The following is a 72,089-nucleotide window of genomic DNA, read 5'->3' on the forward strand; positions in this document are numbered from 1 at the left end:
TCTTACACTTTTACTTTCTCTGTGTACACACATGAAGTTCTACAGAGACTTTGCACATGTTAAAGCAAATCCAGAGTTGCCCATCAAGGGCAATCTTTTACCTTTCTCCATCCTAAGTACTGGGGGGAAAAAAAAAAGACAGAAGGGAAAACTCTAACCTAACTAAATGTTTTCCATCTGAAAAAGTGATAGAAGAATCCTTCTCAAAGGAAAGTGGCCTGGAACTGTTGCAGATGCTCCCTCACGGCTTTTGTGTAAAAGAATGAGTTCAAATGATCAGCTGGAATGAAATTTTGGATCTATCAGTATAGGGAGGAGGACTGGATTGAGATGAAGTCCTGTTTAACCCAACTTAGTAAAGTTTTCTATTCAAATTGGTTCCTGTAGTAATGGTAAAGGAAAAATAAACTACATCTGATGTGTTTAACAATAACATGCATGTATCTGATGTGTTTAATCATAAGATGTATGTTAGTCCCACAAAAGGGTCAAAGAGTTTGCAGAAATTTGCAAAGCAACAGGCCCTGCATTGACAAGGAAAAAATGGGATTTCTTTCTCTTTACAAAGCAGTGTTGCTAGAATAATTCCCCTACCAGTGCTTTTGTGAGTGATGTTCTGAGAAAACTGGTCTGAACTGGCTCTCAGTCATTCACATGTCCTACTTTGAACTTCTCTGGCCATGAGATTGAGTGCATCTTTTAATTAAAGACTGGTTTTAATAATTCACTGGCAGATTTCTCAGGAACTGCTGGTACTAAGCTCCTTTCTACTGTATTACTCATACCTAGATCAGAGAAATAATTGATATCCAGCTCCACCAAGACAGGCTGTGCAGACAGGGGTGACTTGCACTTTTAGTGGTCCAGTTCTTCACACCAGGAGTGCTGGATGCTGCTTCAAGACCACAGAACAGCCACGACCCTCGGTGTCCTCTTTGTGTGGGACACTTTCACCAAAATAAAAAATATTATCTTCCAGATACCTCCTGAGATGGACTGCCCTGCTGGGAAATAGTGCAATTCAGAATGGATCTCAGCACTGGCACCCATGAGGAACCAGTGGCTCCAAGTACAGCAAAAATGCAGCTGCTGCTTCACCTCCTCCTGCAATTACTGATGTAAGGCCCTACAACACGAGGCATAACTGCTGCCTAATTCAATCTGAGTAAATCTTTAGATGCTTTTCTGCTTCCTATGTCTGAATAAGAGGAAATAAGGCTATGTAAACATCTGTTTTTCTAGGACTCTGATATCTGAGTCAATATAAAAGGAAAACATTTTGAGAAGTATCATTTTGCTGTTGTAGAAATCCTTGCCTCACCCATATCTTAAGTACAGCATGCAGTTATGATCACTGCATCCCAAAGACACCAATTAATTAACAGAAAGTAAATATAATGGAAACAAAACAGATCAGAAAGATGTGTGGCATTATTTCCCAGGTGTGCACAATTCCTAGAGCTACAGGGATCATGTACAGTATTCACAACCAGTGCCATTGTCCTCTGTTCTTTAACATAGCAGGGAGGATTGTTGGCCACCTTACTTGATAAAAGGAAAGTATTCCTACATAATTCCTTCCCTTTCTCTGTCCTATTTATGTAGTTTCCCTGGTGTAGTGTGTCTTCAAGGATGGTGCCTGACAGCCTGTGATTGATTCAAACTGGTATGGCTGCTTCATGAAAATTGGATCTTATTAGCTTAAATCAATTAAAAAGAACAGGGGGTTCTAAGGGGGTAATAATATTGGAGTAAAGGGACTTTTTCCCTGAACCAAGAGTATCCCTTTAATTTGTTTTCAAATAAATTACACTGCTTTATATGATTTACTCAGATAGAAAAAGGACAGAAAAATACAGCTGGTTGAGGGGAAAGCCACTCCCATGGAAGTTTACTGAGTGCCACTGATTTGATTTTGAACAGGCTTTTGAACAGGCTCTCACTTTCTCTAGAACATGCATTCTACATGTTTATTTGAAGAAATCTGACTCTGCTGTTTAAAGCTGAGCATAGGTAATGAAAAATTCTCCCACAGAGAAGTGGATTCTGTACAGCTAAGTGAGATCCAAGACTTTCTCAATGCCTTGTACCTGCACCACTACCATTTTCTGTCTCCGTTCCACACTGCACCCAAGTGTGTGGCTTTGCACAGAGCTGGCATGAGCCCTTCCCTGATGGATGTTCTTAACAGAAAGGAATTGTTCTGCTAAATTTACAACCTTTCTTAAAGACACTTCCATTTCACTTTTAGGAAAAAAAATACAGGAAAGTCTGAGAAGGTCTGATTACTTCTGAAGGTCACATAATTGATTTTCTTGATTTGAAGAAGGTGGCTGCAGTAAATTAAAATATCTGTAAGGTTTTAGGGTTTGTATTAAGGAAGCAGGAAAACAAAATACTGGGAAGTTACAAGTGAATCGTCCAGAGACTGCAGCCAGGACTGAATTTATAAACACTAGAGGAAATTCTGCTGTCCCTCAGGCAACAGCTCAGCTGCAGGAAGTGAAGTATGAAACCTGATTACCCTGAGCTTGCAGGGCCCATGGCATCAGTCATATACTGCTTTTAGAATGTCCATCCTCCTAACTGGATTTATTTCAGTGACTCAGTTTTTAAGCCCCCCTTCAGCAGTACCCAAATTAATATGCAGAACTGGGAATTATAGGAGTAGGCCAAATTCAGCACTGTGAACTTGGCATAGCTTCCATAGTTAGTAGAGACCTGCAACAGCTGAGAATGTGGCTCAATGACCATTCTCCATTAATTTATGTTATAAAACAGATGAGACAACCTCAGCACCTGGGAATGCTGGAAATTTGCAGTAAAAGTTAAGAAGAATCAGGTTTACACACACAGCTTGTTTGCTTCAAAGCCCAAATCTTGGTAGTTGCTTTCATTCCTACCATTTGTGCCACTGTTTTTACTCTGGAAGGAAACCTGCTGATCAGAGCAAGTGAAAAGAGAACCTGTCCTCAAATATATTTTCTGATTTCTAGCAGAACAGAGGAGGGAGCTAGAGTTTTTTTTTTAAAAATCTCTTAAAAACGTAACTGAAATAATACCAACTTCCCATACCTACATTCTATCAAGGGTTGTTTTTTTTTCTCAATCTGCTGGCCTGGCAATGCTATCACAGCAGCACACTTTTGCACCTGAAGTACCTTTGTGATATAAATAAAACCAGGTATCAGTGAAAATTAATTATACAAGAAAACAGAACTGATGTTATCAAAGCAATTTCAGAGTGCCTTGGGGATCAGTGAAGTGTGGGTCTGTTTTGGTAACACTGAGAACTAACTACACTATTACATTTCCTTGCTGTTGTGGTCAGCAAACAGCACCAGCACATGCACTGCCTGCACTCATCAGCAGCACCAACCTGCTCCTTTCTGCATTCCCCACAGGACTGAAGGGGAAAAGCACAGGCTGCTCATTTTTGAATGACCAAAATGATTCTTTTTCCTTGCCTTGCTCTTAACTCAGCCCAAGAAGTGAGCAAGTTGGGCAGATCTCAGGCTAAGCCAAGGAAGTTTTCAAAAAGCAGTTGCATCTGCCTTAGTTTGTCATCTCTGGTTAAAAACCTGCAGTAACACCATCTTATAAATGCTGGTATTGCTCTGATTGAAGGCAAACAGTTCATGCAGTATTGCTTTAGGTTTTTAGACATTTGAAGGCTTGTGCTGTAAGGCATGTTTTGAGTCAGAAGTTGGTCTCTTTTTAACTTGCTAAAAGATAAGCTTCTCTCACTCCAGCCACTGTTAAATCTATTTGATATTTGGACTCTATGTGGCATCTGATTATTCTGGTATTAAGTTTACATTGAGTCAAAATCTTCAGAAAAAGCATGGATAGCACATGAATGAAAGCTTTCTAAGCAGCCATTGTTTGATGACATCTTTGATCCAGATTTCTTTATAACTCACACAACAGGATTTATATAATTTGTTACTAACATTAGAAATTAACTGTGGGGTTGTTAAAAAAACCAACTGTTTCCACCTTTGCATAAAAAATAGTTAGACAAAGAGAGGCTGTGTATTTTTTCCAATTTCTTGTAGAGATGGCTCTGTGAGTAATGCTTATGAATCTAAAACTTCCACTTCATCTATGCTCTGCTATTAAAGCCCTGTGAAGTCAGCAGCAGCAAGCCTGTTGACTGCATAGACTCCAGGTGGATTTCAGAGAGCAGTTTTGCAGCATTTTCAAAGGGGAATTATTTTGAAGCAAAGTTGGCATATAGATGAAACTATTGTTTTTACAGCATCTAAATGTGCATTATGTATCAGTCTTAAAATATGCCAAATAACTCTGTCTTGTACACATATTTCAGTAGAAACAAGCAGCAAGCTTGTTCAGTAAAAACAAGCAGCAACTTTCCAAAGGCCACACTTGCTAGACCCTTGAGATCAGATCTGCTTAGTAGTGGTAGTAGTAGCAATGCTGTAGTAGGAGTAATTTGATTTTTTAATGCATATTTAGTAGTCAGAAGGTACTATGACAATGCTTTTGTAGCTATCTGCTCAATATGTGCCTTACACACTAATCTCAGGGGTCTTGGTGTTTCTGTTTCCCTCACCCCAGTGCTGAGGAGCCTTGCAATATAACATTTTGTGCTTTCACACTGCCTTGCCCAGCATTGCTGATAACAACACAACTGGCTGGTTTTTATTAAAGGATTTTTAAAGAATTTATACAACACATAATTGCATTACTGGTTTTAAAAAGGCTGCACTTTCCAGCTCTGCCCTGCTGGAAAGGCACCATGAAACATTAATAAAGCACATGCTTGTCTGCTTTTGGTCAAATACATCTTTGCTGCAACAAATTAGCTTTAGGCCCTTCCTACCACAGGCTGGGCCTGTTTCCAGCTGAAGCTGGGCTCAAACTGGGTTGATAAACACAGCTCAAATCTTGGCAGAGAGGAACTCAAAAGCGAGATGGAAGGCAAGTCAAACAGGTGAAGGGTGGGGAAAGTACATTAGGACTTAACATCAGCAAAAGAGAATATGTCAGTATCTTTGTGCTGTTAAGGGCTCAGGACCAACTACCATATTCAGTTCATATTGCTGTAAGTTCATTTGCTTTGATGAAAAGCTACAAGTAATTTGATAATTGCCTAGAAAACACTCTTTCCAGTACAAGTTCTGCTTTGCCTTATCATGGATTGTCAACACAACAATTCTCTTCAGAGCTGCTGCAGGTCAGACAGGGGCAGAACATAAAGGCCAAATCCAAATCCTTCTACATATCAAAAGTAGGGGAAGATTACAGTATGCCCTTAACATTACTTCTGGCCCAAACTAAGACCTCTGAATTATCATTTTGCAATTTTTTGAAAAACTGATTTTTTTCACATAATCTCTATGTGTTTTTCCTAAATAAGCTCTAAGATATATCTCCTGTTGAGAAACATTTCCATCTAACTTCAGAGTGAAATATAAGCTTTACACAAACATGGAATCTAACTCCTGAGGGAACTCACCACACCACAGGGCAATCAAATCTCAACTTTGTCCATATCAGCCTGAGAACACTTTGTCCTTCACCTCTGTGATTTTTCCAGGCAGCCCATACAACCACTCTTTCTCTCTGCTCCTCTCTCACAACAGTGATATTTTCAGCAAAGCTTTTCCCAATGCAGATGGAAGCAGTGAGCTTGATTTGCACTGCTACCAAGGATCTTCCTCTCAAGGATATCAGAAGCTGTTAGTGTTAGCAAGTCCAAAGTTCCAACAACTGTCACCATATCATTTCTCTTCTTCATAAATCTCTCTTTGATCTTGAAATCAAGTAAGTTAAACAAAACAAGGTCTCTAGCTACTTTTTTTTCTCAGTTTCCTCAGTTTTTCTCTGAGTTTTACTTGTTCTCAGGATTTTTAGCTAAAGAAAACACTTTGATATATAATCTCTCATGCTGGGCATGGTCCATAAAACAAGTTCTGTTTGTGTTAAAAATTGAAAGTCCACTCATTGCTTTCCATGAAAAAAATATTTCCTCCCCTAAAAAGCAATCAATGCAAAAGTAATTTACCAACAAGAAAAAAAAAAAAAAAACAACTTCAATGAAAGTGAAAATACTCAATGCTAGTAAAAAAAAACCAGCATCTGGAGCTTTAAGCTGTCTGATTTCCTGGCCATTCACTACTTGACTTTTTCTCTCTTCCTATTTGAGTTACAGAAGTTTTAACCAGATCCTACCCAACTTTAGCCAAGCTGGCCTCTTCACCATTGATGTTCTGGCAATCCTGTCACTTAGAAATTACTACAGTCTACAAAATTTTGGGATTCTCAGCAGAGCAAGTACTAGCAGGGAAAACTGCCTTTTAGAGAAGTGCTGCAGCACAGATGGAAATAACAAATGCACTGTGACTCAAAGCAATGAGTGTGTGGGGATAGGAGAGGGTAGCGAGGGTAAGGGGAAAATCTGCAACAAATCAATGTTTTATCAATGTCCTGCTGGAAAACCTCCCAAGCTTGGTGCTTTCTTTGTCTGAATACATGGCTGAACTTTAGGTCCAGCAGAGCAGGCAGTGACTGTTCCCATGCTGCTATGCACTCCCTTGAGGAAGGAACTGACTGGGGAGTGTGAGGACAGTCCCCAAGCACTCACCTGTCCTACACTCACTCCAGACCAAATGCTCCCCATGCACAAGAGCTGGTGAGCCACAGCATGGCCACAGTCAGCAGCCAAGGAGGAGAACAGAAGGATAGGGAGGGAAAAGGTATTAGCTCATCTGTCTTATTTTCTTGGGAGTGCAAGCTGGTTTTCTATGTTTTATAGGGTTTTAAATATTTCTTAAGAAAGCAGAAACCTGCCACTGAACCCAGGCCTTATGGGTTTTTTACTGATAAAAAATATTTTTTTCCTTTCTTCAAAGCACGTCTCAACATAACTAATGGTACAGCACTACTCCTCCTCTCTCTTGGCCTTCATACCTACAAGAGATCTACTGACAGTGTATTTATACTCAGTACTGCACTACAGCTTAGCCAAACTCAGACTTAGCTCTTTAGAACTCCTTACTCTTCAGAACCTGTGAGAATTGTAATAAGGATATTTGCTTTTATTTTGCTTAAATTTCAAAATATCAGACTGGCAGTTTTAATAATACAATTACAGATGACTAAGTCTTTGTTCTGGTAGGTTTAATATATCAGAAATTCAGGCATACTGGATGCAAATGCATGCCTGCAAAATAAAATTTATCATAACCCAGTTGCAAAGCTAGTCTTGGGTATTTTAATGAAAATTTGGAGACGTATCTTTAATGCTGGTCATTAAATCAATGTGAAGCCCTGACTGTGAGAGTGCCTATAATATGACCCATTCAAAATGCATGTTTTATAAGACTTCATGAAAAGGGCATCAAGCAGTGGAAGGAAGGGCAGAAACAGGCTGCCTTTGCTCTGAACCTTCAGGAGTAACTCACCAGGCCTTCCCCCAAAGCATCTGCACAGTTATGGCTTTGGGGTCACCAGATGTGCTTGAACCACTTCCTTAAAGCTTGCTAGTATGAATTTTCAAAAAGGAAAATGGGAAAAATATTATGCATTGAGCTGTTCTCTTCCAATATAGCCCCACATAGATGCTGCTTTTGCAACACACTTCCACTGCAGGCAATAGCTTATGTAAGTTAATACTGCAGTAAAAACATACATCCATGCAGTTAAGGAACTTCATTTACTGCAGTTTCCTCTGTGGTCTGGATTGTGGCTAGCAAAGAGTTAAAATAAGAAGCATAGACAGAGCTCCAGGCAGCAGAAAGCCAGCTTGCACTGCTGATTCATGTGGGGACTCCAAAGGAACTGTTCCATCTTCTGCTCTAATATGTTAAAAGGTGGATGTGTCAGACATAAAACATAATCTGTGCTTTTGCTGTGGGCAGTTCCACCTGCAGGGCTCTTGCAGAAATGTTGTTACAATGGGTCTGCATTTGCTCTAAACCTTGCCTACAACACTGACTAGTCACAGAAAAAAGCAGCTTTCTTGTTTTCATACTTGTCAATAAGAATGGAGAAGGGAACAAACAGGGAGAGAAGCATCAGTGCAGAGACAAGAAGGCTTTGATTGGCTCAGCACTTAGAGAAATGCAGGCTGTCCCTGCTCCTGTCAGGAGGCTGGAACAGGAGCTCCTGCCAAGCTCTGTACAACCAGTAAGTTTCCACTCTCTAGCTGCATGAGCACACATTTTTTTCTCCAGGAGGAATGTGAGATCATCATGTGAATAGGAATGGTGCAGAGTCCAAAGGGCTCCAAGCAGGACAATCACAGATATTGATGAAAACAGCGTATCTAGAGAAGTTGAAAACATCCCTGATAGGAAATGGACTTTGTTTATTAGGATAAATACAAGAAAGGGAACTGCTGTCAATTACAACAGCTCCAGTTCCAGGTCATGGAAGTACTTAGCACTGTACCACTTTTCTGAAACCAGCTGGTTTTATCTGAAAGTAAATGCCAAGAAAAGAAGATAAGCAATATGTCAGGTCAGATCCTTGTTGTCCCACTTCACCCTGAATTCTCTGTAAATTTAGAACCTCCAAAAAGTTGTCCTACTCTTTTCCTCTCTTATAACATTTAGTAACTTTACCCTTCTATATGGAAAACTGGAAGTTTTGGTTAAAATCCCTGCACCAAAACCTCGTTGTCACATTCTCTGTCTCTCTTTTCTTTATTTTTTGTTTTGTTTTGTTGGGGGGAGGGGGGTGTTTGTTTGTTTGTTGCTTCATTTGTTTTTGGTTTTGTTTGTTTGTTGTTGGGGTTTTTGTTGTTATAGGAAATTATTATGGCAGCCACCACAGTCTTTCTTAAAACATCTGTAGCTTTTTAATATCCTGCACTGTGGTTCCTGTAGAAGCAAGAAGCTTTCAGCAATACCAGAAAAGTCTTGCCCAGCAGAATTAGTCTTGTAGATGGCTCAGCTGAACTGACCTATGGCATGTAAGCATTTCACATACTTTGCCAGTTGTGTATTTCATATACAAATGCCAAATGCATTTTTGGGTGATAATTAAATCATTCCAAAGGTTACCACTCACTTCCTTCTGAAGTTCACCTTAAATATTGGATATCATCAGCACTATGATTCCAACCTGCTTGTCTGGAGCACTTCTAGTGAGAAACAGTATTTGTCTCTAGAGGCATTCCCTGATGCCCACAATGAAACACTACCAGGATAGTAAACCAGAGTAGTAAAAAGGCAATTTTGGCCCTGTTTTCTGACCACCTCTCAGTAAGAGAAGATGAGCAAACAGACAGTCTGAAGGTGATTTGAAAACCTTCAGGGCTTCTTTCAGTTCTGGGATGTGGACTTAAAATCAGAAGAGCTATCTCACGTGTGGGGTGATAGTGCACACATGGAAGCTGTGAGAAGTGAGAAGCCAGGCTCTGCAGGAGCAGCTCACACTGCTGTCATTGCTGTGCTGCTGCCACTGTCTGCACTCTCACAGAAGGACAGTGAGCTCCAAAGCAAAGAGCTAGTTTCTCCACTTAGCCCTATTAAGTTTGATCACTTAGTTCTGTCAAACAGTTCTAGAGAAGCATTCAAAGTGCTGCAGATCACTTGTGTCCAGTTCCCTCCACCTGATGCTACAGCAAGCAAGCAGGAGCCTGGCTGGTGTCTGTTCCCTGCAGAAGCTCAGCATGGTAGAAGCTCTAACCTCATCTTGTATAGTTTTTCAGTGCTGCAGCACAGGAAAGAAAAACATGGCATCTCTCTTCACACTAAGGTTTTCTGGGTGCTGTAGAGGCAAGGTGCCATTGAGGAAATGGGAAGACATTTCAAGTGGTATAACCATTTCAAGTTTGGGAAAGAGACCACAAAATACAAATCATGCAAGGTTCTTGAGTTCAGAATGGAACAATCTTCAAGTACTTCTTCACTATTTACTGCTTTATAGACCTCAATGCAATAAAACTTTTATAGTCAGAAAGCTAACACAAAAACAACCAATCCAAGTGAATTTATCTACAAATCCAGACATCTCTGTGTGAATAACCTTCAAAATCTTTCACTCAGCCTTATTCCTGACTGCAATTCTGTACACAAACTTCTCTCTTGGGTGAGGAAACATATGTGGCTCCATCCATCTCACAGCTGGCTCTGCCTTCTTGCAAAATTATTGTGCAGTATCCAGTGCAATGTAAGAAATCACCATCAACTACCAGAGTCTGTTGCCTTCTGGCTTATTTTTCTAATAAGGCTCCTGTAAATCCTCTGAACTACAGCCAGATGAACGCATCTGTTGTTGGGCAGAACACAACCCATAAAGAGGTACTTCTCTTCTCTGCAAGCCCAAGACCACCAGCTCTTGGAGTCAGAACAACCTACTTCCCAGTTCTGAGGACAAACCCCCTGCCAAAGCACTTCTCAACAGATGTTCTGATTCAGCATTTTCTTTTTCTGTCAAACAACAATCTCAGCAATGGCACCTCTGCCTGCTGCAGACATCATTGCTCGGGGCCTATGAAACATGACTGGGAGCCAAAATATCCACACAACAAAAACAGAGATAAAACCATGGTATTTATCAAGTCTTTTAGATTACAAAACAGTGAAGGAAAAGAGGATATTAATAGTAAAGGTCAATGGATAAATATTGTAGTCTCACCCACCATAGAAAAGATCATTGTTGGCAAAGACACTTAGGAAATAGCACACTTAGGTCCCACTGGAGCCTGGAAGTGACACATTGAAGTTTGTTCAGTTTTATTCAAATGGAAGTATTTCCTCCACACACATGTGCATCACAGTGAGCTTTCGAGTGTTGAAGTCATGCTAAAATAACTGAAAAAAAATTACTGGAAAATTAATGAGGCTGAAAAAAAACAAACCACTGTTTTCTCTAAAGAAGGTTTGGAAGGTGATATATTCACTCAAAATCTACACTCTCTGTTCTATGAAAGAAGTTTGAGCACTGAAGTTTTCACCAGCAATGTCTGAATTATATTGTTTATAAACACAACAAATGATTTGGCTGCTTCCTTTAAAGCTAAATTCACACTCCCATTTAAGAAAGGGAAACACTATTGCATTGGAAGAACCCTGCTGTTTATCCTGCTTTTAATTGATGTCTCCATTATCTGACCTCTCAAAAAGGCTACAAAAGCAAACACCACAGTACATGTTTGATTCACCTGCTCTCTCCCTGCCCAGGTTGATTTATTGATTGCAGTTGAAGATTAGCCAACACTGAAGTGCAGCTGATTACATTCTGTGTGAATTAGATTCCACACAGAGGAGTGGAGATGTCACACAGTTTGGGGATGCTCAGTTTTATTCCAGCTGAAATATTTCCTTCACACCCACACCCCAGTGCATCACCTCCAGTGCAGTGAGAGAAGTCACTTCATCATTAAAGCCAATTAAGGTGAGCCTCTATAGAGACTACAATGCCAAATTACAGCTAATGAATTCCTTGGAAACTGTAGTCAAAATAATGGATATATTCATCTGACCTGGTGGAACACAACCCTGTCTCATCACCAAATAATTTTGGGGGTTTTACAGACTGCTACGTAATTGCATATCATTAACATCATGGTATATGCTCCCTTCCAGCATTACACACCAGTACTGTTTAAAAATATATGAGCAACATCCAACTCCAGCTGTAATATTCTTTCTTCTAAAGCATGGACAAAAGTGAGAAAATTGTGGAGCTATATTTCTAAGCATTCTATCTATTTTTTCACAGAATTAGGCTGAGATTGAAAATAAACTTCCACAACAACCCACTGAGATATAACAAGCAAAAAATCCTCTATGTTTCTGAAATGGCACCAGCAGCTGGCAGTGCTGGCAAGTTTTTCATGCATAAAAATTCCAGGATATATTTGTCATCTGATTTTAATTACAGATCCTCCAGTTAGAAAATATCACTAATAACTACAAGCAAGAAATGTAAAAGAGAACAATTTTCCATATATCCTCACACCTTCAGTCTTTTCTATGACTAAGTGACTGAGAAAAAAAAATTGTATCTTGGACTTTGTCTAGGATGGAATTCCTAAAGGCAACCCAGAGAATTAGAAAACAAAAATCCCATCTGTTCACAGCAAATGTAATTTAAGACATTAAAAGTCTCACTTGTATCATGAGCATTTGTTCAGATCTCAGGATTCCCACCTCACCCTCCCAGTAATTTAAATGTATCACTGCAACTGTTTCAGTAATTTTCTTGCACAATATGGAAAGAGGGGTCCCTGTAAAAAGCATGGACCCTTTTTCTTGTACTGCTCACCAATGTATGTTGAAGTCCTTTTCACTCCTATATTTCAAAGGTGGTTTGAACACACTCTTAATGAGGGTTCCTTCAATAGCTTTTTTATAAAGTGTCAGCCTGATAATTGTAGGGGAGTTGAATTATAACCTAGAGGCCTTATTTCAGTGTTTTTGTAAAAAACAGGAAGGCAGTGTTCTTATTGTGATAAATCGTTGGTACTTGTCAAGACCTGTAAATAATACATTCTTAATTTAAGTTTATATTTACCAGAAGGAAGCAGCAGAGATAATACCCTTAGATCCAACTCACCATTAGGTTACTTTTCTGGAATTAATTGTTGCAGAACAGCAAGTAATTTTTCCTCCAAATGTTACAAATTCAGATTTTTAAGAAGACAACCCCAGTACTGTCATTCAGTGCTTGTTCTATTAAAAAAAAAAAAAAAAAAAAAAGACCAGAGGTTAAAGTCATTCAAAGAGATCTCTACATATTGTTAAAATAAAAACCTGTCATTTTGTTACCAACATTTATCTCAGAAGCCCTCTATCAGTATCTCTACCACCACCCCAGAGATGCAGGGTCTACATATAAACTTGACAATTCCTTGAATGAAGTTGTAATGCTTCCCTCTTCCATCCTCCCCTAGATATTAGAATTGTCCATATCCATTTCTGAGGATTATTTCAACATCCAGAATGATGACTTTCATTATTTGAGTATTCTTATTCTTAACACCAACAAATCAATAAAGGACTCTGAAGGACAGTGGGAATGAGCAGTAGGAGCTGGGCTCCTACTCCTACTTCACCTTGATTCCAGTGGGGATGTCCCTTCCTTCCTCCCTCTGCAATGACAGATGGTGGTTAGGAAAGAGAGCTTGTTTTAGAGTAACTGGTAGTATTCTTAAAAAATATTACAACACCTGCTCTAAGAGAAGACAGACATAAGCCTCAAGTTACACAGCAAAGCTCCCCTCAGACTCTACTTCATGCAAAAGTATGGTCAAATATCTCAGAATTTCAACATTGTGCTCCATTCTGGATAAAATGTAGTGACAAGCAAGGAATCAAACTTACACTAATCTGAACTCAGGACTTGTAGAAGACAGAAAACAAAGTCAGTAGTGTACTGCACAGCTAGATTTGGGAACATTGAATTCTGTCTGGAGACACTTGAAGCACATGTGTATTGCATAATCTCACACAGGCTTGGCTTTGTGAACACATGGCAAACTAAAATCAAGATAAGATTCAAATATAACTGGAAGAATAAAGAGTGTATTCTTAGCCAGAAATTCTTGTATTTTGAGAGATAGAAATTGAAAAGATCCTTTTTAAAAAGAGAGACAAAATTTCATAGTATGATTACAAATAGGGGGCATGAAATCTAGGTCACCATTGACACTGGGTTATGCAGAACTTCTATTTCATTTATGGGAATAAATATGTTTTATCATGAAAATATAATAGATTGAAATTCCTCATCACTTCATGTCATAGGAAAAAATTAAATATAGTTCTTCCCACCACAGTGACAACAACCTAACTCCAAATCCAGTCAAAATTTGAAATATTAGTTTGTCAAAGCCACCACCATCAAACCTCACTCATTACACATCACAAAAAACACTGCTCTTTCCACATGGCTGATAAGATCAATGTCATCCAAGATGTGATTTCATCAAGGCTGACATATTCAGCATGTTATGAATGAAACTACTTGAGGTTCTTTGTGTCTAAAACTCACCAAAAATGCACAGTAGATTTTGTAGAGTATTTTCAAAAAACTAGGGAAAGATAACTCATTGTGTTTGATTAGAGAACACTTTAAAAATAAGTGAGCTTGTGCTTCACAGGAGAGGAAATAACAGCACTGACAAATCAAGAGTTACCAGGGCTTTATATCTGAGATGGTGGTATATCCCCAGAAATCCAGGGGATTTCACCTGCTTGACCTGATGCCCTGTCCCAGAATCATTACTTGCTCATCATAATCCTGTTAATTTGTTTTAAAGGTCAAGTGAATCCTTATAAGGATCCTTGAAAGTAAAGCATTCCACAAAGTCTTGAATAAAAGAGAGCAACTTATAAGTGTTCCTTCTGGTTTTGTTAAACATCTTTTAAACTGGCATTGCTTACACTGTAAGCAGGTTCTTTCCATTCCTTCAAGTGCTTTTTCTAGGCAAAGGAATCAGTTCCACAGGCTGTTCAGGGGCAGAAAATCAATTACAATCTGACCCCTTTTAAAAAAAACAAACCCAAATAAACTTTGTTCCCCCACCATTTCTGGAAGTAAATGAGACTGTCAGAAGAATCTGGAACATAAGATATTTCCATAGCCTACAGGAAACACTGTAACTTCATACAATGAAAATAAAATCTGAAATAATACTTGCCCCATTAGGATAAACAACCTGTTGATAATACTCAACATTCTGCCTTTGTAGTAGCAGCTGATGTAACAGTTTTCCTTCTAGTTATGATTTCTACACTTCAGAATTGAGGCTCTAACTGAGCTTTGTGTCATATGCATAATATCCAGGAAACCAACTATACTGTGCAGCTACACACCAAAACTTCCACTGAATTATCTCTTGCAAAAAACAAACTCCTGGCAATATTTCTTTAACTGGTTCATTAGCAATAATGAGGCTTATGTCTCTAATGTACACCTAGGTCAGCAAATTCCTTGTCCAGGCTTAGACAAGCTAGAGAAGTAACATCTCCTCTAGAAGGACATTAATTATTAAACCATATTTATCAAGGGAGAGCAGCAAGGCAACTCACTCCCTAGGCAACTGCCTGAAAGCACTTCCACAGCCTCCATGCACATCTAGGTAGATGTTTGTTGGGTTTGCTCAGTTGTCCAAAGCAGGCTGCTCACATGAAACACTAAAGGCCAGCAGAGCCCAGAGAGCAATCTGTGCTGCTGTGATCCCTCTGCACTGACACCCAGCCTCTCCAGAAACACACCAGCCAGGTGCAGGCAGTAAGCACACTACTGCTAAGCTCCCTGGATTTGCCCACTCCATATTCGTAAAACCTGTGCAGTCACACATTCACCTTTTCTAAATGAGTCACACTTCCCTCTGCCTTTTGATTAAAAAATAAAAGGAAGAAGTTCGGTTTCATTTAGAAGTGAGTAAATTTCTCAAATATTTGAAGTTTTTCACATCAGGAAATTTATCTCTTGAGCTATGGGACGTTGTTTACACAGCTCTCTCAAAATAAGCTAAGGACAGAAGCCCTTGCTGTGGTGATGGGCTAAAACAGAACTGCATCTTGGATTCACACCTTTCAAAAGAGAGATGCCTTGACAAGGTAACCCACCCATCCTGCCACAATTTGAGACTCAACTGGGCATAGGGTGCATACAATACTAGAAAACTTTCATTCCACCCTCCAGATGCTGTAGAAAATTACATCACAGACTCTCACTTTTTCTTCTCTACCTCAATTTATTCATGACTCCTGGTGACTCTGCTAATGGTGACCTTTAGCTTATGTAGTATTTTACTGATTTGGTTTCTGTAGTTTATTGCTCTGACAGATTTTTTTTTTCAGCAGAAATCATGTCTTGCTTAGCCTTTATTCACCCAGTCTAAACAAAACAAATCTTTTAAGTGTTCCTTGATACGATAAGGCATCCATTTGGCAGATAATCTCAATCACTTTTCTGTACACTTGATTCTCTGAATAAATCAGCTGTAAAAACTGACAGCCTGTCATGCAAAGTGCTGACCACAGCTGTCATGAGGGCCAACTTACTCTAGTGAGTACCTGCATGTTCCTGACTGTAAAATCCATACACCACTCTCCAAGTCCTCATTTACATGGTACTGATATCCCCATCCCTTTTTTACAGATCAGCTGCTCCTCTTTTCTTCTTTCCCTACTTATTATCCTTTTTTCCTGTCCTCCTTTATTTTCTGAATATTACTTAAGGTACAGATTTTAGATAAACAGAGCAACTGAGCAATAGCCTTCCAAATATGTGTTTACAAATGTGTATTACAAAGGTTTTTATGTCCTCAAGGAACAGAGGCTGCTCCATTCTCAAGCAAAAGAAGGCCTACACAAAATTGTTTATCACACCCTCCCTTCTGGCTTTGTTGGTCAAAAGGTTATTTCTAAATCTGCCACTCATCTGTCCAGTGGTTTTGATTAAACATCTGTCTTGTCTCATTCTGCTTCCTTATTTGTGAAACGGTTAAAAATATAATAGTAAACAGATCAGTAGAAATGCATTGATAAAATCAAGGCATTTTTAAAATCTCTCAGAGTGGTCAGCTTTTTCTAGCATAGAGCAGATGTCTTGCACTTTAAACCATTGCACAAATTCACTTCTACCATTTCAAAGGGGCAGTACAAACACACTCATTTTGTTCACTTTCAGAATCAGCACACTTTATGAGCTAAAATATTCCTTGTAATATCTTGCTATGATTCCAGATTCGCAACATAAAATATGTTCAACTCATGACAACAAAAATCCCAAATTCGCCATTCATTCTGGTGGTATTTATCACAGGAGTCTGAGTCACACAAGTCAGAAGGCAAGTTATTTATAGGACAATCTTAAGATTTTGGGATTTCCATGTCTAAAATTCTTTTCCCTTCATTGAAAAGTTCTGTGAACATACTAGCAGAGAGAAAAAGAGCAGTATGTGAGGACCAAACCACCATCTCCCCTGTTTTGAACAGTTTATGGAAACAAACTAGATAAAATATCAGCAAAATTGTATTTAAAAGGGAGTGAAAACCCCAAAATCCACTCCCCCCACACAAAAAAACCTTATATAGACCTCATATAACATGTACCAAAGAAACCCATCCAGTTTCTTCCCAGAGGCTTACTCTAGATCTAAATTTAACCTTCCCACCTTCATTAGCAATAATGAAGCAGCTTGATTTCTCAGTGTCATCAATAAGCATGAGCTCAAGCCTCATTTCTAAGCCAGACATATCAGGAGATTACTGCTGGCTGTTTAACAAGCTGTACTACATCCACTTACAAATGTTAAATCAAATTGCTTTTAAAAATGCCTTCCATGGAACAGAAAATAATATGAAAAAAAGGAAGCCTCAATCTCCCACTAGTCCTTTTCCAAAGCACAGAAGTTGTAATTTAAAGTCTAATGTTAGCCTGAGTTCCTTGTGAGAGCACTTCACTGTTTTTTCCCCTCTTGGAGTAACAGCCCACTACATTTTGCTGCTGCCAAGCCCTCGGGCTTCACCTTGCTTTGTGTAACAAGGTCTCATCTGAGCTGCCCCTACCTTTACCCATTCCAGTTTTTGATGCATTCCCAACACTCCATCCCCTGGAATTTACAACCTATGATAGTTCTTCAGGCACAGACAATTTGTGTTGGTACTAATTCTGGCTCTGAGACAGAATAGACGTTAAGCCCTGGAAAACTGTGCCTTCCAGGGGGAATATTCCTTCTCCACTCCCACCCTGCTCCCTGTGCAGTGCATGATTACTCCATCTTATTCCATCAGAAAGAAACACAAGAGAATGTTACACATCCTCAGGAAAACCCACACCAAGTGCAATTACACAAAACATTACCTTGTGAAATTTAAAGAAAATATGGCATAGTCTCTGACAATTTCTCAGATTGTAAGAGTTGAGTTCCTAGAAATAAAAAAGATGCAAAGCGGAGAACATGAAGTTAGTGGTCACAGTTTTGTGAATAGTCTACATTCACTCACTCTTCTAGAAGCTCTGGAAGTATTACAAAGACTAAAGAAAATGAACATGAAGATCTTATTCATACAAGTCTTAGTACATTTTATTTTTATTTAAAGTACCATTCACAGGCTATTTTTTCCCTTGTCCAATTGATAAAGAGGGCATCATTGGTTATAATATTTTAATAAATCACTTTTCTTTAGGTTACTTCCTGAAATGGCTCTAGCTCCCTCCAATGGGCCAAAACACACTCTAAAGGGCTCTTTATGACTATTTCCTTACTGCTGGAATTACTCATTTCAATGTAACCTCAATTGTACATGACTGTACTTTATAGCAAGAACACAAATCTTACTTTGGTCAGCTCTCAGCCCCCCATGCACAACACAGTGGATATTGGAGATGTGGCAGACTTTCCTATTTTCTTTTACAATGAAAACACTCAATATGCCCCCAAGAGTCCCACAACCACAGGACACTGAACCAACACGGTATTCCACACATGAAACAAGGAATTGGGGTCCTATAAACGGGAGGAATGAAACAGGGTGTTGGAGCAGGGTGGGACGTGGATTAAAACTGTTAGCAAAACAAACTGTAAACATTTCTGGCAAACACTCAAACAGTAACAGCTCTAAAGGCACCAACATACACAGTGAAAACTTTTGGCAGACACACTGCAGGCAGTAACAGTTGTTAGCACACACACAGAAAAGAAACACTAGTTTTATACTAAATAGGCAAAACCACATACAACAATCAAACTCAAAATTCCAAGACCAAAACCAATAGGAAAAGTCATCAGAATTCATTCAGGGACTCTAACCCCTTTGTACTTCTTTCAAGGACTCCAACCCCTTTTTTGGGGGACTTTAACCCTCTGTATCTCTTTAGGGGAGTCCTGTGTCACTATAACATCATCACATATGCACCAGAACTAATTTACATTGTATGATCTCATGGTTATTAGGCAGTTCTTTTGCACTACACTTGTGTCTTTCCAGTTTGGGGTTTGTTGGGGGTCTTTGATGAAGGCTTCCAGGGTCTTCTTTGCATTCAGAATTTTTCAGCTTTGAGCATGCACAGTTACGGTGTGTCTGGTCTTAACCAGCCTAAATTCTTTATTTTGTGGCTAACTGGCTTTGCACTTGCCAATTTTTCATTAGTACTATATTTCTGTATCTCTAAAGCTATCCACCTGGCGAGTTTCATATTCTTTTTTTGTCTATTCAGTATTAAGCAACTAGTTCACCATATATGAGCCATTACATTGTATAAAGAACTATGATTCAGGTTATATAGGTATCCGGTTATACAGATATATAAAAAGTCATTATTTAGATTATATTGGTATCAGGTTATATAGACACATTAAAAAATCATTATTTACGCTATATTGATATCCTATAATTCAAGCTATATAAGCACCTTGTAACTTTATTCTAAGTTATATACGCATCACTTATCCATTAGTTTTTGAGGAAAACCAAGATGTAAGCCACTCCATGAGCCAGGATATTCCCTTCAGAAACACCCAAGGAGCAGCGTTTTGGTGCCTCTTTGGGGAGATGGGATTGCTTCAGTAGCTGAGGGGATGACCCAGAATTCGGGAATAAGAGGAAACAAAAAACTAAGGCCACCACGCACCTTACTAATGCTGCTGTTCTGGGGTGCTGAGGGCACTGGGGCTGTTTTTCATACTCTTTCCCCCACATTTTCTACACTTGCTGGTTGTCACCTTCCCAGCCCGAGCGGGTATAACAGGTTGGAAGGGAACACAGGGGGGCATCTGGTCCCACGCCCCTCTTCAGGCAGGGTCATCCCAGAGCACAGGGAACAGCGTTGTGTCCAGAGAGTTCGGGAACACCCGGGACAGTGCCCGGGACAAACGCGTCCCATGCGCGGCGCCGCCGCCTCACGGAGCTCCCCTCAGCCCCTTCGCTCGACCTTATGAGGCACCGCGGGCATGACGTCAGATGCCGCAGCCAACCGGCCTCTGTTTAATCGGGGGCGAGGAGGTTCGTTGCATATTCACGAGGCGGGCCCGGTGCCTCGCAGACGTCACGCTGTCGCAGCCAATAGGAGCCTCTGTTTGCGGATCATGCATATTCATATATGCATATTCATAGCTACGCACTTTCGGTACTGCAGCGGCCGCGGCGAGGGGCGGGCCCGGCCCGGCCCCGCTTCCCTCACGGCCCGTGTGCCTGCGGAGCCGCGCCGGCAGCGGGAGGCGGAGCCGGCCCACCCCTATTTATGCTGAGCCCTGCCAGGAGCGGCGCCGTGAGTGTGGGGCGGAAGCGCCCGGCACCTCCTTCCTCCCGCCCGGGTGCAGGCGACGAGGATGAGCCAAAGAGACACCCTGGTGCATCTCTTTGCTGGCGGGTAGGTGAAGCCCCGGGAGCTGCTCCTGCGCTTTCCCGTTCTCCTCCCTGGGCTACGGGTCTGGCCGCGCTCCTGTGTCCGCCGCCGGCTGGCCTGGGGGTGGCGGCGGCCTGGAACGGCTGCCTGGGGACATCTCGGAAAGGCTGCGGGGGCTGCCCCGCTCCTCTGTGCCCGGGGGGCCGCGGGGAGGAGAGAGCGGGCCGCGCTCTGCTTCCCGCCCCGTGCCCTGCGGCCTTTCCGGGCCGCTGCGCGCGGCCGGGCCCGGCCCCGGGTGTTGCGTTGTGTCACGGGTGGAACGCGGGCCCTCGGGGAGGCGGGGGTGGAGGCTTCCCGTTAAACCAGCCCCTCTCTCTGATCGCAGTTGCCGGGTTTGTCCCTTCTCTGGCGTTTTCTGGAGAAGCACGCAGGGCCCGCCGTGCCTGGGCTCCCTCCCCGCCGTAGGGAGCGGCTGCCGGGGCTCGCTGTCGGCCTCGCGGGCCGGCAGTGCCCGCTGGGCACGCTCTGCCCGGGGGCCGCTGCATCCATGGCGCGCCTTTTAACGCTCCGGTGTGCGCTGCGGTTCCCTGCGGGGCTGTGGCGCACGCAGCTCTCCAGCGGCAAAGGCAGAAGAAATGGGAGGGAAGAATGTACTCAGAAATAAAGATGTAGCCTTGGTTAGGTTTGAGGTAACTTTTGTATCTTCGCAGCTATTAAAGAAGCTTCAAAATCTATGTTTTTAGGATTTAAAATATATGGGCTATATTCCTGAAGCCTGTGGTCCTTCCAGGGGTAGGGTGGGAAGGGCACACAGCCTAAAAGGGAAAGCTGCGGGTCCTTGATTGTAATAGTTTGTTTGGGTAGTGAGCGTGACTGTTGAGAAGTGATAGAGGACACACCTGGCATCCCATGAGAGAGCTTGGAGCTGTGATTTCCCTTTGTGCTCCTCACGGACAAAAATGAACTTGCTGCTTCTGGACTGAGGTGTTTGAGGTGGAAAAATAGTGATTGGTTCTCAGCAAGTCTGAGTGACTTGGACACATGTCAGAACTTTTTCTGCTTCTGGCACACTTTGAAGTATTGTACACCTGATCTAGTGCCTGTGGGGGGGCTTTTTCATCCCCTTAATTTCTTGTGCCCTGTTTAAGAGGAGAGCAGTTATGCAGCAAGAGGGCAAAGATGTAGTAGTGCGTATTCTTTTCTGCAGACTTTGCATCCTTGCAAGCATTCAGAAAAGCAATAGCAGGAGATCAAGAAAAAATCAGAAGCTGCTGCAGAGGGTCCAGTAGAGGGCTACAAATATGGTGAGAGATCTGGAGCATCTGTTTTATGAGAACAGACTGGGGGAGCTGGGCCTGTTTTCTGGTTGAGTCTGAGAGGGGATCTCATTAATGCATGTGGATATCTCAAAGAGGTGCCAGACTTTTCAGTGGTGCCCAGCAACAAGATGATGAGCAAAGACTATAAACTAAAACACAGGAAGTTTCACCTCAACATGAAGAAGAACTTCTTTATATTGAGGGTGGCAGAGCACTGGCACAGGCTGCCCAGGGAGGCTGTGGGCTTTTCTTCTCTGGAGACATTCTGACCCACCTGGACATATTCCTGTGTTACCTGCTCCAGGTGACCCTACCTCAGCAGGGACATCAGACAGTATGACCTGCAGAGGTCCCTGCCAGCCCTAAGGATTCTGTGAGTGGTGCCTGATTGTAGCCCTTCAGCTTGACAGCTCTGCACAGGGGAGATTACTGAGCAGAATTGTGCATTATGTCAGAAACAGGTTTGTAAACCTGAAACTTGAGAGCAGATGAGGATTGCTCAGCTCAGTTTGCACATTCCTATTTATTGCAGAGTAGTCTGGTCCATGGGTAGTGCTGGCCAGCTGGGTCAGGGGTTGTGCTGTGAGGAAAAGGGTGAGTGTGAGCCACATGTTTCCTGTAACCTTAGTTCAGCCAAGCTAACACTGTGTATTTGGTCACATTTGGCAGTTGAAGAGTTTTTTGGGGTCATCTCATGACTTTGCAAGCATGGTGCACTGCAAATCACCTGAGTGATCTTTAGTCTTCAGTGAAACTTAGAGGAAGGAAGCTTTGTAGCTTTGTTTGCCTTTAAGTTGCACCAGAGCCTCTGTGGAAACAACATGATTATCTCTATCTGCTGGTGCCTTTTTTTTTTTTTTTTCCTCAGACGTTCAAGTTCATTCTTCAGTTCCTGCTTTCTGTAATGAAACTTTGACAGATGACATTGCTGGTTTAGTAACATAAGTGGGACTATCCTGGGATTTCTCTGTAGCTGCCTAGGCTGTAAGGGCTTTTTGTGTATCTTCTCTTTTTGTCCCACTTAGTCAAACAGCAACTGTTGTTACTATAGACATTATGTAGGTAGTAAAAACCCAGGTGCTACTTATTCAAGGATGCAGTTGAACATTCTTCATTCTTAAATTAAAAAGTGTGATTGAAATGTAGGATGTAGATGAACATTTTTAGTTCAAGTAGTAAGTTATGGCTGTGTTTTAAAAAGTAATAGGAAACCTTAATGTTTTCCTTTATAGAAAAGATTCATATGTTTTGAATGTACTGCCTTGCAACCATACAGTGAAAACTCATGTGTTAGCTACAAAAATAGTGTTCAGGTTTTCCTGATTTATTCTTAATTTCGAAAAAGCTTATGACAGTAATTGTGTATCATAGAAGCTTCCATCAGAGCAATGAACTTGTGTGAGTGTTGTTTCCTCAGCAAAAGGAGGGGTTTGGGTTAGGAGGTAGACAGCTGCTTTTCTGACTTCATGCTTGGATAGACTCAGGTTTGCTTCTTCGCTCTTGGTGCTTCTTGCAGAATTTTGGCTGTTTTCTAATTTCGTGTGTGAGGAAGTATAGGGAGGAGCTTGTTTATCTTGATTATAGAAGTGTCTCAAATTGGTCTGTAATTGTAATCATACTGTGCCTGACAGAGGTTCTTAGCAAATCCCTATGGTGGCTAAAACAGTTAAGATGTAGATGATGTATTTACCATAAGTGTTTGAATTCTCAGCAAGATCAGACTCTGCTGAAATGTATGAAGGAAAGGTAAGAGACCCTTGGGTTTTTCTGATTTCAGCAGATTGTTAATAATGTGTAGCAGGTATTGGGATGATGGGGCTTTTTTACACCCTTTCAGGAAAGAGCCCCTTGAGCCATAACTGAGTTGCCAAGCATTCAGCTCCTCTCTGCCCTAAAACACATTAGTGGCATAACCCTGGATGCATTTCAGAGCAAGTGAGGAGGTTGGTGCCTTTCTGCCCAAACTTGAGGCTGTCTTTATATTCAGATACACTTTTGTGTAAAATAAGACAGTGTTTGTTTAAAGCTTGGGGTTTGCTCCATGGGGTTACTAAGTTGCATGAAAATTGCCGTCAGTACTTGAGAAACTGTGCCACTGGTATTTTTCTCATGTTTCTTTCTCGATGCTTTGAGCTGTTTTCACTTAATACAAATTTTATTGTCAATATTGATTTACCCCATCTCTTAATAAGAGCTGCGCTGTTCATGCTGATGTTTGTTTTGGATAATGGAACCCGGTGATGCTTGATCCCCTGGTGGTGTTTTTCCTGTTTTCACTTGTAAGTTTCTATGTGGCAGCACATCGGGGGATTTTATTTTTACACTGTTCATTACACACAACAAGTTTGGTTAGTACTTGTAGTTTATGGATGTGAGTTTAACTTGCACTTTCTAAGTTTCAGCAAAGAAACATAATTGGTGAGTACAGTGATTAAGGGTTTGTGGCTGCTAGTACTCTAGTTGAACAGTAGAAAAACCCTGGAAATTCAGGATTAACAAATGCTGTTTCTGAAAGCTGTACTTGCTAAAGCCTTTCTATACTCTCTGAAGACTGATAATATAAATGTAATATCCAAAGCTGCAGCTTTGTTGATGTGAAAGTTACTCTGGTTGTAAGGCATCTGCATGAAACTGCTGATAGACTTGGGACCTGAATTTGCAGAAACTGATGAAGAGAGAAAAAGTTCTGTTCTCTTTGTAAGTGGCTTGGGTACTTTTTGTTTTTGGCATAATTTTGAGCTCAGTTTACGTGCTGTTTCATTTGACAGCCAGTGTTTGCATGGAACTTTCATTTTTGTACAGGAAAGATAAGTAGCTGGTAAAATACATGAATTAATGTAGACCCAAGATAACAGGGTCAGGGTTTATCTTTAAGTCTTTGAGGCTGTGGTTACAAACCTAATGTGAAAGGTGAATCTGAAACTAGCACTAGGCAGCCATGGCTTTTGTTTTCATAAAATACATTATTATCTCAAGGAAGTAAAAAAATGTGTACTGACAGTGTGAGTTGGAAGTCAGGCTACACTGGCATTTGGAATATCAGTCTGCTTTAGAGCATTTCTAGACAGTCCAGGGGCTGAGTTTGAGACCCTCATGCATGCTGGGGGTACTTGCAGGGCTGAAAGGTACCAGCAGGAGACAGTTAGCTGCTCTGGACAAGGGCAGTGACTCCTCAGCAGGTACCTTAACCTTGCAATAATAAAACTTTCTCGTGTAGCCACGTCTGGAAGGAGAACCTGGGATCTGAGTGCCAAACAGGTTTAGATTTTTGAAGCATGTGTGTCTTTTTTTACTTGGAGTGTCACACAAATAATGCAGATGTGTCTGAGGAAAATGGTTGTCAGAGCTGTACCTGTTGAAAGTTAGCAGAATTTAAAGCCCAGAAGTTCCAGATTTGTTTCTGTTAAACCAGTGAGATGATGGTCTTCTAAATCTCCAGCTGGGATCAAATTAAATATGTTGTGGGGTTTCTTCTGTTGTATTTTTTTTCTTTTCAGTATATGCTTTCTGGAGGAGAAATGTTCTCCATTGCCATCTTCCTAGACTCTTCTGTCCAAAAGATGTCAAGTAGACAACTGTTCTTAGTTTTATTTTTCTTTTAGATTTGCTGTGATCCTGCAGATGATAACGACATCTTGTGATGTCCATGTGTCTTGTTCCACTGAATGTGACTTCTCTTAAATTGTACAAGAAGGCTCAAGTTGAGGTTTTAATTCTCTAGCTTGACTGTATTACTAGTGGGGTTTTAGTCTTTCTTTTTTAACCTATGTATTTATTTTTGTGATTTTACTTACTGATTTCTGCTTTTCTCCCTTTCAAATTACTTGGAGCCTACAGGTGGATTCTCATACCCATTTATGATCAAGGTATTTTTGCTGAAAGTCAGCTTTGCAAGATTTTTTTTTTTATACTCACATGGTAAAGCTGAAGAAGAATTGTAGTAAACATTGATTAGAGGCAAATATCACATTTAGGATAGGTTAGATGAGCAAGTGGTCTTCTGAATAGCATTCACTGGAAATGCAGTAAGCATTCAGACATAGGAGTGTCTCAGGTCTTGCCATTCTTCACTTCCCATTTATACTGTGTCAGCAGGAGTGTGTTTGTTCACCTACTTACTCTAGCAGGTGAAATTCATCTAATCCTGGAGAAAAAGTTACACATTAGTAAATGTTCCTACAAGTCACACTTGTTGGGGCCTGGTGCATGCATGACTGGAGAAACTCAAGCCCAGAGTGGTTTTAGAGAGTAGAAATTTCTGAAGTAATTTACAAAATCCCACCTGCATTGTTGGAAAGAAGTCTCATGTTTTTTGAACTGTTAAAAAAATGTTTTTCTGAACTGTTCTAGTTCCTAATTTATGTTAAACCGCAAACTAAAAGTATTCCCCTTAATTTGAACCAGTGAGGAGGGGAGCAGGAAAGGTGGCAGCAATGTGCTGGCAATTTACAGAGCACTTGTTGTAGGGTGGACCTGGTGGCTGGCTGTTAATGACCTGCCAGGACTCGAGCACAAAAATCTAGCTGTCTCTGGTGGTATTCCCAGTCGTGTCTTAAACAAGCAAGGCTGGAAATACACTTCTTAAGTAAAATACACTGTCCTTGATGCTGTAACAAAACAGCTGCTATGCTTCTTAAAAGTTGCTTATTTGTACAGAGTGCATATTTTTAATTGTTTTTCTTCTTTGTTTACCCACAAGTTCTGTTTACTGGGAGTTTTTCATAAACAGATTTTTGTCAAGCCTTGTGGTGTTTATCTTAAAGGTCAAGTGAAATAGACAAGTCAGGGTAGTTACTGGATTCTGCCTTTGTAATTCAAACTCAGTGGATCTTGTGACCATTGAGAAAGTTCTGGTTCCTCAACATATCAAAACATTTCTTTCGCTGCTTCAGTTTCAGATGTTGTCTCTGTTATATGGAGCGTTTTGAGGGCTGGGAAAGTGATGCTTTACTTTGACAGAAGTAGAAATTGGGGATTTTGCCAAGACTCACAGAACCACACAGCACTGTGAACTTCTTCGCTTTCTTCAGCTGTAAGAAGAAATTTGAGATCTTGAAGATCAGGGACAGAGAAGAAGTTTAATTCAAACTATCAATAGTTAGTGGAAAACATTGAAAATATTTTTGGGTTCACCGAAGACATCTTAAATTGTTTAAGAAAAGCCTAACCAAAGAAACACAACAGCAAGAAACTGCCAAGGGTGCTGATTATTTGAAATTACTTGAATGGCAGAATGTGGTGCAGGAAAAAGCTCTTGAAGGGAGGCAGGTGAATCTGCTGCTTTAGGATGCACGTGAGCATGGTGCTGGCTGCTGTTGTGTCTGCTGGCTGTCACTGACCAGTGCCTGCTGCAGCCAAAACAGCAAGCACAGAGTAGCTGTGTATAGGATTCCCAGTGACCCCCGTGGCAGGGAGAAATGACGAGGAGGACTCCATCTTATCAGAAGGCTAATTAATTAATTTATTATACTATACTATTCTATAATATATTTCCTCTATATTACATTGCATCTAAACTGAATCCAGTTACCAATTCCCTTCAGGTAAGCAATCTTCCACAATGCATTCCACTTGTGAACAACACAGGAGCAGTAAATGAGATAAGAATTGTTTTTTCTTTCTCTGAGGTTCAGAGAATGTGAATCCCAGAAATTATCCTTGGGAAGTTGTGCCTTGCTTTTCTCTGTGAAGAGAAATGTGGCTACAGCTGTGTATCAGCCCCCTTCCCCAGTAATCCACTGCTGAGTGAAAGGTGTCTGCTCATCCACCCTGAATGTCTGGTAGAAGTGCTGCAGTCAGGCATTGTGATTTGGGTGTGGTGCAGGGGAGCATGCAGGGCATGAGCTGCAGGTCAGTGTTAATCTTCAACTTTAGAAAATGTTTCTAAACATGGTGTAGGGGGGGAGAGAGGGTAAGGACTCCAAACTCCAAGCCCTGTTCAAGAATGCAGGTCAAGGTTTTTTAGTCCTCGTTTCTTCCCTACTTCCATAGCATTTATCTCATTAATATAAATCATACCTTGTGCTTTCTCTTGTGATTACTGTTGCTTGAAAACAAGTTCTTGTGTAACCTGTCCAAAATAAATGCAGAAAAGTTTTCAAGAGAGTAAATTCGAGAACAGAAATGGAGGAGCTGCAGGAAAGGAAGTAAACTCTAAAGCCAACTTCCTTCATTGCCTGCACAGGCATGTTACCATGGAGTGGGGTCTGACTTGAACTGCAGGAAACAGACAGCTTTCTGTCTGTCTCAGAGCTTTAGAGCTTCAGTAGCTTCAGGACAAATTGTTTTGGGAGCTGACCAATGTGTGCTTCTCATATGCTGTTCGTGCTTTGAACCTTCACGTTACAGGCTCTTACTGTTTCCAGCCCTGGCTAAAATAAATATTAGCATGTCTACTCTCTTTCTGCAACTCTTAAAATTAAAATAAGTCTATTTGTAGCTTACTGTTTAGAAGCAAGTGAATTGCTCATTCAGAGCAGGCTGCTCTCATGTCTGTGTCAGGCTGGAACTGCATGTGTGCAGCACACACTGAAAGACTGTCTTTCATCTTCCTGTGATGACACTTTTTTCCAGACTGGCAAAGAAACTCGATATCTTACCTCAATTAAACCTTGAAAGAGAAAAGACCTCAGCCTAATGTTGGAGCTAGGGACCGGCAGGATGCCTTTAGGCTTAGCAATAGGATACCTCTAGGTCACTGTGTTTAAATGGAGTGTTAAGTGAACATCAAACTTCTACTTGGCAACTCTACTCTCAGTTCAGTTCATACAAACAGATTAGGTTTGTAGGATGCAGGGCTGTATTTTTGGTATTCTCTGTGGTAGAAGAGAGTCATCAGACTACCCTCCTATAAAAATTTATAGGATGTCTTAGCTATTAATCCTAATTTGGACTGAACTCTCCTTCTCATTTTGGAAAGCATTTTAAAATGAATTGAACAGGCTTACACCTTATTTGGAGGTGTTTGAGCTTCTTGTGTTAGAAAAAAAAATAGCTGATAACTATCTTGTCAGAATCAAGCACTTCTGGTTATGTATATGTTATTATATTTATATTTGTTGGGGAAGCAAATATGGGCCCTTGGACTTGAGTACAAATCGTATTTGTGTTAGTGGATTTCAGACTGAGCTGTAGTTAGTATTAATACTTGAACTGAGATCTAGGTTTGCTTCTTTGGGTTGGATTGTTTGTTTGTTTTTTAAAGGAGATAGGTAGTGCCCTGGCCATAGTTTTAAGAAGAGCATTTAGCAGTGTTAAGAATACTGGTCTCTGGAAAGGTTCAAGAGACTGTCTTGGAGCTCAGAATTTGTGGATTTGCTATTTTTCCCTGCAAGGCTGTAGTTGCAGAGCTAGGACTGTAGATATTAATAACCGAGTTCTGAAGAAGCCCAGGAAGGCTGTGAGCAGAGCTGGGCAGGGCAGAGTGTTCTGGCTGTGCTGTGGTTGAGCAGAAGGGCAGGAACTGCTGTCAGCACAAGTTGTGCATGGCTTGCCTTGGTTTGCTCTCAGGAGTGAGAGCAAACTGAAGGAAAGCCACCAAGTCTTCACCTGGTCAGCCACATGAGCTCTTCTGGCTTTGCAGTTTGTACTCTACAGTACTTGGTCTGCCTTGCTGAAGTGGGCAGAGCTTGGGGAGCACTTGGACAATTGCTGCTTTCATGGTACAATGACAAAATACAGTTGGGCTTTTGAAGATGTTACTAAATTGCAACACCACAGACTTGACTATGTATAAAAACCACAGTTTTTATACATAGTCCTGTGTGCATAGTGCATAAGTCTTTTCTGCCCTTAGGGATTTTTGGCACCTTTTTTGGGGTCAGGAGCATATTAAACATTAAAAAAAAGGTAAAATTTATCATAAGAAGTTAAACATTGAAGCTACTGAGCTACTTTCCAGAATTGATTTGAACAGTGTGTACTATGCACCTTCACTACGTTTTGTCTGTTTAAATTTTCACTTCAAGTTGTGGGGCTTGCAGACTGAGTTAGCAGTTTGCTTGCCTTCAAGGGTGAATAACTGTCATTGTCACAAATATTTCCACTGGTTCTTCACTTTTTGTAGTGGAACTGTGTTGACTATAATGTCAATTCTGTGAATGTATTCTATGTATCCTTCAGTTTCTTTTTCTCTTAGAAACGTGATTATCCTGTTTGTCTTTGCAGATGTGGAGGTACTGTTGGTGCAATTCTGACATGTCCACTGGAAGTTGTAAAAACACGACTGCAGTCCTCTTCTGTGACTCTCTACATCTCTGAAGTTCATCTCAACACTCTGAATGGTGCTACTGTCAACCGAGTAACCAGAGTTTCTCCTGGACCTCTCCACTGTCTGAAGTGAGTGTACCTGGCACACTGGGTTCATTTTGGGAAGGGAGGAGATCAAAATCTGTATAAAAAATTCAGACTTTTATATCTGCCATGATGCTACGAGGGCATGATTTTCCATATTTTGCCTTTTAACTGTGTTTCCAATTTTTTTAATGTCCTTCATGCTTGAGTTTGTCTGTTGAAGTAGCCAGAGCATATATACCTTGTACAACTCACAGCTCCAAACTGCATCCCCAAAATTCACTAACACTTAATTGTTTAAGTGTCCTATTTTCCTCCTGAAAAAGTGTTAGTGTAAGACTTTAACTGTTTTGTGTCCAAATCATAGAAATTACTGAATATGGAGGCAATTAAAATTAACTCACTTTTAGTCTCTTTCCGCTTTCACCACCCACACAGTTTTTGCCTTTGAATATCTTTTGGTGGATGTGTGACTTGTAAAATTCTTTTAGAGCTAGTAAGAAATAGCTAAGGCTGGCTTTTGCAGTGATCTGTGTTGTGTAGTGCCTCACTGAGTAGGGGATACCTCTCCTTGTTTGCAGTGCTTGTGTAGTTCAGGAGCCAGCAGGAAAGTTGTAAGGCTACAGTTAAAAGGCTTGTATGGCCCACAGGACATGGCAGTGGACTGTGATAATAAAAATACATGCTTACAGGACATAGCTATTCTTGGTTAAAGTACTAGGGCTGTTTAGTGGGGAAATTAAACTGGGTTCCTTTGTCACTGTCATGCCCCTACTGTCATTAGGTATTTTTTGACTCATAGCTGTCAGATTTTGATTGTGTCATAGCAAATTCCGTGCAGTGCTCAAGGCTCACGTTACTCAGTCTAAAAGCAGAGTGATTCAGGCAAATTATGTCAGAATTTCAGTGAAATGACTGCTGTAGAATCACTTCTGCATCTTAAGCATCAGTGGAGGTGACTTGAAAGGCATCTCTGTCAGGAAACAAACTCAGAAAAACAGGTGACTCTATTCTCTGGCAACAGAAGCAAATTCTTTTTTTCTCAAATATCTGTGTTGTATGTCATATTACATTTTCTCATCATTCATGTTGCACAATTTAAACCTGGGGTCTTGCTAATGGAAATCTCACCAGCCTCCCAGTGCAGGCTCTCCATGTGACCTAAAGTCAGTTGGGGCTGTATGGAGTACTTTCCTGCTCTTCCAACCATGGATTTGCCCTTAACTGTTTTCAATAAACAAGTGCAGGCCCTCTGATCTGCTCTTTAATGCAAGAAGTTTGTGTTTTATTTCAGTGCAGCCTCTGGCACTCCTCCAGTTGGTGTCTGAATGCAAAACAGCATCAGTAACTACCTCCATGATGATCCTGTCTGTTGCAACCTCTCTTTAGCTTTTTGCTGCCCTGTAAAATTCTGGGACTGTAGATCCAAAAGAAGCAGCTAGACCTGGTACACTTCATTCCTAAGTTTAAGACCCTGAGATTCCTGCTGCTTTGAATACATGTGTACCTATATGAGCATACATACATGTGTAACACATGATGTGGTAGTAGTGGTTTAAGTGGATACAGATCATGTTAATTGGGTTCAGCATGGCAAGGCATAGAAATGCTTTCATGATGACAGACAGGTCCAAATAATTTGTATTTCCAAGGTGTCTTAGTGTGTGTTCAGTATTCCAGTTACTGCTGTGGAGCGAGGCTGCCCACATAGTGAAAGGATAGCTGATTGTTATGGACAAAAAGCTGGGATGTTGGTGGACACATTAAATGTCAGTATTCCTAAATAGCAGTGGTAACTGCAGAACCACTGGTTTATATTTGCTTAGTGGAAGCAAAGGTAAACTTTTAGTTTGGTTTAGCAGCAGAGCAATGGTGAATCAGCACCATTGAAAACAGGAAGGCAGAATAGGCTTGGAATCTCTTTTAGTGCTATAGATTGCTTTCACTTGTTTGTTCCGCTAGTAAATTCCAAACAAAACGGCCATTTATACAAGGCTTTATTGAGTAATTGACTTGTCGTTAACCTGCACGGTTCTTCGAGGAAGAAATATATAGAACTGTTTGTGTGCATTGGCCAGTGCTTCTAAATCAGTAAGCACAAGGTTCTGTTTTGTAGCATCTGGGAATGTAGTTAAGAATTAACTTTAAATCTGGTTCTAAAGTAATTGCTAGAACAATTTCAGGTAATGGGATGCAGATAGTCCTTGTTTGTTCCCATGTCCTACCATACTTTTTAAAATACCAATGTGATTAGCATCTAGATTGTGGGGCAGACTGATTTCACTAGAACTGGATATTCATGCATAGTCTCTTACTGTGCCAAGGTACCTTGGTGCATAGGTCTTCAGCTCTTCCTAAAATCCCCAACTATGTGGGTTCCATAATGCAAAACCAAAGGACTAATAATGCCTTATTTGAAGTCTCACCTTGCTGTTTTTACCATGTTTCCTGTAAATTCCACAAATGTGCAAGGTTACACCCTGCTGTCACCCAAGCAATCTTTCCTGAGCTGTGTTTATAGTAGACATGGTACAGAGATGTGAGACTCTGCTGTGGCTGTGACTCTGCATGGGTTGCACTCGTGTCTCAGTTACTATCAGTGAATTACCTTGCATGGGTAGGTTAAGGATTATCTTCCCTGCAATGAATTAAAAGCCAAAAAACCACTGGCTCCACAGCCCAGCAGCAGAGCCTGGTTAGGAGCGCATAGGCAGCAGCTCAGAACTGATAGGAGGGAATCCCTACCAGCCTCTAGAAAGAATCACTTCTCACTTTTAAGTTTTCAGGTTTCTTTTGCTATAGTCAAAATAATCACCATGTCTTAAAGAATAAAGCTAAGAATGGGCTTCTAGTTGAATCCTTAAAGGATTTCAGCATTTTATGGGTATGAGAAAGGCAGGATAAATAGAAAAACAGCCTTACAGATACTAACTTCTGCCATGAAACTTAGTGTCCTGTCCGAGTCTTGTGGAATCACACTGGGGTAGCACATGCAAAGCCATGTTGAGGTCTCCCTTTGAAAGAAGGAGAAAATAATAAATTGCCAAACGTGTCCCTGGCTGGGTGTCATAGGCAGTAGAGCAACATCTTCCAGGATGGCTCTCAGACAGCAATGACTGAGTGAAACTAGACTTCTAAAAGTCTCTTTCTTTCCTCTCCTGCCTTTTGCTCCCTGGCCCTCCCACTCAAAAAAGTTCACAAACATTGGGAGCTGAATGGTGATGAAAGGAATGTAGTGTAGAACGAAGTATTTTTGCCTCCTGAACAATCTGCAACTTACATGAATGGGAACATTTCCATGCTTAGTATTTTCTCTCTGATTCAAGGACACTTTCTTTAACTTCCTAACAGACAACTCTGTATGTGTATGTGTTCCTACATACAAGTTAAATCTGTATTGAGATCTCAAGTCTTATTTCTGCATTTAGTTTATGGTTTTCATGGTATTTTGAGCAATAATGTAATTTCTTATGCTGATTCTAGGAAATTACTAATTTTCTTTGTGGTATGCACTGTATTATTGCCAGTAACTATGAAAGTTTTTCACGAGGTAGTTTTGGTGGTTGGTGCATTCCTGAATTTTGCTCTGAGTGTTACAATATTGTATTCTTGTTTTCTAGGATGATCTTGCAAAATGAGGGCCCTCGTTCCCTGTTCAGAGGGCTGGGTCCTAATTTAGTTGGCGTTGCTCCTTCCAGGTAAATACAAACATGCACAATAAATGAAATACATTAAGGTCTTTAATGTATATTTGAAGTAAGTCTTGCATCTGCAGTTGTAAATACTTAATTAGCAGCAAGTAACCTTTGGTTCCTGGGGTAACTTTTTGCCTGAGGAATTGAGCCATTTATGTACTCTAGAACTCCAGCTCTCAGCATTTCCCATCCTATGTGCTATTGTAATAGTATTTACTGTTGTGTACTATCCCTTGTGTAGGGTTTTTGTCCAGTTAAAACAAAATTAAGTAATTGCACATGTAAACTACAAGTTTGGATAATGGAAAATACAAAGGTAGGCTTAGCTTTCAGTTGATTCATCATCTTCAGGAAGCAATTATTTGATTGTTGCCTTAAAACACTGGGCCTGCCTTCCTGAGTTCTGGTGAAGCACAGCCTGGTGCTCCCTTGCAGGAGGAAACCTGTTATAAAAAGGGTGAGACACTGGGTAGGAGGAGAGACTCACCAGCTGTCCCAGGAAAAACAGATCCAGCAGTGGACTGGGTTCCAAAGGGTACTGGGGCAGTGCAGGGCCAAGGATGTAAATCTGATCTGCTTGGCACTGGTGTTGCTGTTGTCTGTTGCTCTGCATCAGCACAAATACTCCAGTTCCTCAGCTGGTGCTGGCAGGCAGGCAGAGAGCATAGTATGCCAGAGTTTGAATTTATCCTTACATAGAACTGTCAGCTGAAGTTCAGTCCAAAAATAGGAGAATACATGGGAAGAGTATAAAACAAAGCTGTGTAAAAGTAATATATTGCTTAGGCCTGGATGAGGATACTGGGAGTTGTTTCCTGGCTCTTTTTTTCTTTTTCTTCTCTCTTTAAGAGCCTTTATGCAGAGGGAATATATTCCACAAAGGTTTTATTCTTTCCTTGACTTAGTGCCCTGCTTTTGTTTATTTGTTTTGTTTGAAGAGAAAACAACATTTCTATCTCCTGCATACTCAGCTGGAGAATATCTTTACTGGTTTGAGGTATTTGGATGTTTCTGAAAAGTAACTACTAAACTGAACTTTGGCTCTGATGAGGTAATATTATTTCGCTCCTCTGCATAAATAACCTAATTATTTCATAAAACTTTTTCTTATCTTTATTTTAGCAAATTTTTAAGGATTTAGGAATATCAGAGGTGCTTTCTGATCACTAACTTAGCGCTGCCCTTTGGAAAAGCTGAAGTAAACCCAGCAGCATTTCTGTTCTTGACACCTGTGGGATATCAGCACAGTCTGGAAAGCCTGTACTTTTGTCCAATAGATCAGTCTGTTCTACCAAATCTTCAATATTGATATCATTTAATAGCAATTTTTACCCAGGAATGGGATCCATTGCATAAGTGACTATTGTCCATGCTCAGTTGGAAAAAAATATATATATTTCTTTTCAATTAATTATATGTTAAATCTTCTGTTTCCCTTTGGTTCTTCCCCTAGGTGAAATACTTAGCTTGCTAAAATGTCTGCTTGATGTAGTGTGTAAACCTTATTTATAAGCACATCTTCATTTCCCTCTGGCTGTTTCTGTCTTCAACCAGTACTTCATTTCAATTAAGCATTAGCTAAGTGGATTTAACATCAGCTCTTTGTTTAAATAAGCTGTAGAGGAGCATATTTCATAACACATCCAGTGTACTTAACTGAGTTCAGGTTCCATTTTAGAAATTACACCCATAAAGCAAGCACTTTATCTTCTTCGTAATAAAGAAAAACATGTTAGTACAGCTAATGAGGTTAATGTTCTGCTTGAGAAAAGTGGCACATTCATTTTTTTCTCTTGCATAGGGGTGTCTGTGGACTTAAAACAACTGAGTTAAAACCTGAAATGTGAGATTTATATGTGCTTAAAATAAGTTTTTTAGCTTTAATGAATGAAAACAACCATTTTTTGTAATATATTGAATTGGTTGAGAGTTTGTCTAGCTTTGTTTGGATACCAGCTCACAGACTTGTGTAGCACAAGTTTACAACGTTTTTCATGGTGTGTTCAGAGACAAAAATCAGTGTCTATTATAAATACAGAAGTCTGGAAACAAAATGTGAATCACAGCTTCACAGCTGTTCTAGCATTTAAAGTATAAATATTTATAACATCAAGTTACCAACATTTAAATGTTAAATGCTATAGTAATTAGAAAGTTGTTTGTTTTTTTTAAGAAGCTACATACTTGGTAGCTCTCTACAAATTGTCCTGCTGTTGAAATGTGTTTAGGTTCATTAGAGAAAGTTTGTTCTGTTATTAATGTTGAAGAATACTAAAATTTTTTCAGTGTTTTTCTTCCCTGGCTGAACTTCCTAGTGTCACAAAAATCACTACCATATTTGAAACTATCTGTCCTTCCCCTCGCTAATTACAATTGGAGCTGTTGTGTGGGGGAAAAAAAAAAGTCAAGTGTCATGTGTAGAGTCTTTATTTCCATTCTTAGAGTAGTCCCACTGCTTTGCAGGAGTTAATCCTTCACTAGTTCTTTACTGGGGAAGGAAGTTGTAGCCCAAGATAATCTTCAGTCAGTTAAGCCAATGGTGCTGCTCTTTGAGAATTTTGAAATGTAAAACATAATGTAACTTGGATTTTGTTCTAATTTTAGAGCAATATATTTTGCTGCTTACTCAAATTGCAAGGAAAAGTTGAACAATATTTTCAATCCAGATTCTACCCAGGTACACATGATTTCAGCTGGTGTGGCAGGTAAGGATCTGTAACTTTTTTGCTTCATCCTACAGTCATATCTGCAAATGAGAGGTGACAATAAATAAGGAAAAAAAAACCCCAACAAAACAGAACATGATCAGTAATTGAATGATGTCTTTTTAGTGGTTATCTGCCTTGGCCTGTCATTAAACAGGTTCTCTGGAGAATATATTCATGAAACTGCACTAAGTGATAAATAACAGTGTGTGTGAACACTCCTCTCTAGAACACCTTCATGCCTGCTTTTTCAGTTGTAAATTTGTGAAATGAAAAATGTAACCTTTCAAAACAGTAACTTGTTGCTCTGTAAACTATAAACAGTGTTTGCACTGACTTCTTGTTTAATTCTTCCTAATCAGTTTTTTACCCCCACTTTCTGCTACAGCTTTGTATATTTGACTTATTTTTCTCTTTCAGAAATGTGCCTGCAGTTATGTAAATTATATGTAACAATCCCTCCTCCTTTGCTTATATACCAGTCTGTGAGAACTTTACTCTGCCACTAAAATGTCAGAGAAAAGCAGATTTTTCGTAGTTCTCATGTATTTTCATCTCTGTAGAAATAATTCCTATTTTATATCTGCTGTGTAACTTTGGTGTATTTTAGCAGCTGTAAATATTTGTTGCTTGATTTGAATATTCTGTGCTTTGGGATCATTCACAAGGAGGAGTTAAAGGCAACTTAGCTGAGTTATGGTCATGGACTCGTGCTTAGAAAATCAAAACATTGGTTGGCAACACTTTATCTGTTGTTGCCTGTTATGTTATCTGCCTTTCCTGCACAAAAGCAAGTGTTCAGGTGTTATTATAGGCCATGGGCTCTTTACAGATGAATTCTGTCAATTTAATTGTTGAAGTTCCTAAGTCCTATCAAATTTTACAACCAGTCTGTAGAATGTGAGTACTGGCAATCTGGAATGGACTGATAAAGGTGTGATGTCAGAATAAGGAACAGGATTTGTTTTCTATTTAATGCTTGCTAATCTGATACACAGAGATACATAGTGTATAAAATGCAAGTGACATTAGCTTTATACCTAAAAGACACTAGTGTTCATCTCTGGCGCATGAAATGTTGTGACAGCTTTCTTTAAGGTGTAAGAAGAGCTCCTTTATTTTGCCCAAGTCAGACAAAGACAATGCAGCATTTGGTTTTTTATCATCTAGAAGCGAGTGTTTTTGTTTGTTGGTGAACAGCATGGAGAATGGGATGGAAGGGGATTTAATGAAGAGTTCAGCCTAATTTCATCAAGAAAGATGAGGAGTCTTCAGGCCCTTAAGGGAATAAAACATGCCCTTAATTTGGGTGCAGGGGGAAGTGTGGAGGGTATGAACAAGTCTGTCCTCAGTTGAAGGTAACTTGTGCATCTCATGCAGTACTGCAGACAAATGAAGATTCTGAGTGTTCCTCATCTTTGGAAGTTCCTGCCCTCATTTGGTAAAGCACATTTGTGGAGATGTGCTGTAGTGCCTTTTCCTGGGTGTTTGCAGCCTCACGCTGTAGTTTGTCATGGAGCTCTGTAGCTGCTTCCCTTCCTGAAGATTGGTGTTGTGCATTTGTACATGCAGCTGCAGTAGACTGGGAAATGGATTTCAGCCTTAATTGCTGTTTGCCTTTTTTTACAAGTCCTAAGACTGAACAGCTCTTGGGGCTGTTAACCTTCTCATACTTCCCAGGTTCTGCAGTTGTATTTCTAAACCACAGTCAGTGAAACAGAATGCTCAGTGCAGGCTCACACCATAGGTCTTGCCACTGCAGAGTACAGAAATTCTCTGGTTCTTTGACAAACAACATTACAATTCTCTCTTCTGGTGTTATTCTGATGTATAAAAAGGACTCTGCAGCTAAAATTAACAGTGCTTTCTTGGGAATGTGCTAACCTTGTTTTTGTAATTCTAATATATTTCAGAAAATGCACTTAAACCAGCTATTAACAGTTTTACCTGCAAGGTTTGTATTGCTGTGTGATGCAAATCACCTTAAAGAATTGGCAAAATAACAGGGACAAGATCAAATGTGAGCTCTTACTTGGTTGACAAGTTAATACATAGGATCATTGCAATATTTGCTTTGGAACCTAAGATTGCAAAATTGGCGAGGTGGATGAATACTTCAGAATTAGCAAAAAAATAATCAGTGTTGATGTTTTTCTTTTTCAGCTGCCATTGGTTTCAGTAAGGAATTGAGTAATACAGTCTTAAATGAGGATTGTTGTTTTGTTGGTGGTTTTTTGGTGGGTTGGTGGTTTTTTTGGATATGACTTCCTGTTTCATAAAGTCTAATACCTAATTAGCATGAAGTCAGATTTGCACTTAACAAAGCTTTTCCTGTAGCTTGCAAAATACAGTAATGATGCAAAAATATGTTTTTAAACAACATAATTGTGACATTGTTTTATTAAAGTACTGCAAATAGTGAACTTCAGTCAACTTTAAATTCTGTTTATTTGTATAATGTGCTAATACAGGTCTCAGGCTAGACTGATGTCCTTATTAAATAAGGATTGTTTTATGCACTTGGTGGTTTTGGGAATGAAAGCTGAGGTATAGTATTTTAAGCATATTTTTTTTGTTGGTTGGTTTTAGGCCTGATTCTTCATTCTCAAAATACATATTAATGGCTTTCAAGTTTCTTCTAAGTTTGTTTTATTCTCAGGAGAGTGAAGTATCTACATATTAGTAACTGATGCCTTATGCAGACAGAAATGAATGCTGTTTTCTTGCTGTGCTAGTTTCCAGCATATAAGCACATCCCCTTCATGCCTAAAATATCTGTGTTGACATGAAGATGTACTCAGCAATCCTTTTTGCTTACTCCTCAGCATAGCCGTGGTTCTCTTTTTGCAGACTAGGGCAGGGAATATATCTGAGCTTGGTACAAGACTGTTTGCTTGCGTGAAGAGAGTTGATTTCTGGACATTTCCAAGTTAGGCTAAATTCTCAGATTCACTATAAACTCTGCCTTCTCATTGCACTCAACCTCTCTCGCCACAGAAGAAAAGCTGTAGAGAACTGAATGAGTTACTTGATTCCTGTTTGGCTTTCTTGTTTGCTTTTTAAATGATTCACAGCCTCAATCAGACAACATGGTTGCAAATCTGCTGCAAAACTACTTTGCCTTGTATGCTTTTGCTATTTTTTTCTAGAACTTTACTGGCAAACCAATCCAAATAGAGATTTTATTATTTCTTTATTTAAAAATAATTGGGACCACTACATTACTTAGAGATACATTACTTTTTAAGTTTTTAGTGCTGTGTACGCAGTTAATTTATACCAAATAAAATGCATATTTACTTCACTGATCTTAGAAAGTTGGATTTCATAAGGCATCTTTTCTGTCTCAAGACTAGGCTAGCTTTAGTGAATAGTATTTTCAAGGGAGTGGGGAAGGAGGAGGTTTCACTTGTAAATTTTCTATATAGGTAAGTATTTGGAGGTGTAAACTTAAATTGCTGCAAATGAGCAGAAATTTCAGTACTCAGTGCATTTTACACATCTATTTTAATATCTGTGGCCTGTTTTGATTATTTTTCTTTTTTTTTTCCTAAACTTTTACCTGCAAACAGTTAGATTTCCCAATAACTAATTGACAAATCCTTCCACTGGGATTCGATTTGTACACTTGTGTCTGATGAGGTCACTGCTTGTTGTTATGATACAGAAAAGCCTGTGTCTATTTTAGGCATTTACTGTACATTTCTCCCGTGAAAAGAGTGAGATCGTGTCATCTCATGCTCCCCCTCCGCAGGTCACTTCCTGCAGCAATATGGACTAACTTAAACCTCGTGAGTACTGAACTGAGCGTCTCTTGCAGCCTCTAGTGTAAGAACCACACATTGGGTTTGTGATATCTATTGAATAAACACCGTAAGGGGAACACACTTCTAGCTTGAACTCAGATGATGTGCATTGTGCAAAGACATCACTTTTCCTTAACTCTGTTTAGAGTGATTTTTTTTTTTGTGCCGTTCAGGGAAAGGTAGGAAATACCTTTCACTGAGAGCTGCTACTCTACTTAGCTCTGGTCAACTGAAGGCCCCTACTGGGTTAAACAAGGCATTTTGGGAGCTTTTTTCCCTGTGTTCCAGAGCTGCCTTTAAAGTGCTGCAGCTGATATTCTGTGTTGTCACATTTATTTCAAAGACCTCTTTTCTTTTTCTTTTTTAATATATGTATATAATCCTTTCTGTCTCTTTCTGTTTACTCTTTTGGTTTGTTTTTATTTTACTGCTTTTAAATTTTAATTCATCATTCCATGTTCACATGCGTCTGTATCGATTACATTGGCTTGTAGATTAAGAAGCACCAACCCTATCCTTTAAATATGATGCATAATAGGAATACCTGGGATCTTACCTGTCAGTGGCTGGGATAGCTGAAGAAGTAGATTGAGATAATTCTGTCTGAAGCTGGGATACAATAAAATAAAAACACAGGAGTTTGTAGTATTGCCAGATATATCTGTACATGTCACGGATCTGGGATCTTCCTTGAGGGTGAAACACATCGATAGGCATTGTGAAGTACTATAAAGATCATTAAGGCTTTTAAAAAGAAAAAAGGAAACAATTGGTGGAGCTTCATGGCAGTTGTTGAAAGCCCCCAAAGTTTGTTTTAACAAACATTTTTGCTACAGATTTTCTGTATTTAAAAAATCACAGTTTATCTTCTCAAGGATCCTAAATGGTATGTTTTATGTTTTGGAGGGCTTTCCTTGGTGTCAGCACCACCCAATTAATTTTTCTTCACTAACTGCATTTGCTACTTTAGCTGTAAGAATTGACCTGTAGTCATCACATCTTGAAACCTGAATTATTGAAGGCCCTTTGATTTGAAAACTTCAGTTTGAACTGTCAACTTAGGCCTGTGACAGCCATGGGAAAAAATACTGGCCATGTTGCTGAGTGTCTGATCCTAGTGTTGGAGGTGCTGCATCAAAATAATGCTTAGAGTGACCCCAGGAATGCAGTTTTGAGTAGAGTAGGGGCTGCATCCTTTGCCAACCACTTTTCACTGGAGATTTCTGATTCCCTCTACTCGGCCACTGCCACTGATGGCACCTATGCATTGCCTGGTCCAGATTGAGGATTTGCAGACATCCTTATTTTGAGTTGAATATGAAGGAGAAAGGCCATATGTTACAGTCTAAGAGTTACAAAATTCCAAAAGTGCAACTTTAATAGGAATGCAAAAGATTTTTGGCTTTGTTAACTTATAATTAAGAACTAGGAGAGAAGTCTTTCATGGAAGATGTGTTGGTAGGGAAAGTGAGTGATATTTTTCCCTGCCTTATTTCAAAGCCTTTGTTGCAGTTCTGTGCATTTCCTAGTGCACTTCATGCCACAGAGATTCTGATTGGAAGTCAAACTAAATTAAAACTTTATTAGTGCTAGTGTAAGGAAATAAAACCATGCAAGAAGTTTTCTCTCAGTGTAGTTGAGCTCAGTTTCAAGCACAACTGGAATCAGTGGAGTTTCTGTGACCTGAAGTGACAGGTCAGAAAGGTTATGGCTGCTTGAACAACAAGAACCTGTTTTACACATGTGGTATTTTTAAAAACATCTCATGCCTTGTTTTGGCAGAGTTGTTCCGCAGTGCTTTGAGTTTTTACATTGTTATTTGCCTCCATTAAAGAGATATAGAACTCTTGGCTTGTTAGGACTTCACTCCATTATGTGAAGGTTATACATAAGTACTGAGATATAAAAAAAATGAGTAGTGAATCAGAAAAAAGCCAACTCCAAATCTTTATTATCTACCATAGGAAGCTGTTTAGTTACGCAGTTTGAGTCAGTCTAAAATCTGTTTAATCAGAAAATTGAACAGAAGCCTCCATCTGGTTTTATTCTTCTGGTGTAGAGAACCAGCTCAATCTTAGTAGATGCCAAATCTGATAATTTGTTTTTAGAACCTGAAATGAAAACCATAATGACCTGTTTAAGCTTTGAAGGTGGGCACAGATAAAACCTTAGAACAGTTAAGATCCCCTGGCATTTCTGAGTCTTGCAGACCTTTGTGTGCAATGTAAACCTAGATTGTGATTGAACAGGAGTTAACATGTTTGCAACCAGTCTGCTAAATCTATTTCTGTGAGCTGTTAGTGATCTGATAAATGAGCTTATCAATAGCCTATTGCTGGGTAAGTACTGTGCCCCAGCCATGCACTGAGCAAGGTAACTCTGTCCTTCCCCACACACCCAGTCCATCCCCTTGCAGGAGGGCAGTGTGTCTTTGTAGTTATAAACCAGCCATGTGTGTCACTTAGAGAGCAAGTGTCTAAATTTATCATCTCTTGCCTGGCCATGTTCCAGCTTTTCCCTTTTCCTATTCTCTCCTGCAGACATGACACCTCATTGATGGTGCATGTGTGATATTACAGCTTGAGATGATTTTTTTAAATTTTACTTTTTTTCAGAGCTGCCTTTCACTCTGCTTTCTCTCTCTCTCTCCACGGTTGTGCAGAAGTAAGAGTAATTCTTACTTCTTTTTTTTCTTTTTTTCTTTTTTTTTGTTTCCTTTTTTCTTTTTCTTCTGTTTTCTTTAGTGGACTGAAAATCAAAGCTTTAACCCTTGGCCCTTATGCAAGCCTGAGTAGTTGCTGTCTGTCTGAATAGTTAGAAGTCATAGTATTTACTTTTAACGATTTAAACACTCATATGCTTCTGAAAGTATTCCAAGGCCAGCCAACAATCTCTGCTTTGAATACTAAATAAAAGATTAGCACTCAAATATAACTGCTCTTTATAGTTCAGTATTAAAAGGTCTCCTAATTTGCAGTAATAACTGCCTTTTAACTGCACCAAAAGTAGTATTTATTCAGTCTGCATGCTTTTAAACTCGGATTGTATTTCAGGTAACAAAGTAAATTGAGGCAATGTTTTATAGCATCTCAAATTGCTATTGCTGTCTCTGCAATGCATTCTTATTGACTTTTTTGCCCAATTGGCTGATATTTGTCTAGTTGGCATTGCTGTTCTTTGGTGTCAAAACAGGGTTGGTATTAGATAGGCAGAGAACTGTACTTAATTTGGCTTATTTTATACGGGGCATCTCTTGCTAAGAATCAAACTTACTCAATATTAATGTAAAATTTAAAAACAATCTAAGTGTTTATTGGCTGTATGGATTCACGAAATGGGGACTTCAGAAAAATCAGTATAGTCCGAGTTTTTGCATCCACTGTACCTTAACTGTGTGCATTTGGAACTTAGATGCATCTGTTCTTGTGGTATTATTACATCTAATTATGTTATTTTTACATTTTTTAGGCTTTACTGCTATCACAACAACTAATCCTATTTGGTTGGTAAAGACACGATTACAGCTTGATGCAAGGTAAAGAGGAAACCTCACTGCTGTGATAACATTGTACTCAAGTGTTGTGAATCTGTTCTGCACTCCAAAATAGAATGAATTCTTAAATATTCAGCATTTCAGATTTGCAGAGTTGATGCTGGTCTCTACAAGTTATACTATCACTTCTCTTTTTAATCCGTTCTGAGACATGCTTGAGGCACTGTAGTAGACTGACCAGCAAATTTGGAATGAACTACAAGGTTAACAGTTTCATTAAAATCATGTTCTACCAACTATATGCTTACATTTTCATTCAGTAATACGTTCTCTTTAACTGTTGAACTAAACATTCCTGAAATATGGATTCAGTATTGTAGCAAATGTTTAGAAGAAGGCTTTGAACATCCTCAGGTATTTATTTTTATTCTGTGGCTTGCTCACTCAGACCTCTGCTGGCACAATCCATGTGCCTGCACTTGCAGCTGTAGCGAAGCACATCTCATGCAGTGTTGTCATGGGTTTGCATAGCTTTGTACTGTATTCCAACTACTTCAGTATGCACAACTCAATTCAGTGAGCAAGCTCAAACTGGGAATAAAACTTGATTTCCTAAGTACTGCTTGAAACAGCTATGTCTAATGAGCATTTTCCTTGACAACAGCAGTGGCTTAGTTCAATCAAACAACAGCTCCCAGTGTTGCACTGGTTGCTGTGCCAGTTGTTTGCTGAGAGCTGTAATGCTGAGGGCTGCTGTTTCAACTCTTAGCCACTCAATGCTGTGGAGCTCTTTATTGAGGCAGCAATTAGGGCATATCCATTTTGCAAAAGGAAATGGTCATTTTTCTCATGAGTCGCTGACATTGATAGTCCATTTGGGAGTCTGTTTCCAAGCAGTTTAGCCCTTTATTGTATGAGAGCTGGGGAGGCCTGAAGCTGCTCAACATGTCACTGTGATACTTTGTCTTTAGTCACGGTGTGGAGTTCGGCTTGGATTCCATGTAATGCTTTACTTGTGTTTAGTGCTGAAGGCCTTTGAGACGGTCAAGTGACTTGGAGCCTCTCAGCATCAGTGTTGGGTATTTCCTAAGTCTTCTTGTCACTACAAACCTGTTTAATTAACTGTCCAGTCTCACTGGTTGCACCAGTTAATACTCAGACTTGTTTTCTCCTTTGTAGGAATCGTGGAGAAAAGCGAATGAGCGCATTTGAGTGTGCCCGCAAAGTTTATCACTTGGATGGCTTTAGAGGCTTTTACCGGGGAATGTCTGCGTCCTATGCAGGCATATCTGAGACTGTTATTCACTTTGTCATTTATGAGAGTATTAAGAAAAAATTACTGGAGCATAAGACTGCTGCTGCCATGGACAATGAGGATGAATCAGCAAAAGAAGCATCGGACTTTGTTCGAATGATGATGGCTGCTGCCACTTCCAAAACATGTGCAACATCAATAGCATATCCCCATGGTAAGTGGGACATGTGCAGCTGAGACCCTGAGTCAGATCCATCAAAGGGAGTCTTCTCAGTGAGATTTCTAGCCAACTTTGGTTTACTTGCTCAAGAAAGGTTTCCCTGTCTGAATATTAGATTTAGGTCAACGTGAGTATAGTATTCAGAAATGGAAGTGCTTTACAGTGGATATCCAGCATGACCTTTTCTTAGGCAACATTTATTTTGCCAAGGGATTGGCCAGGGAATGGCCCAAGGTATTCAAAGAGGTACTTTTTCAGTTGGAATCTTTCCATATACTCAGCAATTCTCCATAATGTGCCAGCAAATTCTTGTGTCCCTTCTAGGGATGCAGGCTGCCTAGTTTGTGTGTCAGTTGCACTTGATTTTCCTGCAAAGTAGTTGTGTATACATTGCTTGTTAATGAATTGAGCACTGAACTTAGGTCAACTTCTGAGCTAAAAGGTAACCTCAAGCAACAGTCCTCTTCTGGATTGTAGCTAAGCAAATGAACTTGCCTTGTTTAGTCAAATATCTAATACTTGCTCTCTTCTTGGTTTTCTACTGTCTTCCTCTTCCTTTTTTTTAAAGAGGAGTTGTGAGATTGAGAACTTGGGGAGGGGTATTTTTGTCTAAAAATCCCTGATGAGTTGCTGGGAAAAATAATGAGAAGTGGTGAATGTAACCACTCAATTTTTTTTTCCACTGGTTTTCTTTGTACAGAGGTTGTACGAACAAGACTAAGAGAAGAGGGAACAAAATACAGATCTTTCTTCCAGACACTCTCTTTGCTTGTGCGAGAGGAAGGGTATGGCTCCCTTTACCGAGGTCTAACTACACACCTGATCAGACAGATTCCAAACACGGCTATCATGATGTCCACCTATGAAGTTGTAGTCTACTTACTTGATGGATAGCAGTGTGACAAGGTGGAAGAAGGTGGAAGACTGAAAGACTGGAGTGGACCACTGAATGTCAATGCCAATGTGGTGGGCTAAAGGAGCATTGTATCAGGAGCAAGCAGCTGTGGACAAAACAGAAGGTTGATTGTGGGCAACTCTGAATAGTTTTGCTGCCTTTCTTGTGTGGTCTCATGTCAATGTGACAAATGGGAACTTCCCCTTAGGGAATGCCTTCATACATCTCTTAATTCAGAATTATTTTCTTTTCATGTGTTAAACTAGACAAAGCCATTGAGTCATCTTCAGAGACCTGATGGGTGAGGGGGGGGACGTGAAGTATGTTGCTGGGCAGTCCTGTTACCTTCTCTTAGTGATTGCTCTCAACTACATCATTTTTGTTCTGTTTTACTGCACAGTAACCTATTGGGCAAGACAGTACTTTTATAGCTTTCTATACCTGAAACTTCCATTTAGTTGCTCTGAAGATTCATAAAGAGACTGAGGTAGTGTGGTAAGTGTGTGAAGTTTTCCATGTTGCTACCTCAAGACAAAATATGGTGCAGGGACCCAGAACAGTTATTTTGTCACTACGAAAGGTGATTCCTGTTGTAGCTTTTTGGTTTTGATTGTTCTTTTTTTTTTTTTTTCCTTTATGTTTGAGCAGTGTTGTAGGTTAATGAGAGAGTCTGATTGTTCAACTCTTCAGGTTGTTGGTCTGTTAATGTTGGTCTATGTGGACTTCTGGTCCTGCTGCATCATGCTTTTTCTTTTCTGGAACTTTTCCTAAGAGAGGCCTATGAAACATTATCCTGTATCATCAGTTTTCCTTGCCAGTATGTTCAGGTCACTCACACAGCTAAGGAAGTTGCTGAATGCCACTTTATAGCCTTTTTAATGATTTGTAATGAGATAAGTCTCAACTAGTCCACCCTCCCATTTGTGAAGACCGGATTCACTCAGTTTCATGCTGCCTAAGCACAAGCTGTATTACCCTTAAATATCTGGCAAATCCTGTCTTGGATTACCAGTGTTTATATGGGAGTACTGGGGGAGAACACATATCACTGTGGCTAGCTGACCAGAGAGCAGGAGCTAGTTGATGATGTGGTAGATCTTGTCACTGCAAACAGGCTCTGTGCAGAAGGATGAAGAAATTGTAAATAATACTTTCTTGAAAGCATTCCCCCTGACAAATGCTGTATCACTTCCGTCAGCTTGAGCCTGTGTACTGAGCTATAACCTTGTCCTCCACATTGTCTGATTTTTCAGGCATTGCTTCTGTTCTGTAAGCCAATTGCAAAATAATGCCTTGCCTTCAGCAGTGAGGCTTTGCTGGTTTATTCTGTCATAATTTACAGAATTTTCCAAAATCATACAACTGGAGTGTCAAGCAGTTTAATGTTACAGGAAGTTTTACATCTTTCCAGACAGATACCTTCTCAGTCTGCATCCATTATCCTTATGAGGAAGATGATAATTTATAAGTTGGGGTCAATAGCTTTCTCCATATAAATGCTGCTACACTGGCTTGGACAGAACTGTGCTCTCAGCTCTTCCAGTGTGGTACTTCAGTACACTTGAACTGTGCATCATGTGCAATGGCTTTATTTTATGAATGACTACTTATGCACTTTGGGGCCTTCTTAGGGCTTATGACGTTTCTTGCTCTTACTGATTATCTGGAATCAAACTGTGTTTGAAATATGCAGTTTGGCTTTAAACAAAGCATGTGGTTTGATTTCTGTGTAAGCTGTGCAGGAGTTTATGCTGTCAATCCATAGCATCTCTGTTGCACTGGTTCTGTAGGCTCTCTATAAAACCTCAAAGCTTACAGAACAATCAGTCTGGGTTTTTCTCGTTTGCTTTCCTTTATTTTGACTCTTGTCATGTTTTCCATACAGTGTGAAAGTATTTGAGTATTTCATGTAATTTTCTGTATTAATTGCTCACCCTCTAAAAGCCACCCATAGTAAGTACATTGACCTTGCAGTGCTGTATTGACTTCCCTGCTTGGAAAATGTTCCGTTTTTAAAGACAGCATGGTCCGAGGGGTGACCATGGTGAGCTTGATTGTCTCAAAGAAGTGAAAGGAGTGCTTAAATGTGTTTTAAAGTGGGCTTTTTCTAGTGGTCTCCCTAGGAAAAGGCTGGAGTATTTATGACTGACCTAAGCCTTGATGTGATGCTTTTGTTCAGATAAGTAAATGCAGTAATAGTGACTTACTGTAATTTTTGTGATGTAGAAGGTGGGTCACTCTTCAGGTTATCTAGATTACTCAGTCATAACCAAAACTTAAATTGGCAAAGACCATACTCAGCTTTGAAGTTCTTGAATACAGCGAATACTTGGAGTAGCCTAGGCTTAATGAGAGTTTCTCTCCTCTGTTTGTCCCTTGGTTCTGTGTTTGTCTCCCGTTCCTGGGTATTCCCTGGGTACTGTTTGTGCCTTCTCTGGGTAAGAGCAGAGCCCCTGGAGGTGGTAAGAAGGACAATTTAACAAGGACAGTTGAATATGGGAGATAACAGCTAAAAGCAGACAATCAGCTTATTACTCCACCTCTTTAAAGGGTGTTCCAGCTTTGTTTTAAACTTCAGGGGTGATTTGGCTTCTTTTGCATAACCAAACATAACCCCAACATTTATTGGGATTTTTCATTATTTTTAAGCTACAACTACCTGCAAAATTACCTCTGATATATTTCCCAAAGATCATTAAATTATTTGTGTAGTTTTCTTGATATTTATTATAAAAACTCAAGGGAAATAACAAGATGCTTCATTCAATAATATCTTTAACTGCAAAGCTGAAAGCAGCGCATTTAAACTTGGTCATCTTGGTTTGTATTTGGGTGTCATGTATTTATGTCCCACTTGTGTGTGCTAGACGATAGGACGCGTGAAGAACTCTTGGTCACGAATTCCTTCCTCATTTCCCTGCCCGCGGTCGGAGCCGCGGTTGGTGCGGGCGGGGCTGCAGCTCCGCGGCGCGGCCGGCAGGTGGCGCTCCCTCCGCGGGAGTCACGGCTCGGAGCGGCCGCGCCGAGCGGGGCCCCAGCGCCGAGCGGCGCACTGGAGATCCGCGCTGTCTGCCCTGCCCTGTGCTCTGCGTGCTTGGCCGTGGGCTTACACCAGGGAACTGTGAAGGTTTTCGGTGTTGTAGTTGTAACTGAGACCTCGCCTGACCACTTGCCCATCTCCGCCCCTATCTCTGTTTACATAACGCACTCCGCATCTTCCCTTGCTGATTGAGGTGTTAATGACAGCGGATTGTTTGTTTGTTAATGACAGTTTCTGCTAGTCTGTTTTTTTTGTACGACATCTGCAACATTCCTCAGACTGCAGCATTGTAAAAGAATGCTTCCAGAGACAAGAGTGGAGAGCCTTTATAAATGTTGCTTCCTGTTTAAACTGTTCAGATTTGGAAAACGAGCTGAATGCTGAAGTGTGCCTAGGTAAATGTACTACTTTTTTCAACTTTGTCCGTTAAGACTGAGTTATGTAAGTTTTTTCAGTTCTTCTATTTAAGAGTCTGCCTACCCTGCATATGTGAACATAACTATGCTCTCAGAGTCATAGCTAAACACTCACAGGTGACAGATGGAGAATACTTCAGTACTCATGTGAGGTTTGCTATTATTCTTGCATACATGTAGTTGGCTGTAAACTATGTGCATTTACTCTGTATTTATATAGTTAACTTTTTGTTTGGATTGCTTTAAACTTCAAAGCAAATTAAAATTATGTGCTTCTATTCAAATGTTGCCTGCTGTGCTAAACTGTACACTGTTTTTAACCTTTGAATTTTTCTATTATTGATACATACCAGTGCCTGCACAGTTGTGATTAAAAATGAAAAATTCATTAACCCAGTGAATCATTTTATCTTGTACCATTTTATAGTAGCTGAAAGTGAGGTGTGTGTATTGTACCTTTAGTGTGGCCTTTTTGGAGGGATTCATGGATGACTTAAACTAGCAGTATATGTTGGTGCAGTTGGATTTGAATACAGTCACCTCTGCAGAAGCAAGTGACCCTTCTGTCAACTGAGATTCAGGAGCTGGTGACCACAAAACTCATGCCCATTTGAAGTGCCAGCTAGCACAAGCCACTGCTGACAAAACTGAAGGGCAGTAATTCCTTAAAATGCTCAGAGTTAATTGCATGTGAGGCTACCACCAAGTCCTTGAACCTGACACATTGTTAGATCTCGATATTGTTTTTCTGACAGTAGTTGGTGTTTGATCTGAAGTCTGTCCTGAGCTTCCTCACAGCTCATTCTGCAAAATGCATACACCAGGTTTGTTTGGTGAGTGCTGTTTTTCCCCCTCACTGTGTTCTGGAACCGAGTCTTTGCAGCCTCCAATACAGAGGCAGGCTCAATGTCTCTGATTTGATTCTTTCGGCTATTCAAAACTACTTCAAAACTTGCATTAATCAGCATATCTGTGGTAGCTTTTTTTCTTTCAGTAGGTGTTACTGTGAATTGCCTTACCTTGCCACACTTCCTCACTCCCAGGTCAGCCGGGCTCAGAGCTAATCAGTCTGCTGGAACCAGTACAGGCAACCCGTGTGCTTATCCCTGACACATCTGAAATTATGCCTCTGACTGGCATAGCTGTAATTGTCTGTAATTGATCTTTCACTTTTACCCTGCAGAGGAGGCACTTTGGCAGGGCAGAGCTCAGGGCAAGTCTGTGGGGATGTTTTGAAGTTCATGCTGCTTTACAACCCCTTCTGCTAGAGAGGATATGTTGAGCTTGCCACGGTCAAAAAGGTTGTGTGTAACATGGTGTTTTTCAAGTGCTAATTGGTTATGACTTGGCATTAATGCAGCAGTGCAATCTGACAGAGATGCAGCCCAAAAGCACGTGAGGCTTGACAATGATGCCTTTCACAAAGGAAAGCCCTTAAATTTGATAATGAATGCACTTACACTGCAGTATAATGTATTCCCAAAGACAAACACTCCCCTCATCTTCTATGTGCTTCTGCCAGCCACTGTGCTCTGTGCTGACTCAGAACATCCTTATCTTCTTGCACAGCTTCTGTAAAAGGCAGAAAATGCCAGGACTGGAATCCAGTTTTCATGAGCAAATTGATGCAAACAGAATGGTGTCTTGAACTGTGAAAGGTGGATTGGAGCACAGGAACTTCTTTTGTGTAGATGGAATATTTCAAGGGGTGCTCCTAACACTCACTACTGCAGGCACCTCAGTTTTGAGGTTGTGTGAAGTTGACTAGAAGCTTTCCAAGACAAGCTCAAGATAGTGAAATGCTGGTAATTCCAGGTAAACTTCTACAAAGGCAACGTTTCCTCCATTGTCTGAAGGTTGGTAGCTTTTCCTTATCCTGCTCTGTAGCAGACACTGGGGATGGGACTGAGGATGTGCAAGTTGCAATTGTCCAGGGTGTAACCAAAATGCAAAGCAGTCTGTTTTGAGACTTGGTCATTCCCCCAGACTTCCAAAATACAATGTGCAGATGAGGCAGCAGATATCTTTAATGTAGGAGTGTCACTGTAATTAGAGACTAATTAGATAACATAGAACTGGTATTTGAAAGGGAAAACAATTAAATAGGAAAACTACAGACTCATGTCTATTGCAGATTCTAGAGTACACCCCTCTTTTGGAAAGTATGTTACTTACATTAAGCTAACTGGCCAGTAAGCAAGAATTGCTGGTGTTAAAATAAGCTGATGATTGTTTGTGATCATCTGTGTTTCACATGAAGTAAATGCAGGAGAGCCAGTCTCTATGGGAGTTTTGTGGAACTATGGCATGTAGAGCCACAAAGGAAATGTGTTGCTGAAGGGAGAGCACACCTCCTGAGAAAAGGTGCTCCCCAGTTTCTGTATTTTTCCTTTGGATGAATGCTGAAGAAATTATTCTGTTCTTGCTAAGAAAGCCCAGTAATTGTCAGTTTGTTCCCGGAAATGGGTCATTCTTCAAGGAAGTCACAATTTCCCGAGGTATTCTGTTTCAGTCTATCCAGGAGTGAGGTCTGCTTGGGGAAGAGTTTCCTTCCTCATTCCCTGGAAATAGTTGAAGACCGGTCCTGCTGTTAAGACTTTGACTGACCAAAAATGCGACTTCCTGCAGAAAATCCTTAATGATGTGCAAATAACTTTTTCCCCCTCTGGCTGCTAAAGGCAGGCAAGCCAAATTGGTTTCTAAGCTGGTAAATTTTCATTATAGTTCTGTTATTTTTATTGTCATTTCTGGAGGTATTTGTTTCCATTCTGTCTCTTCTGAAGTGCAGTTACCAGCAAAAGTTTAGAGTTCTGTGATCCTGCACTGCCACTGTAAATGTTTCTGGCCTTTGCAGTAGCTTGCAAGGTGATTTGGGGAGCTCCAGCTGGGTTCATGCTGTATATACTTAGAGACTTGGAAATTTGCTATGAATTACTTGAAACAAGAATGATCTATTATCACTGACACATTTTCCAGAGAGACTGCTTGAGGGGAAATACTGAAAAATTACAACCATTTGGCTCTGCTTGTAGGGTGGTCCAGCATTATTCCCTAATTCATTCAGGCAACAAAGATTTAAAGTGCTTTCTTTGCAATACTAAAAAAAAAAATCACAAAACCAGTATAAAAAATATTGACCTTTCCCCATTAGGGAGAAGAATATCTGCCCTAGTTCCTAATTGTTATAAACCAAGGAGACCACTGCCAAAACTTTATAGCTGGGATGTAAATGGAATATTACCTCTCGGGCAGGAGCAGCTTAGATCTGTTAAAACCACATACACATTTGGACACACAGGGCTGAACCAGTTAGAGCCAGCATTCCCCAGAGCTCAGAACAGCCAGAACTGAACTTTCTTTCCCAGTGTAAAAGATTGTTTCCTTATGGCAGGGGAGGAACACTGGAGTGGCCGTCAGGTATGATGGGATATTTCTGTGGAAGCATTCTTGTAATTCTCAGGATCCAAACTTTTCACTTGGGCTGTCACTTATCTCACCCTTCTCACCCTCCATGGAAAGGTGATCAGCATTAATTTGGGAGGGATGGGATTTTCAGAGATGACAGATATAGAAAGCTGCTGACAGGTGAGTAAAAGCATGAGAATTCTGACCTACCAGAGAAGATAAAACTATATGACCATTCTACTTCTTCCCAACTATCTCAAGAAAGATACATCTTTGTGAAACTTTGAGCTGTATTCATCCCTAGCTGTGGAAAAACCTGTTATTCAAATGGAGAATTGGCAACACGTGGTGGCAGTATCTGCCATGCTTCCAATTCCTGAAGAGGAAATAAGATTCAGCACTGTAAATTCCTTCCTAAAGAAGGATTCAGGCAAAGACACAGCATCTGGGAAAGTGGGGAGTTTCAACTGCTTCTTCAAGTCCCTGGGATCAACAAGGCTCTGAACTGCATTCAGTTTACACGGTACATACACTGAGTAATGTGGTTTGCATTTTCTGAGAAAGGAGTAGAGGAGCTTTCCCAGCACCTGGTTTCTGCTCAGCCCCATCTCCACCTGCGGCTGGGAGGGGAGATGGGAGATGGAACAAAGCTGCAGCACTTCCCAGGCCTCTTGGGATACTCTTTTCCTCTTTGCTTGAGCCAGACATAAGAGGGATAAAGGGTGACTTTAAACTGTTAACAAGGAACAAAAACTCCTCCTAATTTGACTCGGCACCTCTTTACTAGATGTGTGTGTTTCCGTTTTTCTTTCAGTGGTAGATTTTGATGATGAAAGCAGTAATGGAGAAAACATTATTATCTCCCTAAATACAGCAAATTTTCTACAAGAAAACTGAAGTGGCATTACCAAAAAAAAAAAACCAAAAAAAAAAAAAAAAAAAAAAAAAAAAAAAACAAAAAACAAAAAACCAAAACCACCAAACAACTTGTAACAGAAACATCCACAAGCATCCTGAGCTGACAGACTAAACAGCATTCTTGGGACTGAGCAAGAAGCCTGGCAGTCTCTGCTAAAGGTGCAGGGTAAGAGTGGAATATCAGCAAAATCACCCTGAAAAATAATAGGTGGACTATATATAAGAGAAAGATGAAATGGGTTAGGTTGGAAGGGGCCTTAAATTCATCTTGTTCCCCCCCCCCTGCCATGGACATGACACCTCCACTAGACAGTGTTTTTCATACTTGACCCTGGCTAATTCACTCTTTTACATGAAATAAAGGTAAAGGAAAATAATTGAGGTATTAGTGAGCTGAGCTTTGGATAAGGGAAAATGAATTATTAACTCCCATCACTGCAGGGAACAAATAATTTAGCAGTAGTGTTCTCAAAATGGTTTATTATGCTTGAGTAGGTGTAGAGGTGTTTTCTACAGGAAGGACTGATGAGGAGACCTAATATGAGATTATTTAAAATCTCACCTATAGTCTTCTATGGAATTATGTTGAGGGAATTTGGATTATGATGAATATTACTGCTGTAACATTGAGTGTTAATCATGATCAAGCTGGTCTAGTGGGAGGTGTCCCTGCCCATGGCAGAGGGGTTGTTTGGAATGAGATGATCCTTCAGGTATCTTCCAACCCAGACCTCTGTGCAAGTGACAGATGTGCACCTTTGGAATGTCAACTGCCTTCTAAGCAGGCCCCAATTAATGCTGAATGTTTTAGGTTACTATTAATGCATGCAAATTAATTTTCTGCAAACTAAATTTTAAAAATGATGTAGTCAAACATTCTTGATTTAGCTGTCTCCTGGTTTAATTTTTGAAGATTTAGGAGTGTTAGTGGAAAGAAAAGCATTTCTACCTGTAATATCTGATTTAACAGAGCTGTAATTTAGCTTGTTAAGTTGAAGTGTTACCAAGTGGTTCCTTGTGAAAAAGCAGTGTAAGTCCAGGAGGCCCAGAGGGACTAGTGAAAAGATTTCTATTTTTGCAAAAGGTCATTTTGAACTTTTGACTTGAAACTGGGGGCTTGTTCTTGACCTTGCCATTTCTGGTCTCTGGACTGAGGGTGATCAAGAGTTGCAAAGAGAGCTATAGAAGAGTACCCGTTTTCACTTATGGAAACTGACACTCTTGCAAGGATGTGAAAACCTGATCCAGTGTACAGCGTGCTTTTTCTGTCAGCCAACCCTCCTATTCACAGTGTAAATGACTGCACTTCTCCCTCTGGGCAAAGTGGTGAATTTGTTCAGGCCCAAATATGTCTTTTCATTATGCAACTTTACCCCCTTCTATCAAAAGCAGCTTTTTTTCCATGTAAAACAGTAACATGGTTTCCCCACTGTTTTTCTAGTCATAAGAATTTCAGTGCAGAAACAGTGGTGTGGTGTTTTGGGAATTGCATGCCAGCTAAAGCAATTCCAGGCATTGTTCTCCCAGCTGTATTTCCACCCCTCTGTGGACCCCCCACTTCAGCTTTTCCAGGTTAGTGGGAAGTCAGGAATTAACGAAGGTAAAATTACATGAATGCCTAAAAGATTAATCTATGTTGATTATTTCCTTCTTTACAGGGAATCAAATATCTCCTAACATGAACAAAAGTCTCTAACATGGTGAAAAGTTTGATGCTGCTTGAGAAAGCACTTTGAAGGTTAAAGACAATGTTAATATCTTACAGTCAGAATTATGTGCAGCACAGTAGGGTCACCGACAGTAAACCATGAATGGGTCATAGCACTTACAGAACAGAAGTGCCACATAAATTCACATTCATAAATAACATCTGGAGTCCCATAGGACAGGAAAGGAAGTATACTTGAGCTTTCTCATATTTTCCCTCAGTATGTGAAACATTAGGAGAATTGCTTCTTATTTAAGGTGACTAAGTGTAAAGGGACGTACATATAAATTACTGAGATCAAGCTCTTGGGGCTGGATTGTAACATTTTGTTATGTTAGATAAGCTTATTATGATTGAGGTTCATTCTGTATTTGGAGTTTCTGATTATGTCAACCTGTCAATCAGAAAATCTTGACCCGCGCTGCTTAAGATGTATTTGGCACCTAACAGCAAGTGGTAGAATTAACAAATCAAGTGAACTATCTACTGTGCTTCCTACGGAGTCCATTTGCAGACCTCTGTCTGAAATGTCACTGCCCTGGAGAGATGAGGTTGTAAGACACTAGAAAGAGGTGTTGTTTTATATGACTAGTCAACATAAAAACATGGCTTGGAGTGGGAATTGTAACAAAAAACAACAAAGCCGTGACCCAGCTCTTGAATAACCTGCAAAAAGCTTGAATATATCAGTGTATAGAGATGCTAGTGCTTTTCTTCACATGACTGATAAACATTTGGAAGTGGATATGACTTGAAAGAGAGAGTCTTTAGTAGGTCACACTTCTAGTAAAGTTTCATTGATGGTGTTTTCTGTACAGGCTGATATTAAGGATAATTTTTGTGGTTGATAAACCTGCTCAGTTCTAGTAAGTCAGTAAGTTGTTTATGATATGAGGGTATCTAATACCTTGTTGTGCTGTGGCACTGCTCTTTAGATAGATCATAATGCATCTCCCAAGGATTTATAAAATTTGCAGAAATGGGATCTTAATGTGCAGATTTAGTATTACTACTGAGAAACTGTGTGATTTGCAGGTGGTTTATGGCTTAAAAATGCCTCAGAGGCCTACACAGCAGGAGCTTAAAGACCATTGGAAAGATAAGTCATTTTTTCCAGTTCAGAGCTATCCTTGCCCAGCTCCCCAGAAGGGCCTTGCCACTCAGCCAGCCTGGTGTAAACCTGTATTTTTACTGTTCTGAGACTTCTGTGCAAGGCTACAGTAGCAACCAAAGCACCTACAGGCACGTAAGAAATTGTCCCCTCTCACTTAGCAATGCAGGACCAAAGAGGGATTCTTGTGTGGTTAAATCCAGGTTCTTGTGGGAGCTTGTGGCCTATACCATCCATTATTCTACCAGGCTTTATCTTTAAACTAATTAGGTTACTTGTTCCACTGGGAGGTTGCCTCAAAACCTGGCTTTCTTGTGTTGAAACTGCTCTAATTTACTGTCCTAGCAAGAGTCCATGGAAATTGATATCACCAGTGACAGTAAGTGCCAACAGCCCTCTAAATAGTCACTTGTCATAGGTACTTCATAATGGAGAGAGTTTCCTTGATTTCCCTTTTCCTGCTGGCTTGCTTTTGCTTTTGAGTAGCATCTTGCATATGGAAAAGTGCCCTGGGTTGCCTTGTTCTTGGATTTGCGTAGTAAAAATGCTGTCTTATTTTTATTTTAAAACAGTTCATCATATTTGCACAAACAAGCTGAATAATCAGCCAGCAATTGTGTCTTACAGTTAGCAAACAGCACAGCTGGCCCAGCTTCTGTGCACCCCAGCAATTAGTTCAGACCGACTCTCTTGGATTGTTTTTGCTGTATCTTGGATCTCAATTGCTGGTTTGCAGCACTGACTCACACACTCTGTACAAAGTTTTTCTGTGGCTCTATAGACACTAAATTTCCTTTTGGTTATATATGAAAATATGACACCATTGATATATTTTTGCTTGTAATATTTTTGCTTGCATCCCTCTGTGGGCCTGATTCTGCCCTCCTAACCTGACTAAATAAATCTTTCTCATTTGATGCCATCATGCCAGGCTACTAGTGCTCTTCCAGCAGCACAGTGTAAGACTATCCTGAACAAACATTTCAGTGGTTTTTAGCCCTCCTTCATTGCTGCACACCTACAACTGCTCCTGTAAGTTTGGGGAACTGCTGTCCTGATGTTACTGCATTGTGTGTGTCTGACCTTCAAGTCTACAGAGTCCTTCAGTGGAGGGGCTGTTTAAAGTCATGGGAGAGTCAACACTTTCCAATCCTGGCTCTGCAGCTGTGCACAGCCACCAGTAAATCATGTTCCCCTCTCAGTGGGAATTAGCCATGCACTGACAGGCTGTGGATATAAATAACAACGTGTGTGGAACTTGAGGTGCATTCAATTGATCTGTCTGATAATAAAATAATTCACTGGCAGCTGGTCTTCATTACAAATTTCATCGCTGTTGCTGAAAAAGCTGAGTTGTTATCCTCCCTTTTTTTTTCCTGAGAAAGTTTTCCATTTCCCATTATTTCCTGCTGGGAACTATATAATTCATAAAACAGGTGACTGCACTGTACTGACTGAGGCTAATGCCAACAGAAGGAGTCTTGAGGGGTTGGGGAGAGGGGGGAAATCTCTTCCTGTGGGGGAGAAAACTGTTCCTTTAGAGAGTTAAATCACTGATTCTTTAAAAATAAAAAAATCTGTCTTCTTTTGCACTACTCTCAATGCCAAAGAGAAATAGATTTACAGGTATTTTAGTGAACCACAAAAAGCTGTCTCTTACTTTTCCCTTTGACAGAAATAGCTTTCTGCTAATTTCAGAAAGGCCTTCTCTGGACACTGTACTTAGAGTGGTTTCCTGGATTCCTCCAGATGAGACTTTGTTTCATTCAAAAGGGATTATACATCTTGGGCTCAGAGAGCCTTTAAATTAGAGCTGCCTAAGTGTAACTTAATTTATGCCAGCATTCTCTGTCCCTCAGGCTGTTATCTTGTGCCCTCATGTAAGGTATTTTCACCCAACCAACTGCAAGTCCTAACACAAGCCTTGCATAAGTGAAGCAATTAAACTGACAAGACCAAATGGAGAAAAATATTATAGGTGCATAGCAGTCAAATTATAAATTTAAATGAGCCAAATCATAATTAATTTTTCCTTTTTATTATTAGAATTTTGTATTGATTGTTTGGGGAATTGGGGAATCCCGTGAAGCTAAGATAAATCCTTTGTTATCTAACAGTTTATGAATATTTTCGTCATGATATCTGATTGCTATACTCATGCTTTGAGATTTTGTTCATGAAGTGAAGTTACTTTATCATTGAAATCATACAAAACCCAAATAAGTAGCAGTTCTGTGACTGTAGTGCTGGACTGCTTTCAGTAAGGATTTTTCTTTGTCATTATTCAGTTGAGATCTTGCAGATTAAAACCTTTTGCATTTTTGCCCCTATTCTGAGACAAATGGATATTTTGATATAACCAGGAATTGCTTCAGGGTCTGGGATAAGTGGGCACATTGGAAATAATCTTTGTTTTTTCAACACAGAACGTTTCAGAACAAGACTGGCTTTTGTCTGAGGCAATGCACTGTCATCAGCTCTCTGCACATTTCCCTGCTAGGCTCCTCTAGGTCAGACACTTCCAAGAACAACTCTTATGCAGGAAGATTAACTGGGATGTGGCTGAGGAGTCTGAGAGTGAGAAATAACCAAAAATATTTGAAAGGCATCATGCCTGCTATGGACACAGGACAACACCATGGGATGCACTTGCAGGCGGGGAGAAGGGGAGCAGCTGAATGGATGAATACTCAGACTATTTATAGGCTTCCTTCCAAATCTTGTTCGGAAGGCTGGCTTGCTTCCTTAATCTTAGTGAAGCTATCAGATCAGCTGTACTACTTATAAGGATTTTTATTAATAGAACTGCTGGAGAGACTTTTGGTTTCTTGTTGCAAAATGTAAAAACTGTCACCACAATGCAGAATGAAAAGCAGGCTTGTTAAAATCACCACACAAAACCTCAATGGTCCTGAAATGAAAACATAAGTGGACCCAGAGAACAAGTATAAAAAAAGTATAAATTTTGTTGCATCAAGCATGCTGTTCTGAAGGGGAGCAGTGAATTCAGCTTTGAATATTTTCTTGTCATAGGTGTTGCTGTGAAGGGGAAAGAGCTGTAGCTCGAAGGGAACAGGGCCTCCTTTTCCTTGCATGAGTATCTGAAGCTCTCCAGCTCTCCCCTTCTCAGACTGGGAGGTGGTGTTTGACCATTCTGCACCCAGTTCTGACTGCCCTGCAAGCAATGTTCCTGGAGCTGCCCATTCCCCTGGTCTGGAAGCAGCAGTGCATAAGTAAAGCTGTATTTGTGCCTGTCTCTTCCTGGGCCAGGTTGGAGAGTTTCCTTTCCAGCATGGTCCATCTGCTGTCACCATTCCCTTTTGGAGGGAGATTGCTCTTGGATGTGGTGCTGTGCACATCTCAGTGGCGCTGCTTTCTAACACAAATCCATTGAAATAATCATTTAACTAATAATCAACTGATTATTTTGTCAGGAAAGCATCAGAATGCTTATATGTGGTATCTTGCTGCAGTAAAAGCCAGAGATGGGACAAGCAGCTGGGGCAGGGATTGGAGTGACTGTATATCCATGGTCTGGGCACCTGGACACACCTGCAAGTGGGTATCTCTTAAAGCTGTGCTTTAAATGTTACATTTTCTTTTTCAAACATAAATATTAGTTAAATACTTGGTTCCCAATGAAAGTCATCCTGAAGGTCAGGACTTAGGTGTTTAACTCCCATTTGTGTCTTTTGAAAGCCTCCACTTTTTATTTTGCCAGTATGCAGCAGCATTCCAGTGGGCCCAACTAATTTTGAGAGTACTCAATATAAGAAAAAAAAAATATAATGTGAAAATGCTGTTAAATTTTACAAACCTGCTTTGCAATGCAAAACTCATTCACAGCAAAGAAGTTGAATCAGAGGCTCACCACTGCCAACTAATTATTTAATGTTCTCCAGCTAATGTTGTTATGCTGCCAAAAATGTGTTTCCATCTTTTTCTTTCCTCATTAGAGGAGGATAAGCTTATAAATTATTTTTCTGCTTGAGTTGTTTGATTTGGACTAAATTTTCTTTTGTGAAACTACAAGCCCACTCCCTCTGCTCACCAGCAAACTTGGAAAAAATGGCACATCATCTCTTTGTTGCTGAAGTTAGAAGCAAATACATTTAATTGGGTTTTATCACACTTTTCAAACAAAATATATTAAAAATCTTTATATGAGAATCCAGAGACCAAAATGAATGTGTGACTGCTTGTTTCTACAAGGCTTTGAATATAATGATACAAAATAAGGTGGTAGTTGGTTGCTTGTCAAAGACTTGAGAGATTTGCCTTCAGTTTGCTGGTGTTGTAAACCATTATGTGCTGTAAGATTGCTGACAAGTAGATTAAAAAAGGCTTTTCTTAGTACACACATGAGAACAAACCCTGGAATTGAGGTGCAGTTCAGAGGTGCTCAGGGTAAAGCAGGGAGTTTAACAGCTGAACACAGATGCCCCTCAGTGTCACCTACAACTGGTGGCTTTGCTACACACCAGGACTAAACAAACACTGGCACTGTCCATGCCAGTCAGGGGCTGTTGGTGTGAGTGCAGGTAGGATCCCCTGGATTTGATCTTAAATTCACACCATATATGTGTCCCCTTGTTGCAATAGCCAAAGATAAATATTTTCTAGTACAAGTTTATTTTTTGGACAGCTTGTAGCTGTCCCAGCTGGAGCTAGGAGTTCATCAACTCTTGCAAACAGCGTATTTCAGTCTGGTTCAGAGACTGGGAAAGAAAGGAAACCTAGGCTGTTATTGCTGTGATTTAGTAAATAGTGCTCTCCTTCTGTTTCAGTGCCATGCTGTGCCTCTCTCAAAAGGGACGGAGAATTGGTTGGATCACATTCCACAGAGACCTGGTTTCCCTCACTCCCACACAGCTACTTGTGATGCTGAGGTCTCAGTGGGATCTGTGGCTGACAGGTACCTCATGAGGCACCAGCCAGCTGCTCTGTGAGAGAATTCCAGAGCCCCTTGCAGACCAGATTCCCATTTTTAATATCACTGCAAACAGAATCTGTCCTCTCACTCTTGCTCCGGGTTCTGTGTTAAGCTTGTCAGATTCCTGGAGATCACAGGTGAGGAAAACACACCTGTAAGGTGATGTGGTTTGCAGGCTTCCTGTGCACCAGGGCACAGCACAGCAATGGTTGGAAACAAGGGCAAACATTGGGAAAAAAAGGAGCATTTTCATCCAAACAGGTAGTGATCCCTTATATATCCTTAGTGCAGAGACAGCTGGCAATGGTCAGCTGGAAGTAATACTGCACTCTAGCTAAAGCAAGCCTGAATTCACTGAAATAAAGCTGTTCCTAGGAATAGGAAGCATTTGTATTTGTTTTGAGAAGTAAAGGCAGAAGGAGATTCCTTTGGGTTAAGAGTCAAAGTCTGAGCTCTTCAAGCTGAGGTCTCATGACAAGGCATTTCTAAAAATGTGCAAATAATCAGTCTGTCAGATTTTTGGCAGAGCTTTTGCTTATATCTCCATAGTGAACCTGACAGTTTTAGTGCATGGAACTGGTCAGTCAAAGAAGTAATTGAGGAATTAAACTATTGTAGCCGCAGATATCTCAAATCTGTCATAGGTGGATTCTTTTTAGCTGAATTCAGCATAAGACACTCTATGGAAGTAAATGTCTTTAGTGCCACTGGAGGAAATGGAACTAAGAAAAGGCGGGTTGAGGTCTTGGTGACAGTGGTTGAAGACTCTGAAGCAGGACCTGGCACAGCAGTATCAGAAGCTTGGATTTATCAGCTCTATTTCAGGAAATGGCTGTGTGGGGCACCGGCCTGAACGCTGCCATTTCATCGGGCCGTGCCCGGAACTGCACCGGCGGGAAGCGCCACGGCCCCGGGGCCGGGACGGGGTCTGGGTCTGCTCGGGGTCAGCGCCAGGGCTGCTGGTGTTTGTCTGCCTTGGGATACATTCCTGTAGAGAACTGTTATCCCTATCCTCTTATCTTTGCCTGAGAGCCCCTTAATTTCAAAATTATAATAATTCGGAGGGAGGGAGTTTACGTTTTCCATTCCAAGGGAGGGTCCTGCCTTCCTTAGCAGACACCTGTCTTTCAAACCAAGACAAAATTCCATTCCCTATAAAGGCAAGGGTAGGGGTGGTTGTGTTTGTTTGTGGGATTTTTTGGTTGGGTAAACTCTATTTTTGGTTTTACTGCTATTTCCTGGTTTCTGAATGTGCAGTGTTCAACCTCACACTGCGTAGAATTTGTAAATCAGGTTCCTAAGTGTCCTTGGCCTTCAATGTGGATGCTCTGTTTGAGTTTGTAGTCCAAAAGGGAGGAAGATGCTACAGACATTCAGATGGCAAGTTAACTTTTATAGAAAACTTTTTCTCTACAACATGGGCAACCTTAAAGACCATAGACAGCATCTACCTCAAAACTCAGACCTCAGAACTCTGGTGTTCTGACAGTGATGGTCTGTGCCTGAGCCTGTTGAGTTCTGGCTCTTTAGGGACATCACAAATGAAATCACAGCACCCAGGAGAGGCTTGTGTTGAGTGACCTGAGTACAATCCTAAATCATAAAATCCTCCTGGCAGCACAGCACAGAGCTGGAGTCTTGATCTCTTGTTCTCCAAGTCTCCATATCTGTTCATCTTCTCAGCTGGGACCACATGGGCTTTTTAATAGAGAAAACCACAGAAAATATTCAAAGTGGTGCAAATGTTACTCTGCTTTCAGAGATTGCTGAGCTTCCATGTGCCCATTTGCCCTCTTTAACCATGGCCCTGCTGGCATTTAAGGATTGCTGTGTAGCCAGGAGGGATTGAGCAGTGCCTGCATCCAGACATCCAGACTTCTTCCACCTGGGTTCCTGGCATCCACACATGCAGTGCAAGTTCTGATCTTGGTAAAGCTCATGGCAGTAGAGGTGACTTGCAGGATTGAGGAACTGGGATCCTGGGCTCAGTAAAACTGCATTCACACTCACTTGTGGTGAGCATGGATGTGTGATATCCTCAGGAAAAACACTGAAAGTGAGAACAGAGAACAGCAATCCAGTCACATGCAAAGGAAAGGACAAACTGCCCTTGGATACTTCCACGTCACTTGCCAGGGTTTGACTGCCAACTTCTTCCTCCTCAACTTCATGAAAACCTTTCCATTGCAGTGGTCGTGTCCATATCTAGCAATTTGAGTAAAGTGGTGTCTCTACAGTGGATATTAAACAGTTTATGCTCCTGGCAGTGAGTATCTATTTAACCACTCTTCAGAAGGCTGAAGGAAGTCCAAAAAGGACTTTTAGCAGAGCTGCAGTAAAATCATTCAGAGCTGTCTTACTTGCTGTCCTGAGGTTCTTCTGCTGCAGCTGAGATGCTGCTCTTGCTCCAAGGAAGAAGCAGTGTTATTCCAGCTTGCAGAATCTGTTTCCCTGAGCTGGTGCTCCTTGGTGGGTGGTGACTATTGGAATGATATACTGAGAAGTGCCACCATCTCTGGGGTCAGTAACTGCTCCCAAGTAGCTCTGAGTGTAACAAGTATTTCCATCAGGGTGAGTGGGATTCACCCAAGTGTGCCCCTGATGAGCTGCTGTGAGCATGCACTGACTGTGAGCTGGGATTTAAACTGACAGAAGCATCTAAATTTGTAATGAAGAATTTTTATCTTCCATCCACTTTGCTACATAGCTGTGTCCCATATGCCTGCCTCCCAGCTGCACTTGTGGAAATCTTTTGTTTCCTCCCAGCTGAGATTCAAGTAGGGGAGTGAAAATACTGAGTTAGTCTTTATTCAATTCTTGCATTTGTTTGCAGTAGCTCAGAAACAGATTTGTGGAGTTTGTTGCTGATCTTACTTTTCATTTACAAGGGCACTCTGGATAGAAGCAGCTTGTTTTAAAATGCATTAAGTAAGACATGCTTTAAAAAGAAGTTCAGAAATTATTGCAGAGATGACTAAAGATTTTATTTTCTAAACTGTATGCTTTATTTTAAAATGCTGCCAAGTATTGATTATGGTCTTAAAAAATCCAAAGGACAGAGAACCTAAGTCAGGGACAGGATATTAATAGACACATTATCAGGTAAAAATAACAACTAATGTTTTGGGAGAGAGGACATTTTCCTATTAGTTCACCAAATGCCCTGTAAGCAATAGATTAAACTCGTCTCTTCCATTCTCCTTCTGGTTTACCATGTTTCCCTAGTGCAGCCTTGGAAGAGAATGAAAGGCAGAAAGAGGTGTAGGGTTTGTACCAAATCCCTTTGTGCCTTCGACACCTTTTGTTTCAAATTCCTGCTGTAGTATTTGACAGAGATGAGTCTGCCTGCAGGTAAATAATAGCCCCTGCTGTACCTAAAGGTATCCTGTGTCTGGGCATTGGTGAGCAGGGGAGGGCTGAGCTGTGCCACTGCAGGCAGCTTCCAGCTGTTTCCTTATACAGCCTGCACTGGAGGGAGTTGTCCTGCTGGAACCTCCCAGTGAATCTGCTCCACTGCAGTTGCTTACATGCAGAAATGTTTAATGGGATTTCCAGCTGTCCTTGGATGTGTACTAACAGGTAGATCCTGCGGGGAGACAGTGTCATGGACACAAAGATCTGTTGGGAAACCACCTTCCTTCCAAAGGGCATTTTGTTCCCTGGGCTCCTACTCTGCCCTTCCTTTGGGCAGCCTTGCTGTGTGGGAGCTGTTCCCTTGTGGCAAGCAGAGGTGGAAGATCTGGTACATCTGGATGCACTGAAGCACAGTCACTTGACAGATAACACATTTGAGGTTTTACTTAATGCAGTTGGAAGTATAATTCAAAGCTGGCATGAGCCAAGTTTAGGATGGTGGCATAGACTTGTCAAGGTCAAGAGTAGAGTGGGTCTATTGAGGGTCTGTGAAAACTTCCAAATAGCTTTTTCTCTGCTGATAACACAAATTGTGCTAGTTTAAGACCATACAGACTGTATAAACTGTTTGACAATATTGCAGTGGACAGTGATGAAAGAGGATTATGCTAAAACTGAGGGCATATGTTATCTAATTAACATTATATATATGTGTGTATATGTATATAATTCTGTGGATTTCCACTTATTGATAAGTTTGGCACTATTTTCAATTTTCCTTTTAAGTTAAATTAACTGTAACTATCTTACTCTTTAGAATCACGCACACTCATTTTGATTTACAAAGCTTGTGCATTTTAGCCAAGAAAAATATATTTGTACAGATTGAAAACTCCTCCTGAACTGAATGGAAGCTTTATCTTTGGAATGACTGTGCATCACACAGAGTACTTCTGCAGGGAAGATGTCAGACGAACGTTTCATTTGTGTGCACTAGGAGAATGAATCCTGGATAATGTCTCTGCTTAGGTTAAACCTGCATCTTAGAACTGGCTTTCAGACAAGGACTGATACAATGAATCCAACACAGACTGCAGATTTTCAAAGACTTTTAACCTGTCTGTAATAGCACCTACCCATAACCTACACTTACACTTTACCTCTGGAATTATCTGGTTTTTTATTGCTGTGGTTCAGTTTCACAACCTGGATACATGACACAGTTCTGGCTGGATTGTGTTCAGAGTTCTGTGCTAGGACAAGTCAATGGTGTTGTGATAAGTCCTACCTTACACTTAGATCTTTCTGTAAAAGCATTTTTAAGAATTTCAGTTTTATTGGATTATGGTCTTCCCTAAATTTAGGGGATGGTACCAGATCTACACAGATTGCAGTTCAATCATTTGTATTCCTCTAGTGTGGAAACGAGCAGGGAATTGTCTGTGCCTTGGATCAGTTTCATTGGAGATACTGGCCACGTGGGATTGGTGTTTGGGTCAGGGTTTGGCTTTCAAAAACACAGGAACAATTAGCCCACTCTTAGATGGGCTTGGAGAGCCAGCACGGGGGCTGCTGTAAACTCAGTTCAGCTTCCATGGGAAGGGTGGCTGCTGCCTCTGTGTCCAACTGAGGATCATTCTAAGTTAGTTTCAGAAAAGGACTGACAACTCTTGCTACTTTCTGCACAATTCTTATGCATTCCGAGTTCAGTGGTGGAGAGGGAAGTGTCACTGAAGGCAGCTGGATTAAAAGAGCATTTATCTTCCAACAAAATCCTTATCTTTAGGTACATCCAGAGGCACTGGCTTCAACAACACAAATTGGAAGCTGTACAAATGTACATTTCATGGGCCTGAATAATGTTATGTGAGGGAAATGACCACAAAGCCACCAATATTCTTGTCTATACAGAGACAGACAATCTTTAAATCTGACCAATAATTTGAAAAAAATATATGTTAATAGCAATTAACATTGAGTGGTGTCTTGGAAATCATGAGTCTTTGCTTTGCAGAGCCACTGTACAAGTGACTGATGCAGTCAAGATGATATTTTGCTGAGAGCAAGTCAAGAGAAAATTAAATAGTGCATGTTGGATATTGTTGTCCATAACACTAAAAGAACTGTACTGCTTCCCACTATTTCTAGCCTGACTTCTAAAGGAAAAAGACTAATGAATTCCCACTGTCATTGACAGTGTCTTGTGTCTCTCAAATTACCTCTACCAATCTGTTTCTCTCCCTGTTAGCTAATTACTGTCAAATTTCTCTGAGGCAACAGTAAAAATTATGGTCAAACAAGTTTCTTCCTAGTAGACAGTGTCTGGGGAAGGGATCTCCATGAAGTGTCCTTGTCAAGGGGGGAACACCACAGGGTGAGTTTGCACCTGACTGGGCATCAGAGAAGCCACCAGGCTTTGAGTTCTTTGACAAAGCTTCAGTAAAAGCTCTCAGCTGCAAGTCTGCTGCTCAAGCAGCAAACTTGAGTAGTCCTGCTGCTCACAAAGCAAACTGGCATCACTGAGTTGTCACACTGCATGTCGTGTCTGTGGGTTGCTCAGGGCCTCGAGACTTCATACTGCACTAGCCATCCTATGGAGCTGAAAGTCACAGTAAGTAAATGACTGATTAAGATGGTGCTGTTGGCACCATGACTACAAATGTCTTTCACCAGAAGAAAATGTGTTTTCCAAGTTTGTAGTTTATTGGATTTAATGGTAACTTGATTCCTTAACTGCTTTGTGAGCCCTTAGTCAGAAGAACAGCTGAGATTCTGAATTTCTGCCCATCTTCACTGCATTAGATGAGGGGAAATTTCCCTAAATGTCCATCAGGTTTAACAATGACTAATCTTCACTAACATCTGGAATAATGCAGAAATCACTTGTTATGCAAAAATCTGCAAACATATGGCAAGTACAGTTCCTTGCTTCTGTTTCTACAATTGAAAATGAGAAAGATTTTGCAATGTCATGGAAACAAAATAGCTGTGCTAATCTGGAAAGAGCAGCCCTGCATAGCTTTTCAAGGAGAAAAGAAAAAGGCTGATGTTTGTGAATGGCTGAGTCTCTCGTGTACCAGTGTGGATTGGCAATTTAGTGCTTTTGCATTTCTTTCCCTCATACTCACACATGAGCCAATGTTCCATCAAAAATAACCTGCTGCACTGCTCTCCTTTCAGAGGAGAAAGTCAAACATGTTTGTTTGCATGTTTTGATGCATTTGAAGAATATTATAGAATTAGGTTTGCTGCTAAGAAAATCACCCTGTGTAGTGATACAGTACCACAGCAATCCTTCTTCCAGAAATGCATCCTGGTAGTTCTTCGGGGTCTGGTTTCCTAGTTGAACAAGTTTATCCCCACTGCATGAGGGAGAGACAAATTTCTTCTCTGATTTCCTCAATGACAGCACATCATGGATGGCTTAGGAGCTATCAGGGCTTCAAGATGGAATCATTAAAGATCAGACAAGCTTTTCATACATATTTCCTGTTTGTGTGTCACACCCCAGCAAGGTGACAGTGAATAGAGGTCAGTAGCACATAATGGACATGTGAACAGTGTTGTAAGAACTAGTTCATCAGGGCTGTATTTGTGCTAAGAGGGATCCTGATTTCTCTTTTCTGATTCACTTGCAATTTTTGTGTAAATTCTCATTTTCTCACTGGATTTGTGCTAAAACCAAGGGGAGAATGTATTCCTTCCACCTACAAATCATGGCCAGTAGGTTTAGCTGCACCAGTCACACTGGGTGTGGGCTCAGTGCTCTACTTTTATATAGAGATAACAGGGGGAAGAAAAGAAATGGCAATACTTCGTTGGAGAAAAAGACATTTCTAGCAATATATAGTAAGATGGACTCAAACCAGGGGATAATTACTATTTTCTCTTTCTGCAATTGGTATATTTTGTGCCTTGGCAATGGCTGAGGTCCCATTTTGTTGGTCACTGAAATAATAGCCTCCTGAAGATCTCAGTCCTGCAACTTTTGTAACTATCTTCCCACTTTCTCTTTAAATGGTTTGTAAAATATGCCAGATGATAAAGTTTCTCATAAACATGTTTTAAATGGGAGAAATATGAATGTGAGCACTATTCCTGTTTATGGTATAAGGAATATTTAAAATAGTGTAACAATATTTTTCAGCTCAAATACATTTCCATACTTTTATGGCCCTGTAAAGTATCCTACTTGCATGTGAGAATCCTAAGTAAAGAAAAACAGAGTCTACAATAAGAGAAGTGATTGCTCCTTTGAGAATCTGAGTGTCAGGTCTTAGTGAAGTGATGAAATCTGGGTGCTGTTGTAGATATCTGAGGGGATATGCTCCGTTACCCAGTAACATCCACAGACAAATTAGTCTGTACCTTAGAATTCCTGCATTTCATTTTCTGGAGTCCTGCTTTGCTCAAATGCTGTCAGATCACCCCTAGTGTCAGATGACACCATAGAAAAGTAGAACAAACAGAAAAAAAATGTCATTACGTAATGTCTCTGCTCTTTGCCTCGTCTTAGAAAGTGACTTTGCCTCTGCATCAGACTGGAGTGTTTGCATCTCTTATTTCCCTTTAAGAAATAAATAGGTCAGTTTTCTGCAACAGGGTGGAAAGAGCCAGCCATGTCCATGGTACTGCCACAGGCATGTGATTACTTAGAAAATATGATTATTAACCATGTAATCATGTGTTTCTCTACTACATTTTTCCTGGGGTGGTGCTGTTCAGTAGTCTGTTGAAAATGTGCCTGCGACAGAAATGCACTGAGCAAGGATCCCTGCCTGGTGATTCAGTCCTTTCCCGTTTCCTGAATGTCACCTCCAGCTGCCTGCCTGTTCACGCTTCAGTTTCTCCTAGTTCCATTTCAGTGCTCTGTGCAATAACAGGTTGCAGAATTCACTTTCTTAAATTGGTATCCTTAAAAAGCCCTACTCTGAAAATCTAAACACTTTAATGATTGTGTGAATCCACTCTGCAGGCTTTTATATAACAATTTTGGTTTTCTTCTTGTTGACATCCACAAACTGAAGCAGAGAATCCAAAACACAAGCAAAAGAGTTTGAACTGCTTTGTATCAGTGCTGCACAACTATTTCCTTATCCATATTCTCCATTTCCCTGTGAGGCTCTGGGGTTCCTGAAGTGTTCACCAGGTGAAGTGAAACCAACTCATCTCCCACAGAGGCTGGAAACCTGACTTTACAGGGCTCTCTAAAAGTATTTTGTTACATCATTTGAGCAAATTCAGTGTACAGCAAAACCCTGCATTTGTTTCTTGGAATAATTTTCACATATCCAGAGTCAGAGTTTAAATTATCTTTTAAGTTATTGATTTAATAGATATTACTTAATATATTTTATTGTAGTAATAAAGTCCTTCTATTACCAAGTTAATATTTTCCAAGGAAAATCTGGCAAGTTGCAAATAAAAAGTGAATTGCTGCCCACAGCTGATAGTTTAATAGTGGAAATGCTATTTAATTTCATTATTATTCAAATTTATGTTCCATTTTCTCAATTAGCATATAAATACTATAAATCTCTTCTATGGAAAAAGCCTTATCATGGAATATTTGTAATGATTATAAATAGCTGGGTAAGGCAAAATCTTGGATAGCACATAGCAGTGAACACAAATTAGGCTAAACAGGGTTATGGTACAATGAGAAATGTTTGTCTTCTCCAACTTAATTTCTGTGAAGAATTTTTGGATTCTTATGTAAGTATCAAAATCTTTCCTTCATAAATGTATTCATGTAAAGGAGTAATAATTTTCTTTTATATTTTTTTTTGAGATTATTTGCACACCTATTCTGTAACAGAAACCTTTTTTTAAGAGTAAGTCCAGCTCCTCTTTTGCATCTTTAAAAATTGGTCCTAAAAGGATGCTATTCCTGTTGCCACCTTTTGCCCAGTGTAGGTATAAATTAGTAATGCAGCTGAAGAAAATATGCTAAATCATTCTGCTCTCTCACTAGAGCAAGGACATAGATTCAGCAACATGGATGTTTATAAATGAGCACCGTTTTAGATCAATGAAAGGGGAAGTGACAAAGTCAATGATTGGTTAAGAAAAATGTGTTTTCAGCCCCATTTTGAGTGTGTAGACTGAAGTGCCAACATGTTCAGTTACAGCAGTACGAGCAGGTAGCTTCTAGTGGTTTTAGGTATAAATTAACACCTTAACTTTTTTCCATTTTTAGTAGACAGCCAGAGTAGGAAAAGGAATATCAGTTTAATTTCCTTCTACAAAAATATTCAGCCTAAGACAAGACCTGTTGATAGCATGCATAACTTCAGACAAGGAGATACCGACACCTTCTGCAAAGCACAGTGCAGTGCTTTGCAGTGAAAGCAAATCCACCCTGGAGCATGTCAGGAATTGTACTGCAGCAATGGGAATTGGAGCCTTGAGTAGAGATGAAAACGTGTAGGCTCAGGTAGAGCCCTGCCCTTTGTTTCTGCAGGTGAAACAAATGATGCTTTGCATCCAGAAAGAAAAGCTGTGACTTTAGTATCCACTGTTCTGGTTGAGCTGGTCAGTGCTTTCCTAACAGGTGGTGGGAACCACCCAAATTTCAGTAGAAAATTCAAATTTCATCCAGTCCCACAGGTGAATCCTCCCAGTAACAAGACAAACACTCTCTCTGCTATCTCTCTGGGCTTTTGCATCAGCTACCAGCCTTGCTTATGTTGTTTTTCAGACTGACTCTCAGGCTCTGAGAGTAAGAATCCTCACCCTCACCTTCCTCCAAGAGCTCATTGGTTTGTTCCCACACCCTTCCACTGCTGGAACTGAGGAAGTGTGTATTGGGACTGATTTCTTTTGGCTGAAATGAAAGTTTGTCAGTTATTTCTCACGTAGCATGTATGGCAATTGCTATTTGAACAGCTTTGAATTTGACAGCGTCTGCTTCATGACTGCTACTGCCCTGTCTGGTTTTAAAGGAAGAATAAATATTTCACCAACAACTGAGAATTAGATGTTGTTCATTCACACATGCATAAAAATGTACTGCTTAACCATCCAGGGCATAGTGTCGCTGGGTCCCTGCCAGGTAACTGTATGAAAATGTTTCAGTAGTTTGAACTGAGGTTGATTCTTCTTTGGATGTCTTCTTAATCAGCCAAATGACTCAGAATGACCATTCTACCTGCTCAACCTAATTAAGCATCAGCCATCTCGTTTTCATTATTCTAACTATTGAGGGTTTATAATTATAACTCTTACATTTCTGCATAATTTTT

General features: G+C 40.4%; 1 protein-coding gene and 1 long non-coding RNA gene across 2 annotated transcripts; one reads left to right on the forward strand and one right to left on the reverse strand.

Annotated features, from left to right (window-relative positions):
- Positions 1–10,707: 10,707 nt before the first annotated feature.
- On the reverse strand, positions 10,708–19,823 carry LOC121341181. Its single transcript, XR_005953391.1, has 4 exons — positions 19,567–19,823; positions 17,797–17,862; positions 12,535–12,650; positions 10,708–10,787 (listed from the first exon to the last, which is right to left on the reverse strand). It is a non-coding gene; the product is annotated as an uncharacterized LOC121341181 (long non-coding RNA).
- A 294-nt stretch (positions 19,824–20,117) lies between these two features.
- On the forward strand, positions 20,118–46,459 carry SLC25A36 (solute carrier family 25 member 36). Its single transcript, XM_041414319.1, has 7 exons — positions 20,118–20,304; positions 29,766–29,936; positions 33,512–33,589; positions 36,191–36,291; positions 43,566–43,632; positions 44,770–45,059; positions 45,766–46,459. The coding sequence occupies exons 1-7, from the start codon at positions 20,264–20,266 to the stop codon at positions 45,957–45,959; spliced, it is 942 nt and encodes a 313-aa protein (XP_041270253.1). The 5' UTR covers positions 20,118–20,263; the 3' UTR covers positions 45,960–46,459.
- The last annotated feature ends 25,630 nt before the right edge of the window (positions 46,460–72,089 follow it).

This window comes from Onychostruthus taczanowskii, unplaced genomic scaffold (genome assembly GCF_017590055.1).
Source record: "Onychostruthus taczanowskii isolate IOZ18803 unplaced genomic scaffold, ASM1759005v1 scaffold45, whole genome shotgun sequence".
Taxonomy (NCBI): Eukaryota; Metazoa; Chordata; class Aves; order Passeriformes; family Passeridae; genus Onychostruthus; species Onychostruthus taczanowskii.

Coding starts and splice junctions, on each gene's coding strand:
- SLC25A36 (XM_041414319.1), top strand. CDS start 20,264: ATGAGCCAAAGAGACACCCTGGTGCATCTCTTTGCTGGCGG. Junction 20,305..29,765: donor GTGCATCTCTTTGCTGGCGG/GTAGGTGAAGCC, acceptor TTGTCTTTGCAG/ATGTGGAGGTACTGTTGGTG. Junction 29,937..33,511: donor GGACCTCTCCACTGTCTGAA/GTGAGTGTACCT, acceptor CTTGTTTTCTAG/GATGATCTTGCAAAATGAGG.